At 38.1% G+C, this 71,350-nt stretch overlaps 3 protein-coding genes across 5 annotated transcripts; 2 read left to right on the top strand and 1 right to left on the bottom strand.

Annotated features, from left to right (window-relative positions):
- The first annotated feature begins 11,497 nt into the window (after nt 1-11,497).
- Nucleotides 11,498-37,463, top strand: LOC136848109 (U2 small nuclear ribonucleoprotein auxiliary factor 35 kDa subunit-related protein 2-like). The gene is made up of 10 exons (XM_067120328.1): nt 11,498-11,682; nt 18,634-18,725; nt 19,702-19,907; nt 31,635-31,709; nt 32,242-32,280; nt 32,559-32,689; nt 33,693-33,836; nt 34,174-34,400; nt 34,631-34,781; nt 36,760-37,463. Exons 1-10 carry the CDS (start codon nt 11,654-11,656, stop codon nt 37,349-37,351), a joined length of 1,686 nt encoding a protein of 561 aa, XP_066976429.1. The 5' UTR covers nt 11,498-11,653; the 3' UTR covers nt 37,352-37,463.
- Nucleotides 24,894-27,840, top strand: LOC136848110 (uncharacterized). The gene is made up of 2 exons (XM_067120329.1): nt 24,894-24,940; nt 25,046-27,840. Exon 2 carries the CDS (start codon nt 25,319-25,321, stop codon nt 26,486-26,488), a length of 1,170 nt encoding a protein of 389 aa, XP_066976430.1. The 5' UTR covers nt 24,894-24,940; nt 25,046-25,318; the 3' UTR covers nt 26,489-27,840.
- Nucleotides 37,464-44,635: 7,172 nt separating the features above from the next.
- LOC136848108 (failed axon connections homolog) lies at nt 44,636-56,098 on the bottom strand. 3 transcript variants are annotated; one of them, XM_067120326.1, is made up of 8 exons: nt 55,958-56,097; nt 55,206-55,359; nt 51,621-51,771; nt 49,732-49,864; nt 48,845-49,038; nt 46,432-46,640; nt 45,557-45,673; nt 44,636-44,882 (listed from the first exon to the last, which is right to left on the bottom strand). In XM_067120326.1, exons 3-8 carry the CDS (start codon nt 51,746-51,748, stop codon nt 44,791-44,793), a joined length of 873 nt encoding a protein of 290 aa, XP_066976427.1. In that variant the 5' UTR covers nt 51,749-51,771; nt 55,206-55,359; nt 55,958-56,097; the 3' UTR covers nt 44,636-44,790. The 3 variants fall into 3 exon arrangements, with proteins under 3 accessions (XP_066976427.1, XP_066976428.1, XP_066976426.1); XM_067120327.1 differs by having other exon boundaries at nt 55,242-55,359; XM_067120325.1 differs by lacking the exon at nt 55,206-55,359 and having other exon boundaries at nt 55,958-56,098.
- Between the last annotated feature and the right edge of the window lie 15,252 nt (nt 56,099-71,350).

Genomic DNA, 71,350 nt, shown 5'->3' with positions numbered 1-71,350 from the left:
GAAAGAGATGTTGAGGTATAGTTTGCTTGTTCATATGTTGGTGTGGAGACCTTGGAAAAGCAATCAGATCAATATAATGGTAAGATAAGGAGCGGCTGGAGGTATAACAGGTCATTATTCTGTTAAAACCTAAAGTTATGACACAAAAGTGTATGTTCAAGTTGGAAATAAGAGGTGAAAATATGGCTCAAAAAATAACTGAGGTAAGTGAATTTGATAATAAGGAAATGAGCAGACCATATCTGAAGAGAATATATGGAATATGGATTATGGTTAACGACAGAGGCGGAAGGAGTAGATGAAGAATTTGTAAAATTCCAATGTGTTGTGATAGGGACAGTGGGGAGGGTTTGTGGATATAAGAAGTTAGGAGGACCAATAAGCAGTGATAAGTTTCAAAGTCATAGGAAGAAGTTAAATGTGACATACACGTATGTCGAAAAACTTTGACTCATATTGGTGATGTAGCCAGTTGTAGAAGTTCTCCTAAACACAGATATTCGTACCTAATTCAGCGGTTTCAGTATGACTATGGCAATGACCACAGTCTTCTTGTTTTCTCTGGAGGGAATCACAATTTGGGAAAACAGCTTATCGTTGATATATATATATATATATATATATATATATATATATATATATATATATATATATATATATATATATAAACAAGTGTAATAAGAGCCCAGCGCCATAATGGCTAGAAGTCTTGTATATATACGTATAAAAAAAGGCCGACAACTTGCAAATGACAGCCTTAAATATTTTCCTAGAAACTCCCGATAAATCAGACCTAGAAGGAGAGTGGATTATACTTCTAACATAAAAAAATAACTAAACAGGAATACTATGGAATGTTTGGTAAAACTCAAAAAAAGAAGCTAAGCAAAATCCTTTGAACAAAATAGTAAAAAGTTTAAGGATAAAACTCTCAGTATTTCCCTTAAAGCACAACCCATCAGTCATCCTTTAATTAGGATATAAATCAGACGACTTCCACCACGCCTGATGACATTCAACATTTCGAGGCACAAGTCACCCCAGGCCCTGCGTCCGGAACGCTGATCGATCCATCCCACCCGAAGTCATATCCCAAAAATGGTCCTCCCCTCCTCCATCTGCTGCTGCCAATCGAGACTAATTGCCACCCTCGAAATAACGACATTTTTCTCGATACTTCCACGTCCCGTGAACTTGCAATCTTCCATTACGGACACGCGTCTCACACAGGTATTTTGCCCCTGGTCTCTGCCACTGCAGTTTTGACGCAAACCTCGACGCTAACTCCCAGCTAGTGAGACTAATATTCTTTTGTTTAAGACGTGAATTATTAAAATCACTGAATTCTTATTGCTTAATCAGTAAATCTACTGATTTGTACAACGAGATAATGACAAAATGAAAGAATAATCTTAAACTATTAGTAATCACTAACAGAAATTACATGGTAGCACTAAGCCTCTACTAAACATCGATTCAATGACTTATAAAACACTTGGAAAATGTAAACAACACAATCCTGACAGCGCAAACGTACTCTCTCTCTCTCTCTCTCTCTCTCTCTCTCTCTCTCTCTCTCTCTATATATATATATATATATATATATATATATATATATATATATATATATATATATATATATATATATATATATATATATATATATATATATATATATATATATATATATATATATATATATATATATATATATATATATATATATATATATATAGAGAGAGAGAGAGAGAGAGAGAGAGAGAGAGAGAGAGAGAGCTACCACGATTAAAGATTAAGGAAATAATATTACATTTGAATCTTCTTTTGGTCCAAAATAGTGACCAACTAAATAAATCACAGACCAACCAACTACAAGCGATACCAAAAGCCAAATGAAATCCATAAGAAAACGACTGTCTCTTTCAGGCAACAGAAACAATGCATTTACTTCCAGTGTGTTTCTAAAGCTAAAGGAAACTCAAAAGTGCCACTCAGTTACAGAAAGATCGATGAGTTTTCCAAGTAAATAAAGAAAACCGATCTGTCTTCTTTTAATAGTTTTCAGAAATAAACTTCAGTGAGCATTCGTAAACACTGTAACACAGCTGTGACGCTAATAATAATACCTTGGTAAATACTCATACAAACACATTAAACCATTTCCACAATAGTTGTAAGCTGCTCGAACAAATAACTAGAAATTACCTCTTTTTGAACAAAATTTGTCTATCAGCATGTATAATGTGAATTCAGGAAGGTTGAATTCGCAATTTAAGTGAAGATGAGTTTTTTCATTGGCACTAACTCTTCAAAACTGCTATACAGATTACTGAGTTGGTAAGAATGCCCAAAGCAACTTGTAAAAAGAAAAAAAAAAAAAAAAAAAAAAACTATTCACAACTGTGCAAAAAAAACTGCGAAAATATACGTGATACATGGAGAGTAACACTTAAGTTCTCTTATATATCATGTATGAAAAAGGTAATTCAACTAAATTGTTATGTTTAAATTAAGTAAAAGCTTCACAAAACTCATAACATAGGCTCTATGCGGATCAAAAATATTTTAAATGAAGAAGGATTCACAAGCACTATTCCAGACAAGTGGAGAAAGTATCTAATGAGGAACGTAAACGTATCCTAAGCGTAAGTAAGGCAAAAAACCGAAATTCGTTGCTAGTTTTACCTGTTCAGGCTCACGTTTTGCAGCCAGAAGGCTGAGTTTCATTTACACACTTATATTTCCATTCACACACGCATGCACACACACACAATATATATATATATATATATATATATATATATATATATATATATATATATATATATATATATATATATATATATATATATATATGTAAATATATATAATATATATTTATATATATGTACATATATAATATATAATATATAAATCAAACAAACGGGTGAAGGTTGAGAGATACTAAATCCCTTGTGACCTTTGCTTGAAAAAAGCAACCTTCACCTTGAACAGAAGACCTCGAATACTGGGCACGGCGAGCCTTGAGGAGTTAAACAATTACTAACGCTTGGGGTATCGCTTTGCAACTTTTTGCCGGAAAGAAATAATGTGAAAGCAAACAAAGATCTAAGTTTTCGCTGACCTCTGAGACATCACGACTCATTTTCCGTCGTGTGTTTCCTATAAATATCAGACCCCTGGAATTTGCCTCCTTTGAAAAAAAAAATTAGTATTGACCTATTTCAAAATTGCCAGATCGTGAAAACATTCATTTTTCTCTTGACCCTTATGCAAGGGGATCTCTCTCTCTCTCTCTCTCTCTCTCTCTCTCTCTCTCTCTCTCTCTCTCTCTCTCTCTCTCTCTCTCTCTCTCTCTCTCTCTCTTTCTCTCTCTCTTTGCTGCAGCTGCTACTACCCATTCGCTGATCTTTTGCAATTTAATTTGATAATTAATTAATAAATACTCATAGTAACATGAGTCTTGAAATGGAGAAACAAACCCACAATTATGTATGGGTACAAATATATTCAAAAATGAAACTAAACAGAGAGCTCTCAGGAATCTGTTCAATTCAGCTTTTCAATATCTTGATAATAATGTTTAATTTCTTCTTTCCCGGCATTTGACAGATCAGAAGTTCAACATCTGCCTCTTTCTAAAATCTATTATGCCCAAGAGTCCTACAATTTACCCAAATCTAATGGGAGTCCAGTATAAAAGCATATATACAAAGACCCTCTCTTTCTCCATTGGATAGAACAGAAAGATCTTGACCCTCTTTACATTAAAATAAAGTAACTGAAAAATACGTACATATAAATAAGAACAAACAAATAGACAAACATTTTCATTTATTTCTTTTAAGTATTCGTTCCTCACTTCACCTTACTTCAGACTCCTAACATCCCACAACTCCCTCCCTTTCTGATTCCTCATCTGAGAGAGAACAAACCCTCCCCCGCCCTCCTGCAACTGCCCTTCCAGATCCCTCCCCTTGCTGATTTCGATCTATCCAATGGCACAGAGAGAGAGAGAGAGAGAGAGAGAGAGAGAGAGAGAGAGAATCACGTGAAGATTCCCTTAGGAGGACGTCATCCCGCCTGAAGGCACCTCAGAGCCTGAGCTGGAAGGACCTTTATCTCGGATGACCAGGAAGCCGTCCAAGAGGGGTGGCGCGAGTCTCGTGGGGGAGGGGAGGTGAACTGGAAAGAACACCAGATACGAGTGATTATCACAGAAATGAAAGTGGTTATTGCGAGATCTGGGGAATGGAAGAATGTTGGGTAAAACTGACATGAAATGTGGTGGAGGAAAAAATAGATACAAGAAACAAAAGTTTCAATTACTGATCAAAGAGTTCAGTAACAAGTAGCCATAAAAAGAATCGAGACGACAGAAAAGCAATATATGAGTATTTTCATGAAATGTCAAAATAGTGAAAATAAAAAGCAAAAATAATTGGATACGGAAGAGCACATTTTATAGAAATAGAAAGCCTAAGTTTCAAACTAAAACATTCAACATGTAAATAATCAGTCATACATGTATAAGCTCACTGGTTTTGAGAAGGGACAAAGAATTTACGGTAAGCTTTCTCTTGCTACCGCGTGTACGTTTGAGTCCCATAACCAGAGAATAAAGAGCTTCTTCGTTGATTTCCCATTCCCCTTCAAAGTTTGCAGAGAATAAAGAGCTTCTTCGTTGATTTCCCATTCCCCTTCAAAGTTTGCAGAGAATAAAGAGCTTCTTCGTTGATTTCCCATTCCCCTTCAAAGTTTGCAGAGAATAAAGAGCTTCTTCGTTGATTTCCCATTCCCCTTCAAAGTTTGCAGAGAATAAAGAGCTTCTTCGTTGATTTCCCATTCCCCTTCAAAGTTTGCAGAGAATAAAGAGCTTCTTCGTTGATCTCCCATTCCCCTTCAAAGTTTGCAGTAGTCAAATAAATCCAGAAAGTGTGAGAAAATCAACGACTTTGTAGTACTGAAAACAATTCCCTAAAAAAAAAAAAAAGCCACTGCTCAACTACTATGCGTCACCTGTCTCAAGGCGGAAGGCTATGCATCTCATACATCTATAATTCACTGCATTTTCATAAAAGGACAAAAGCTACAACCTTGGACAGGCCTCGAAATGCTTCGTGGATAAGGTAAAGAAAAAAAAAAGTCAAGGATTATACCTTTACAGCCGTGAAAAGCTTCAGTCAACATAAGAAGTTGTCACAATACTTATAGATGAACTTTCTGTCGGTTTTTCAATATATTTCGTCTCATTAAATAACTTAAACCTACTTGAATTTTACAAGAAACTACAAGTGAGGATTTAGTAATCTATAAAATTTTACTTGTCGCATTTTAAATTAATTTGCCGCGGAAATTTAATTTAATAACTTGCAAACCTAAATTGGTTGCCAGCATCCGGGGAAGACCCTGCGCTCTATAGCAACGGCTTATTGAAAATGAATAAATAATCAAATGATTGCATTTCATCCTATAAAATTATGAGCTGCTTAAATACACTCTTCAGACACTGAAATACTGTTTTAGTAGGTATCATAGAAAGTGCTGTAAGCTAAGAACGAATAACAAACACATAAATGTCTAATTTTATATATATATATATATATATATATATATATATATATATGTGTGTGTGTGTGTGTGTGTGTGTGTGTGTGTGTGTGTGTGTGTGTGTGTGTGTGTGTGTGTGTGTGTGTGTGTGTGTGTGTGTGTGTGTGTGTGTGTGTGTGTGTGTGTGTGTGTGTGTGTGTGTGTGTGTGTAACTTGAGATGTTTGGGCTTTAATTTTTTTTTACATACGCTTCTACTTTCATTATTTCCGTAAGTTCTTTTCATCTCAACTCTAAGGAAAAACCCAAGTCATGTCCTCTTTACAAATGTGTGAAAACAACTACTTAATAATGTATGTTTATGTACAATATACATATCTATCTTTTATATATAGATATGTATATAATGCACACACACACACCAGTAAACAATTAATTAATAACTTACACTTGTGCATATCTACAACCTGAGAGAGAGAGAGAGAGAGAGAGAGAGAGAGAGAGAGAGAGAGAGAGAGAGAGAGAGGTCACGATGACAATTCCCCAATCTAGTCTAATAATAAGGAAGGCAAACGCAAGAACAGTCATCAAACCACAAATAAATTATGGAGCGAGAAACCCCGAAGAACCACACGATGATTAAAAACAGCTATGATTTCACTCATCACATCGAAGAGGAAAACCGCCTCATGACCAAACAATGGAGCACACAGAAGGCCACATCACTGTCAATAATTTCAATCCGGAAGAAGGAAAGGCAACATTAATGCTTTTAACATAAAAGCAATTTGTTTTTCGAAGGCTGGCCTTAAGTAGGTTAAAATGTAAAAGCTGCAACTTTCAGTTAATCAAAATATGGATAAAAGAGAAGACCGCGACTTTCATTTACGAAGATGTCCTTAAACAAGCAGAAAACAAAAACAGAGTGAAACATTTTTGATTCTGCATTTGTTCAAAACAAGGAACATGACAACAGTCATAAACGACGATTTCCATTCTAGTGAAACCCATACGAAGGAAATTTTTTAAAAGATTTAAAAATTGTAATTACAATACTATCTTTGATCTCACATAGACTCGACTCGCATCCACGTGATGGGTTGAGTTGTTGAAATACAAACAGAATTGACAACCAAACTACGGGATAAAAGTCGATTCATATTTACAAAGCCATCTACTCTCGCGTGCGGGAGAGCTCCCTTTGAAACCATGCTGAACTTCGACAGCAGATAGGCACAAGCTCTTCCCCACACCGCCGAGGGTATCTGAGAGTAAGGTAAACAGAACTTATATCACAATGAAACTGAAAATCCGTGAAAGAGCGAATACACTATATTAGAAACGTTTCCTCTTGCACTGCATTCAGTAAGGCTGTGTACGTAATTCAGTACCTACTTAAATGTTCAATTACCTACTAGTTATGTAGAATATAAATAACACTTCCCGTTGACGACGATGTTTTCGTACTGAAAATGTGTCGTGTGGTTACTTCGGAACCTTCGAAGGGTACAGTACTCTCTTCGCTAAATTCTAGGTCACTCTGGGTGACCACAGAATAAACAAAATTATACCTTATTCTGTTTTGAATACTAGCACGTGATTAGTAATTCAAACTGCTTTTGTTCAGAAAATTTGAAGAGAGGCCTTCCACTGAGACACCAAATGTATGAGTCAATCAAAACTTTTACTTAATCGGAAGTATAACCTTATTAAAAACACATCATAGTGAAATATGTTTTGCAACATTTCATCTTTTATCTAGTTTTTCCTTTCACTTTTTCGTTTTTTAAGTTATCACAATAGACTATCTTCTATCTACGCTCTGATTTGTGCATCTTAACAAAGTATGCTAATAATTTACAAATCAACATGTTAAATTACTTTAGGAAAAGAAAATTCTTTTAACAATAAATTACGGTCATTACGGTTTATCACTTGAAGAGGATATGACACAGAACTATACCACCAGTTACTTGTTATTCATAATATATGACCTTTGCAAAACACTCACCTCTGCCCAAAGCCAGAGCTCTGTAAAAGCCCGGGAAAAGTCAGTCGACTTGAGTATATGCTTTCTGGGAAAAGTCAGTCGATTTGAGTACTGTATATGCTTAAAGTGTTGTCCTCTGCGGCATTTTTATGGATTTAACATTTTTTAATAACCTGTTTACAGTTGACGATACTAACTTATAATATTATCTGCCTGTTTTATACAGACTAGGATTAATTTTCCTACATGGTAGAATGTTCTTTTCAATGTACTTGTTCTGGCTCTTCTGGGACATATCATTAGATACGTTCGCCGCCGGATTACAGGGAAAAGCATTGTTTTCAACGCCATTTCACCAATCGTACCTGACAATTAGCCTGAACGTTCACTTTACGTACGTGAGTCCCTTGGTGGAGTGTAAAAGGGGAGAGTCTCATTTTCCTTATCAACGTTTCATGCTAAAACCAAGTTACGGTTCATGACAAATGTTCAAGCATAACATTTATGTCACGATAGATGAGTACTTTAACCTGGTGATGTCATCTAATGGTGCTTCTCTCAGCCGACTCTTCGGTACTGAAAACCTCTCTGTACAATTATGAACCCTCTTCGATGTGTGTTTATAATTTAACATTTCAAAAGCGATTTTCATGAATATATGATTTTCCCAAATCTTCAGTTTGATACTTGTTTGCGCTGACTGTATCTCTAAGTAATCTTTTCATTACCGGTAATTTTTTTCTCGTATATTAGCGTAATTACAATTAGATATTTAACATTCGTGTGGTGGTTCTTTTGTAAATAATTCTATTTAGTCTATACTTAACAATAATTCTGCTTCTACTTGGAACAAGTTTTATTCCAGCCAGAGAATGAAGGTTCTATAACATGACAAATATCTCCAAAGATTCGTGGGCTAATAAAAACAAGTAAAAAATGTGCCGAGGTTTCTTCAGCGCAATCGAGTTTTCTGTACAGCGTATAATGCTGTACATAACTCTCAGCCACGGCCCACGAAACTCTCAGCCGCGGCCCATGAAACTTTCAGCCACGGACGGTGGCGGCATGTGTTGTTGGCATCTATAGCGGTGCGTAACGCATGAGCACGGCTAACTTTAACCTTGAATAAAATAAAAACTACAGAGGCTAGAAGGCTGTAATTTGGTACGTTTGATGACTGGAGGTGGATGATCAACATATCAATTTGCAGCCCTCTAGCCGTAGTAGTTTTTAAGATCTGAGGGCGGACGGACACACAAATAGCAATCTCAACAGATTTCTTTTACAGAAAACTAAGAGGGGGGATGAAGGAGGTGTTACAACCATCTACAAAGATGAGGATACAATGGCAGCACCTTGTAAAGCAGCAGATAAAATAGCGTGCAGATCACAATGCTCAAACAGTAATGGACAGGATCATAATAAAGAAGCTAGGTGGACAGGGGAGAATACTGGGCTCGAAAAAGTTTCACAGTGGAGACTGAAGAAGCATGACTTGTGAAAATAGTACAAAAGTGTGTGGGCATGAGAGATGATGATACAAATTTTCAAGTAAAGATCAGTAGGACAGAGAAGAGTAACAGGTAGGTCTCAAAACAGGACCAACAAAATATAAAGAATAAAATAGCTGATGAAAGTGAAAAGGTCAAATAAAGAAGACCAGATTGAAGGAAACCAATACATAAGAAATGAGACTACATAAGATTTAGGGTAGGCTAACAGATAGATATATGTTCATGGATAATGCCGGAGACCAAAACAATAAGGTAGAAAGAACAGCAGATGAAAGTTTCGAGGGGGGGGGGGTTGAGAGTGAAAGGAGCAACCTTCAGGGCTTGAAAAAAAAAAATTATGGCTAGCCATAGCGTCTACAATGACTGCTATCTGGAAATAAGATGAGGCAGTATTTGAAAATTTTGAAGATACCAAAAACGTATTCAAGCAGTAATATGCAAAATTCTTAAACGGGAAAGAAGAAACGTCGAAGAAGAAGAGAAGGGAGATTTTAATGAACTGATACTTCGCTGGATGTCACGAAATGGAAAGCCAAAAGGCGATAAAGTTAAGAATGTTCTCCATGGAAGAGATGAATGAAATACCCTGTGTTCTAGGTAAGAACCAGAGACTAGGAAAAAATAAGAACTAAATGATGAAAACATGAGGCAAGACAATATCTGGACCAAAATTATATTCACTTGTAACAGACAAATTTAATGCTATAAGCAAGAAACTATAACATCGATAAGGGATTTAGAACTGAAGCCTTGACAGACATGAATGAAACAATGTATACCACAGTACCAAGAAAGAAAAATTACAGGTAAGGTAGACATTAGCAGTGCCATACCATGGAAGTTTTAAAAAATTACTCTGGCGTCAATCCAAAGTTGTCGGCAATACTGGCAATAAGCAATAAACAAGAATAGGAAGGTTAGCTGAATGGTTGAAAATGGCATCATTCAAACAGTCACGGAACCTTGGTACTCAAAGGAATGGTGCTCAGACAAAGGAAGCCAAGCATATACATAAGCATGAGGCAAGAAAAAGTGTAATATAGTATATGTTCCATGAAATTAGAAAGTATGGAAGTGTCTGCCGAGTAGGAGCCCTTGTTCTACAGGTAAGATTAAAAATGTATGACACAGAAGTTGTACCCAGAATATTCGTACACGTCAAGACCCGAAGGTAATAAAAGGAAAAGAAATGAAAAAAGTCAGTAGGACTACAAGATAAACTTATCTTCCAACTAGTTACAGCAACACCTTATTAGGTATTGACAATAGCAGAGACGGATACACTTCCACTGGAAAACAAAGTTTAAAAATCATCATTTTCACATAATATAGTAACTTCAGATAATAAATGAATAGTTAATGCGACATTGAAGGTAAAAATAAGGGAACCAAATGGAAGAATGCTGAGGAAAAAAAACTAATAGAAATATGTAAAAATCTGCAGCGAGGTAGAGGAGTGAAGAGTTATAGTAAACAAGAACCCAAAAAGCAAATGAATGAAATAATAAGAGAAATAAAAAGGAAAAGGGTCTAGAAGGTAATGGCAGAAAAGGGTACCCCGAACAACCAAATATTAAAGAAACAGGAATGCAGATAACCAGATAGGTTGTGTCAATTATGTGGAGAGACCGTTGAGACCACGGAACATTTGTTTAGTTGTTGAGTTGAAAAAATTTAGCAGTAATTGCATAAAACTGAGGTTACCGAAAATACTAACAAAAGAGAAAGCACAATATTTAAGACAGGCATTGGAGATACGAGATTAATATAAACAGGTACGCTATCTGAGTAAACGATGATGATCAACCTCCTGCAGACTGCAGGCTTTGCACCTATACTAAGAGTGTACCCCTCAATTAAATGAGGTGTGGAGAGAGCAACGAGGAATAAAAAACGCTACGTGGGAAGAGCCGTTAAAAACCTAACCTTTCTTCAAGTTTTTTAATCGGTTTTCGAGACTAAAAATACTCGGAAACGATTAATACATAAAAATCAACCCTGAAAATCTATAGGATCTTTGAGTAAAATACTCTATAACACAAGAAACTTGGTAAGGTACTTCCGAAAACACTACACTGATAAGCAGAGCTAGACTGAACATGCTAGAGCTAAATGACAAGAAAAGATTAAAGGGGAAATAGAAAAATTAGCACTTGGAGCATTTGTTACTTTATTGTCCAACAAGTAGCAATGTAAAGAACAGATTTAGAGTCGTGCAACATCCATATAAGGGAGATGGGGAAGAGCTAATAGCTAACAGCTTACTATTCATGTATCTGAGGAAGAGCCAATAGCTAACAGCCTACTATTCATGTATCTGTCTTGAGAGTAAATTGATATTAAGCAAGAACTTATCAAAACATACGGTTCCATTTAACATACTCTTGAACTTTTACAAGCGCAACCAAAGGAAAAACAGATCGGGAGCCGTTTCAAATCCATTTCGCTCTTCTTACTACTACTACGCTAGGTTCATAATCCCGAGAGCCCAGGCAAGACTCCTGATAACCCATTACATAGTCAAAGTTACAAAGTCCAGTTGTTTCAGCCGAACTTTCTCGGTGTTTCTAATCGGAGATACAGTAACTGCCAAGGCTCGAAATGTTAATCGAATTGCAGCAAAGACTAAGGTAATCAAAACAGCCTAAGGCTTGCCTAGACCATGCATGTCAACTCTTCCTTTACCTTAGCCTAAACTCAAAGTTACCTCACAGGGACAGTCACAGAATATATGAAACATCTGAAAGTTTCACGAAATTTTTAACATTAAGGATAAGTTTGCCTAATGAGCAGTGATCCGTGCCATTGAACAGATAAGGCTAGGCCAAGTTACAGAAACCTGGGCAAGGCGGAAACTGTTTAGGCTACACAACATTCATATACTGTATACTTGGCTAAATTCGTGAAACATGGTTTCTCGGATATTTATTGAGGGACGAGTTTTGAACGACGCAAATAATTTCCGCAGACGAAAACAAACAACTTTTCCTAGAATGCCATGTCCTGACCTAACCAGATCTTACCTTCCTAACCTCACTTAGGGTTCTATGCCCTGACCTGGCCAGGGGGCTTTGCCTCCTCTGGACCCCCACCCCCCCAAGTAACACTAAACAGTAGAAAGTCCTGAACCTGGTAAAACTTTACTTTAGTTGCGCAGCCTGATTTTCTCCAGTTGTCGACCGCGACATGTTACTCATGCATAGACATAACCTTTCCTATAATGGATCTAACCAAATCTTACCTACCTAACCTAACTTAGGGCAACGTTCCCTGACCTGGCCGGGGGCGAACCCCCAAAAAGGACGTAACCTTCCTGGTCGGCGACTGGTGGGAATCAGGCCGCGCAACTAAAGTAAAGTATTACCCTGATCCCAATGTTATGCAAACTACCCGTAGAATGTTGCACCATGTGTGCTAGAATTTGTTTTTTTTAGCTTACAACATGATGTGGATTCTTTTGTACATTATGTAACATTTCACATGTGCATTATAATTATTAAGTAGTTTAACCATATCATTCACATATGCATTATAATTATTAAGTAGTTTAACCATATCACTAAGTTGAAATATCAGCCTTACTACATGGCACTTCTAGAGTTCTCTTTTTAGTTTTGCTGCATCTGCCACTGTTTTTCACTTTTGTTGGATAAGTTGTACCTAAACCTTTGTACTACTGGCTAGGAAACAACATGAGTTATTTCATGGTTTTAGACAATGCTGCTCATTCCTAAACTGTGAAATATGTTTTTCTGATCAGTTGTGATATGTTCTGGCAAATGTAATGCTCATTTCCATCATAAATACTTGGTTAACCCCTATGTCTACTGAAGTGAGGGGAACCCCAGTGATCAGCCATACCTTTATGAAAACGTTTAGTAAAGTAGGACCATCATCCTAGGTAAGGTTAGGTTAGGAGGATTCAGTTAATGCGTATCCTTGGTTTACTCTCACCTTCAGTCATTCCCCCAACCAATATCCTGTTTTCCACCAAGAGCCTCATCACCTCTAGGTATAGAGGATGGTAGATTTGTTGTTACTGCTAACCAAACTTTCCCAGTTTTTGAGAATCACACCCATTCTACTTCTGCATTATAATTATTAAGTAGTTTAACCATACCACTTAGTTGAAATACTAAATTGTCAACCATGGTGGCTTTTAGAGAAAGACAGTTGTGTAGTTCATGACTCCTAATACGTAACTGCTTACTGTATGTCATCCTCAGATTTTGCTATACTGTACTTGGCATAGTCTGGCTAGGTTAACATGGAACTTCTGTCATTATTATATATCCGTACCATCTATGGAAAATTATCCTTCTTTTTTGTTTTTTGGTAAAGTGTGCTTTTATGACAGCCTTAGAGCTGATGGACCCTTTTACAAAAAAAAAAACAAAATCTTATGACTAGTTACACTTAAATGGTTCTTTGAAAATTAGACTAGCCTATGTTTTGTTTACATCTTACCACAGCAATTAATTTTTTTCAAAAAGATTACCAAAATAACTGAATACAGTATAATACAGACCTAAAAGAAAGGTTTATTTTATTTATCTGGGCAAACTTAAGATCTCAGCTCTAAGGTATATTATTATTATTACAATAGTTTCACCAGACCACTGAAATTCTAAACTATAACTAGCTTAACCTGGTACATCAAGCTATATGGCTTTACAGAGTGGATTCAAGCTTCACCACTATGCTACCAAATCTCTAGCTTTTATGACTTTTTAATCATATCTCAACTGGCCTAATAGGGTGCATAAACATTTAACTTGTAGTGAACACTTTTTGTCTAGATGAGTTTCATTAACCTACATTCCTTGTCATTGAGGACTTGGTTTGTAATGCCTTCTACCTATACTAATTTTTCCCATGAGAAACATGAGTAAAACTAGTTCAACAAACATACCTTGTCAGTTGGAGCATTGGAGGATAAAACAGTAGTACCAGATGAATGATCATCATGCAAATAATACAGTCAAATATCTGATTACAATCTTTGCCCAAAATTCACTCTACAGCCTGAAATTTAAAAAAATCCTTACTAAGATTCAACATTGTAAATATTTTGACACTGCAAGCAGAATGAGGAAATGCTAACAGAAAAGTGATAGTGTTTTATACCGTAATTTTCATCTGCTACCAATTTTACAAAAACAAGTTACAGATCTGGAATGAAAAAAGACAAGGAAAATGGAGAAAAACAACTATGCAGTGCTTGGATGCCAACACTATAAATGGGTTACACTTGTTTGACTGTAAACATGTGTTTTGCAGACTACAAATCTACAAAAAATGTAGTTAACTACAAATGCAACATTTTTATAATAAAATAAGGTTTTATATATATGTTTACCAAGTAATTACATAGCTACAGTTTCTACTTTAAATGGCAGCTTAAGAGTTGAAAATTCGCAGTAGCGCTCTTTTGTTTTGGTACAGGTAAGTGCCCCGCCCACTTTCGGGGAAAAATAGGTACAACGTAGCTCAGTTCATTTATGCTCCATGTCCATGTGCTGGGAGGAGGGACGGGCTCTGTTCATGTAATTACTTAATAAGTATATATAAAACCTTATTTTATTATAAAAATGTCATTTTTATAAATGAAACTTACCAAGTAATTACATAGCTGAATCCCACATTGATAGGAGGTGGGAAGAATGGACATGTACTACTCAAAAAACATTATAAAGGAAGAAAGAACTGCAAAGACCTTGCATGCAGTCTCCCCAAAGGAATGAACATTTCTGTGGAGGATAGAGTCCCTAGCAGGCTCATCCAGTTGTTGGCCAAGCAGGTTTGAAGACTCAGAAAATGACGGACTTTTTGGGTGCATGACAGTATTCTCTTCTCTGATGGAAAAGCCCGAGAGTCTATCTTCATCCCCAAATAGACTATCGTCTGAGAAGGGACTAGTTAGGACTTTTTCTAGTTGATTAAAATGCCCAACTCTTGGGCTAACTGTAGGGTTTTGAGAAGGTCCTTTGTGCACTTCTTCTGGGATGATGATCTTAGGTGCCATTCGTCCAGATATAGATACACTTTCATGCCTATTACATAAAGCCATTGAGATAAAGGAGTGAGAACCCTGGTGAAGATTTGAGGGGCTGCTGACAACCTGAAGCATAGAGCCCGAAATTGGAAAACTTTGTCCTGAAAGACGAATCTCAGGAATTTCCTGGAATCCTGGTGAACTGGGATATGAAAGTAAGCATCTCTCATGCCTATCAAGACCATCCAATCCTCTTGGGAAACTGCAGCAAGAACTGAGCTGTTCGTCTGCATCCTGAACTTTGTGGTTTGGACAAAGATGTTCAGAGCACTTACATCCAGGACAGGCCTCCAACCCATGGGGGTTTTGGGGACTACAAAGAGGTGGTTGTAAAACCCCTCCGATCTTGTGGAGAAGAGCTGTGACTTCCTTTGAGAGGGCCGAAAACCTCTCGGAGCCTACCAAGTACGCCTTTAAGGCGATGGGCACAGGCGACAAAGCTGGACTCTCCTTGAAGGGGGATCACATATCCCTCCTTGAGAACTCGTAGTACCCATGGTTCTACCGATCTGGCCTCCCACTGTCTCCAGAAGAGTAAGAGTCTGGCACCCACAGGTAAACGGAGGACCGAAGTCTCACTTGCTAGAGACTGGTCTAGATGAGGACTTTTTGCTGATAGGGTGAACTGATCTGGGATTCATGCGTGGGCGCAAGGAAGCTCCTCTTCTGTTGCCTCGAAGGGGCCATGGCTGGGGAGGAGAGAAAGGTCGAGGATTAAATGAAACCGCAGGTGTTTGGTTAGACTCCGTTCACTTGGACGAATGCGCCAACAAGCCTTGAGTGGTCTTTTTTTGCAATTCTGTAGCTACCTGATCTAATGACGTTCGAGGAAAAAGGCTGATACTGTCCAAAGGAGCGAAAAGAAGAGCAGATCTCTGGGATGGTGTCACTCCTTTAGGGTGAAAGAACACCACGTCTCTTTTCTTCAGCATACATGACGAAAAGAGAGCAGCTACCTCCTGTGCCCCATCTCGAATCGCCTTGTCCGCACATGACAGGACTCCGAGCCAGTCTGCTGCAAAGTTCTCTTGGAGGGAAGAACAGTCCTCAATTTTCTTGGTTAACGCACCCACCGTCCAGTCAAGGAAACTGAAGATCTCGAATACTTTAAAAATATCCTTAACTAAGTGGTCAAGCTCAGAAGACAAAAACATAATTTTCGCTGCATCGAAGGCCAAACGACGAGCAGGGTCAATCAGAATGGAGAAGTTTCCTTGAGAGGAAGAGGAAACTCCCAAGGAAGGAGCTTCCACGGTTGCATAGAATGCATACCTCCTTTTGGAAAGCTGAGGAGGAGGAGAACAAAATACAGCTTTGTCCAACTCCGTCTTCTCAGACAGCCAAGAGTCGATCTCCAACAATGCTTTCTTGGAAGAAATAGAGAGGGCCATCTTGAGGACTGACGCAACAAGAACAATGATCCCAGGGAAGAAGGGGCTGCGGTGGAGAAATATGTCGGGAAGCAGAACAGAAATAGTTCAATAATGTGGTATAGGCTGATGAAGGCTGTTCTGCTTCAGGTTCCTCCTCTGATGAAGATACAGCAGAAAGTGCCAAATCCTGCTGCGGTTCTTCTGGTTTCAAAGATTGATTGATTATTTGTGGGTTATCTGGTGTCACAACTACCAGGGTCACCAATGTCGAATACTAAATGTGATCTTTTCACTTTTATAGTGTTATAAAAATTAAAAATTAAATTCTGCTAAACAGAACTACATATAAATTTGCTTAAAAAGAAAACTAACTAAAATAAATAAATAAATATATAAAATTCTGCTAAAAAGAACTATTAATAAATTTGATCAACGAGGGTTTCTTCAGCAGTTGCAGGATGTTGTCCAAACGTTGGTGAATGGGAAGCAAAGAAGAGTCTTTGGGTGTTGATGTATTTGCAGACTTCCCACGATCAGCGCCAGATGAAGAGGATACAGCCTTGGGGATCTGTGACATAGAAGGCGCTAAAACAGGTTGACCTGCAGCAATAGGGACATCAGAATCTGAAGCCTCAGACTCATATTCCAATGCTGGAAAGCTGGGAGTCAACAGGATGTCTAGAGCTACAGCGTGAACTGAACCTGCAGCAGGCTTATGAGCCATTGGGAGCCTGGATCCAACAGGAGAGGGAGATCCCAAAGCATGCTTATGAGCCAACTGACACTTGGGAGCCAAAAGGCGCTTATGAGTCAATGGGAGCTCGGTGTCCAGAGGGACCTCTCTGTCGTCCCAATAGCTGCAAGAGGGCTTCAAAGGCCTAGAAGACTCCTGAAAACGTCGACCATGTCCTTTGGGTTCCGAATCCGAATCACTGGAAGATAAGGTGTGATCCAATTGGACACCTTTCCAGCGTTTGGTTGCCGAAACCTGGGAAATAGCAACAGGTTCGGCTGAGGAAGCAGCTACTCGTGGGCAATCCCCACCGACCTCCCTTGGACTTATGGTTTGCCTCCTCCCAGGTGCAGGGGAATTTGGCAGGGACCTCCGCCTAGGAGCATCGGCTGGACAAGTAGCCACCCTCTCCACAAGGAGTGACTCCGGCTTGATTTTGAAAGCCACGTATCAGCTATTACTCGCATCAAATATTCCCTTGCAGTCAGCAATAAAGATAGGCCTTCATTGTTGTCATTTGAGTGGACATGTTGGCTAGCCTCATATTCATACCATATTCTGAACCCGATAAACAGGCCTCTCCATCTCCTCCATGACTGAGTAGCACATCTTGGTGATCCTTTTGATGACCAAACCTGATGCTGTGCTGTGTGGCCTGTTACTAGAACAGTAATCTCCTTCTAAAGGACTGTAGATGCATTCAGTAGGGCATGTCTAATTTTCTTGGCAATGCAGTACAGTACTGACATATTGTCTTTCATTACTTTTCTGTACTTCTTCAAGGCCCAAGATCTAGTGCATCTTCTTTGGTTAGCAGCTACACTAAGCTTGAAACACATTTTCTTAACATCTGTCACACTTTACATTACATTTAGTCACTTAAAAAAATTTCAGCACAACTGTTACGAAATCACTTGAAGATTTATGGAGCATTCAATCCTCGTAAGTTCTCAGGAAATGGTACTGGCCTCTAACTTTTTATCAATACAGTCTCAACTCTCATTTGTTATCATAGAAATGCAAACTATAATATACCTGCTTCTAGTTGCAAGCAGGAAAGTACATACAGTACACCATTCAGTTTACTTATACAGGTCTGTTTAACAGTATGGTTGGGTATAGTATTATACTTCTATTAATCATATGATAAGGAGGTATTTAATTCTAGCATGACAAAGAAAAAAAAAGGATTACCACAATCCTGAACTGCTCATTTATTGCTGATCATAGGCTAAGTAAGATTATACTGCACAATTCTGAGCTTTTTGCAACAACTGAAATTCATGCTAACCACTTCATTGATTGACAAGCAGTTACAGATATGACTTTTCAAAATTGTTAAAATATGAAAGCATCACATATACTGTACACCTAATTTAGGAAATGACTGGATATGATACTTAAATTCGAATATTTTCAGTCATTACCAATGGAGGGTCATGGTAAAAAGAGAAAGACGACGTCGGAAACGGCAAACAAAAGCTAGGGAGCGAGACAAAAAGTTTAAAGAAGGTATGTAAATTATGGTTTTTGTAACTTCTATAACCTTATGTGTCTTACAGAATTACCATCACATAGCCTAATGTTTCAGACTGTATAGAAAATTGTACACCATATTGCAAGATGATCTGGTTATTTTTCAGCACTCCATAACTGAAGTAGAGTAGAAAATGCAAATCTCTTCAACATGGCACTCATCACCCTTCTCCCTTATGTAACTGAAAGAATTTGTTGTAAATTATCAGTGATTTTTATCTATAAATATTATTTCAAGATTCTCTAGTACTTGTACTCAGTGGGAATTGTGAGAATTACCCAGAACTGTATATTCTCATCATAATACAGTACGTACTAGTAATTCACATAAAGCTCTTGTAAAACCACCTCTATTAGTAATGTAAATGAACTTGAAAAAAGTTGAATCTATTCATTTTCTATAGGTAAACCTTATAACATGCAGAAATTATTATTAATATGGGAATAATCACACTTTAACATTGACATGAGCTCATACTTTTGGAGATCTTAATTACTGCCTCTTTGACTTCCTGCTCAACTGTGTATATCATGTTACCCCCTGCTAAAAATATTGGCCCTTTTTTTCTAATTACTGAAATTAAAAGGACAATAAAGGAGCTTTCTTTGGCACTAAGCATATGTCTTGATACAAAGAATAAATGTACTGTACTGTAATTGGAAGGGCATATTTATGAATGATTCAGAAAAGAAGAATTTTTACTGATGTCAAGTTGTATTACAGTATATGCATTTACATCATAATGGTAATATAAAGCACGTAACCCATTTATGCTTTTAAAGAGCAAGCATAAAACTGTTGTACTGTATTAAGATTGTCAAAATTTTGTTTTTACTTTAATCAGTTAATTTTATATTAAAATAACATTATTACTTACATTATGTTGCCAGAAATCTTTTACAAAGGTGAATTATGACAAAACCAAGTGACATTTAATCGTTGTATTTTTAGAACAGGAAGCCCTTCTGTCAGACCCTTCATACTTGGAAGAGTTAGAAGAATATCAACGACATGAAGACTTTGCTCAGAGACTCGAAGAGGAAGAAGCAGCAAGAAGAAGAGAGGAATGGCAATTACGTGATGCTGCCCTCCATTCAAAGTTCTTGAGGGAAAAGGAAAGACAACGTTTGCAGGAAGAAGCACGTCAGAGACAAGAGGTTTGCAGTTCACCACTCAATTTTTTCACTGATTGCTGATATATTTTCTTAATTTTTTCTCACATGGAAATTTTGCTTTTTTGAGTGCATTGTTTGCAGAAAGAAGCTTGTCAGAGATTTGCATTTCACTGATCAAGTTTGTCACTAGTTTAAATATATTTGTTTCATCACAATCCTATTAATCACAGTCATGCCAAATATTCATGTCTGAATATCCCCAGATCACCAGTCTTTTGTCTATTATATAGACAGTAAACTACTGTTTGTGCCACATCTTTAGCGACATTTGCCAGATGCAGATTTTTCAGTGTTTTTCCAGTACAGTATTTTCATGTAAAATTTTGTTCTAGTCACATGTTTATTCCTGTGACTTAACAAGAAATAAAAAGTGATTATCATCCAGCAGGTACAGATAGCTGCTGACTGTTAAAAAATTACTAGCTTCCCTGATAGCATCTATGTACGTTCACCTTTTTAGTTTCAGTACTTCACTGCATTGAAGAGTAAGTACTGGGATTTGCTTTTGGCCTTTTACTAGTACTGGAACTATTTTCTAGCAATTTTGTATATTTATAATAATTTTTTTCATAATACTAACTTATTTATACTTTCTTGGTCTTACTATGAAATCTAAAGGTTCTTTGATTTCTTTGATGTCAGAGGATACAGGAATATGCATCACTTACTGGAGTTGAAAGCTGTCTTCTGAGGCCTCCAAATATTTGCATAATTATTGCCAGGAAAGACAGTAGGTGTGATGTTGGACAATATAACAGTTGCAGGAACTAGGGAGGCACCTATTCCAAAACATTGTGCAGACTGGTTCTGCAAATCTTTTGAGCTGAATAAACAACATATGGATCATTCCAGTGTTCATGCCAAGAAAATACAACATACAGACAGTTCCAGCAGGAGAGAGCAGGTTTTTCTGTTGATGTTGGAGAATAAGTGCAATGTTACATCCTTAGGATGACTTTGAAAAGTATACTGTCCCTCCATTTGGTCTCATAGAGCAAGTTTTAGAGAAACTCTGCAGTGCTATTAGCACCACAATAAGAATGGTCCCAGAGGAAGTTCCTCAAGCAGCCACACTTCCAGAGATCCCACAACCTCTAAACAACCTTATTTTCATTCCTGGAGGTTACCCAGCAACGCTTTACACACACAGGTTTTTCTGAGGAAGCAGCTGGACCCATCTCAAGGCCTTGCAGAATTTCAACCGTCAACCTCTATAAGGCTAAGAAGAGCAAATTCTGTAGCTCATTTTAAGAGAGGATTGTTGAACTGATGAATCCAACAATACTTGTGACTGTCGACTTCTTAATCTCTTTGCAGTGATAAAGCACTCCCTCAGTCTCTTCTATCAAGAAGTCAGTACTCATGCTTCATGGAGGTGACATTAGTTATTGAATGTTTAACCTCTTAATTGAGTCCTTACACTCTGTTACTTAAAACATCTTAAGACCCTTTATGAGCCTCTCGAAGAAATGTCTACCCCGGATCTCATGCCAAAGACAGCCTTTTCTAGTATTTACATCTTTGAAGCAGGTCAGTGAGCTTCAAGTCTTATCAAGGTCAAACCAGAAGATGGTCATTAGTGGGACTATTTCACTATAGATTTCAAAGCGAAAACCTCATTGTCGAGTAAATACTGCACCACAGCTTCATCATCCCTTCCCTGTGTTAAGTCACCGTCATATAGAACACTTTTACTTTGCCCAGTGACTGCCACCAGACTGTTTTAAAGGAGAACCAGACTACTACTCCCCATGGGCAGCCAAGTAAGATTCATGTCTCCAAGAACTTAGTTTACTATCAAAAGCAAGTAACAGAAAGCTTACAGTGATATGAGGAACAGTGAAGTCAAACATGTAATGAAAGTGCAAGCTCATGAAATTAGTTACTTCCACATTTATAGCCTTCAAGTACAACCTTGATTGTCTTCCATCATACGCATGAGTACCTGGCAATATCAGTCTACTCTCACCTTATATCTATATAATATTACTCATAAATGGTTGGGCCTTTATTCATTGACCCAAGTTTTTGTATACACAACTTTCAGAAGGTTATCAGGTTAATGATTCATCTTCCTCCTGACCATCATTTTTGTTCATCTTCATTCATGGTGCTGCCAAGAGATGTAAGTTTCAGGGATATCAGTAGCTACATCTCATAAATGGCGAGTGTTTCAGTCTTGCAGTATACTGTATAGAAAATACTTGCCTAGTACAAGCACCTAGCCTTACATACTGCTATGGTTTTGACCCTGTCACATGCAAACTCATTGTGTTTAAGCCTTATTGCCCATATCTATAGACTCCACGCACTTCTAGAGATAATGCACACGTGCTTGCTGACACTCTGGGACACCCAGAACCTCATCCTCCCACCTAGATAGTGATTAAGGCATGTAGGTGATGTATAGGACTGTGATAAAACAAACCATGTTTTTATTATGTAAAGCAATTTTTTTTTTTTTTTTTTTTTTTTTAATTAAACCCACTACTGTACTAATATAAAGAGTGCCCACTTCCTGACCCCTTGCTCTCATTGCCTCACTCATAGGCTACATGAAAAAGTGTGGTGGTGGGGTATCTGCTGGACAAGGTGGCGAGCCTGGGATTCAGACAGTGTCAGGCATATACAGTTACGATAAATGAGTTTTTATTGGAAAACTTTTTATAAAAAAAAATTTTCCAATTTTGATGGAACTTTACATTTTTATTACATAGAGTTTAAATTTCCTAATACACAGAGCATTGCAGCCTCACTGGACATGGGATCTCCTGTAAAATGTTTATATTCTGAGCAGTTTTAAAACTACATTATATGACAAGGCATTGACAGGGGAGAAACAGCAGGCACTAGCAGATAACTTCATTTCTGAGTCCAGTCCCGTGTCAGCCGGTGAAATTCCATTACAGCACGAATTTCTAGGTATAACAATGCTAGATATACCAGAGAAAAAGAGCTTTCAGGAAAGCTGGGGTTACTACCCCCAGTCGACCGTCTTTTAGAAGACGTCGGTATAATGAAGGGTGAGTGAAATACCACTACCACGGAAATATACTCGAAAGACCTCTCCTTATCAAAACCCCCGTAAAAGAGCGGTGAGCCGTTACAGCTCCCACACTCTACACCCGCCAGGACGGCGACACCAGCGCCACCTGCTTCATTCCATTTTCTAGCACGTGATTCGTTCGCTTCTTTTGTGTGCTCGTCCCTATTTTGGATTTATTTTTCTTCATCTACGATGGCTTCGAGCACCTTTTCCATCTCTAAGTTAAGTACCATCTTCTTGTGGGGCTTTTGATCTATTGTTGGCTGTTTTGGTCTCGTATTTTCATAAATATTGAGATCTTCGTATGACGCCACGGCGTCCCCTTTCAGCCATGGCGAATGAGGCGACTCCTTCTGTTCTTTCGGTCGGAGTTTTCTCCCAGTCGCTATATATTTATTTAGATTTTGGCCCTTGACTCCTTCCTGGTGGTTCCGTGTAAGGCTCTCCCTCCACTTTGTTTTTTTGTTTTGCATAGGAGTTGCCCCATCCTGTACCCCCCCCACCAGGTCGGGTTCCTTTTCATTTAGTCTCATAGGCTATTATGTTATTATTGAAGATGGTGCTCTTAAATTGAGTTAATGTTTTTAGTTTCATTTGTTTTTGGTTGTGTAGTTTGCCTCTGATGAGACCTATAAATGTTTTGAATTACTCTCGTGGTAGGCTACACTTCCTGTGAACATAATTTTATTTTATGTGATGGTCATAGTGTAGGCTCCATCCCTTGCCCTGGGTGTGGAGATCAGGTTGAGGGAGTTTTGTTGCTGTTCCTCAGGGTCCGTTTGTGGGTCAGAGTGAGCCCCTTAGTCCTCTTCCCCCAATTTCGGAGGAATCGAGTTCTTTGGACGTGTTCCTCTAGGCTATTCGCCTTCTTATCCCCTGATCGTTCCCTGCTGGCTCTCGGCACAAATTTTTCTCCCTGTTGGTTACTCCTCTCCCTTTTCACCCCTCTCTCCCTCCTAACCTATACTAGGTTTGGATTTTTTAGGCTACGCCTAGGAGATGTTGGGCTTTGGGCTGTGTAGCTCCCTGGAGTAGGCTTCCCTTCCAAGTTCCTTGGGAAGGAAGGTTGCAGTTGAGCGGGTATCATGTTCTCCTTGTCTCCTCTCCCCTTCTAGTAGCCTACTCCTCTCCACTACCCCCCCCCCCTCAGCCTTGCGACTCGTGCGGGTGACGCTAGATGGCGTTTTCTCCGAGTCAGGGACTTCTCCTGTTGGTTGAGAGATTCGCTCCCTCCCATGTCGTCCCCAGCTTCGCTGTGTTGGGGTGGGTGGTTGCTTTCGAGCTCAGCGTGTTCGGATCCTGTCTCGCCTCTCGTCTCTCCCCATCGGGCTGCGAAGTTTGGGTTTAGGTGTGGCCCGCCGTATATTATGGACATTGTTCCTTTACCCATTCGCTTCTCCGGCGGGGAGATAGGTGTGAAATGGTTCCATGTAATGCTAGTATTCGGACCCCGGAGGGTTACCATCATTATTAATTTTGTTTATTGTTATTATTATTATAGTTTATTGTTATTATTATTATTATTTTGTTTTACCATTTACGTGATTCGGTCCCACACCTGGGGCTCCGCCGTTATTTTTCTGGCAGCCCTTAAGGTTGGTTCCTGGTTTTCGTTCCTTCATTCCCGGAGCCCTCCGGTATGAATCTTAAACTTCCGCTCGTTGCATTTAAAGCTTATTGGCCCAGTTTTTATTTGGTAGTTCTTCTACACCGGAGTATTCCGGTTGTAGTTGAGTTTCCCGGCCTTGCCGGGCTTTATTTTGCTTAGAGTGTGAGGTTCATGTACTGTTACTTTTACAGACTGTGCGTTGTGAGGAGCAGGGTGTACCGCCTCCCTTCAACAACCCTACGGGCACGTAGTGTGTCGGACCCACGCTGGTTGTGCGGTCCGGCTAGACGACCTGGTTGTTTGGCACCCGATGGCTGTGAGGTTTGCTTCGCTCTTTCCTCAACCATCCAAGACGAGTCGGTAAGTGAAAGTCTTCTTTCCTCCGGTCCATGCTCCTCATACGTTACGTTGATTATATCTTCCGTCGGTCTTTGTATTCCGGACTAACCACAGGTTTCCTTGCAGGCGGATGAAAATTCCAAGAAGTCTGCCTTGGAATCCCTCCGGGCCTGGGTGGCTGGGTTCGGCAGAAATGTTCCGTCGGGGAAGCCCTACGTCCTCGACGCCAGGTTGAGGGATCTGCTTTACCCCGGCGCACGGGTGGCCGCAGCAGTTCCGGAAGAACTTGCCACCCCTATTATCCAGCAGATCCTCGATGCGACCCAGCCACCTCAAGTGGACATTTTGTACGCCGAGGTCTCGGAGGATGTTGCCGCACTAAATCTCGACTTGGAACCTATGAATACGGAGCAGGACCAGGTGGTAAGTGGAGAGGTAAGTGAGGAGGTTGGGGCGGGCCCCTCTTTGTTTAACTCCCCTGATTCATCTATGTCATCTTTTTCAGGTTTTGTGAAGTCTTCTTCTTTGGGTGATAGAGCTCCGTCTGCTATCCCCAAGTTGAAGACTTCATGGAAGGCGAAGGGCTATAAGTCCTCGTCTTCTAAGAAGGCATTGCCCTTCCCCCCGTCGAAGGCTAAGGTCCCAGGACCGGTAGCCTCCGGGAGTAAGTCTAGCTCCTCCAGCAAGGGCGCGAGTAAGAGGGCTGCAAAACCAAGCCCTCCTCCCCAGCCTCTTTTTGACGCACAGGCCCTGGCCACTGAACTGTACAAACAGTTCACGCAGGATCTAGACTCGAGGTTTGAGAAGATCTCCGAAAAGTTTGCCACTTATGACAGTGTACTGGAAGGTTTGGCTCGCCAACCTAAAGCCGAACCGCAGTACTCTATCCCCGACACTGCGGACCTCCCGCCGTTTGATGTCGGAAACCCTTGGCGGTTCGCACTCCGGGCCATCCAACATGATGGCAAACTCACCTTAGACGGTCTGGGCACGAGACGGTTGGAGGAGTTGGAGTTCTTCCCCCCCGATCTCTTGCCCCCTTATCCTGGCTTCGTGAGGCTTACCGAAGAAGCCTGGATTCGATCAGACAAGGTTCCTAGGGAAACTGTCATCATCCCTAGAGACCAAGCCCAGTCGGCTCTCCTACGCACTCTGACGGAGTGGCAGGCAGTGAACACAAAATTGACCCCTTTCAAGGGCAATTTCACGATGTTCACCCTAGGTGAAGATCTTCCCACTCCTTGTTTGGATAAAATTGCTCTGGCCACGACCCGAGCATGCCTCGATGGGAACCCCTTTCCTCAATTGAGGGAAACAGACCCTACTTCCCTGGTATTCCCAGGAAGTAACGAGTTCTGGGTGGACGCCCCGTCCACTTTCACTGTAGGCAAGCTGGACCCTCTTTGCGCTTCCACGCAGTTTAGTGAGCAACTCCCTAAGCTGCCGGAATCTTTGTTAAAGGCGGAGTTTGAGACCCGGACTAAGTTAGCCCGGTCCTTGAGCCCGGCTGTCTTACCGAGGCTACTGCCGCCTCCGCTCGGACGAGCCCTTTTTCCAGGTCCTGGCTAAGTCTTTCCTGGCGACCTTCCAGTTAGACTTGCATGAGTTTGTTATGGCTAGGCTGGAATGTAGAAAGTTTATTTTTGCTGACGCTACAATCCGCCACGAGCCTAACAAGCTCATTAAAAGTTCAATCTGGGGACCTAACCTCTTCCCTGAAGGAGAGGTTACATCCGTCATGTCCGAAGCTACACGGGCCAATCAGAGTCTTCGCGCTCGGTGGGGAATTCCCACTTATAAGCGCAAGACCCCAGAATCAGCCGGCCCCCAGACGAGAGGAGGAAAAAGGTTCAGGAGGCATAAGAGGCCTCATCAGGCGATGGTTCAAGCCGTCCCGGTCTCGGCAGTGGCCCAGCCATCTACCTCTAAGTCCCAACCCCAGCAGTATGTTTTGGTTCAACCAGCGGCGCCCTCCTATGTATCCTCACCAGCATACAACCCTACATATGAAGGTCGTGGATTTTTTCACGGCCTCAACAGGGTGGCAAGGGGAGGAAGGGGCAAGGCCCCCTACAGAGGAAAATCCAACACCACCCCAAGGGGGAGAGGTCGTGGTAGAGGGAACAAACCCGCTCCCTCCCACTGAGAAAACGCAGGTAGGCGGTCGCCTGTATTGGTTCAGGGACCAGTGGACCTTCAGCCCGTGGGCACACAGCATTGTGTCCAAGGGACTGGGATGGAGCTGGATCAAGAATCCTCCCCCTCCAAACAGATTTTACCAGCCACCCACATCAATCCTACAGGATTATGTAAAAGGATTGCTCAACAAACGAGCAATAAAGAAAGCAAGGCACCTAAAATTTCAAGGCAGGCTATTCACTGTTCCCAAAAAAGGCTCCGATCAGCTAAGAGTGATCCTGGATCTGTCGCGTCTAAATCTCTACATAAAATGCGACAAGTTTCGCATGCTTACGGTAGCTCAGGTCCGGACTCTACTTCCGCGTGGAGCCGTCACCACCTCTATCGATCTTTCAGACGCTTATTATCACGTCCCAGTTGCGCGGAACTTCTCTCAGTTCCTCGGTTTCAGGCTCGGGAACCAAGCCTACTCCTTCAGGGTCATGCCCTTCGGTCTGAACATTGCACCCAGGATATTCACCAAGCTGGCGGATACGGTAGTACAGCAGCTCCGGTCCCAAGGAATCTCCCTAGCAGCGTACCTGGACGACTGGATAATCTGGGCTCCAACTGTGCCGGAGTGTCAGAAAGCCACGTCCATAGTCACCAATTTCCTAGAGTCATTGGGTTTTCAGCTGAACAGGAGAAGTCCCGCCTGACTCGGAGTCTCGGTTTCAGTGGCTGGGTCTTCAGTGGGACCTGTCCTCCCACACGTTGTCTCTCCTCCTTCCAAGAGGAAAGAGATAGCGTCTCTCACCAAGAGGTTTCTCAAAAATCAGTCAGCATCCCGCAGGTCCCAGGAAAGGGTCCTCGGGTCTCTCCAGTTTGCTTCAGTAACAGACCTGCTCTTGAAAGCCAAGTTAAAGGACATAAACAGGGTGTGGCGGAGCGAGCAAACACCAAGCTCAGGGACAGGGTCTCCTCTATCCTCGGATCTTAAAGACAAGGCTTGGCCTTGGACCACAGTCAAGGGCCTGTCCAAAGCAGTCCCACTTCAGTTTCCCCCTCCGGCACTAGTTATCCACACAGACGCTTCTCTAAGCGGCTGGGGGATATTCACCAAAACAAAAAGTACAGGGAACGTGGTCCACAATGTTTCAGCAGTTCCATATAAACACCCTGGAAGCCATGGCGGTCTTTCTGACGCTGAAGAAAATCCGCCCTCCCAGTCGGATTCATATCAGGTTGGTGCTAGACAGCGCAGTGGTGGTTCATTGCATCAACAGGGGCGGCTCCAAATCAGGTCGGGTAAACCAAGTAATGGTAGCTATCTTCTCCCTGGCGAACAAGCACGGTTGGCACCTGTCAGCCACCCACCTGGCAGGCGTCCGGAACGTGGTGGCGGATTCTCTGTCCAGGACTACTCCGTTGGAGACGGAGTGGTCCCTGGACGCGGAATCTTTTCAGTGGGTTTGCCGCCAGGTTCCGGGACTCCAAGTGGATCTGTTCGCAACAGAGAGCAACTTCAAGCTCCCCTGTTACGTAGCCCCCAACCTGGACCCTCAGGCGTTCGCCACAGACGCAATGACAGTAGATTGGAACAGTTGGGAGAGAATTTATCTGTTCCCTCCAATAAATTTGCTGCTGAAAGTTTTACACAAACTGAGGACATTGAAGGTCAACCAGCTCTGGTAGCCCCTATTGGCCGAAGAGCAATTGGTTCCCTCTCCTTCAGGAACTGGGCTTATGGAGTCTTCGGATTCCCAAGCCCATTCTGACCCAGACAGTACAAACCAAGACTGTGTCAGCTTCCTCAAGGATTCAAGATGCCCTAGCTTTATGGATTTTATAAAGTTCGCAGCTCAAAAGGAGCAAACATTGACCCTGTCAACACTCTCTTTTTAGAATCCGATAAAAGAGATTCTACTATTAGGCAATATGACTCAGCAGTCAAGAAGTTAGCCTCCTTCCTGAAAGCTTCTGAAGCCAAAATTATGACGACTAATTTAGGAGTTTCCTTCTTTAGGTCACTGTTTGAGAAAGGCCTGGCTCCGGCCACTATTACCACAGTCAAGTCGGCATTGAAGAAAGTATTTCTTTACGGCTTTAAAATTGACCTTACAGATTCTTATTTTTCATCCATCCCCAGAGCATGTGCTCGTCTGAGGCCAGTTTCACGTCCACATTCGGTTACTTGGTTTCTCAACGACGTCCTTAAATTAGCGTCAGAGTTGGATAACTTAAATTGCTCTTATCAAGATCTGTTAAGAAAAACTTTATTTTTACTTAGTTTGGCTTCAGGTGCTAGAATTTCAGAGCTGTCAGCTCTCACTAGAGGTGGTAATTTTGTTAACTTCCTCCCATCCGGAGAAGTCCTCCTCTCCCCTGCCCCTGGTTTTTTAGCTAAAAACGAAGACCCACAGGACAGGTGGTCTCCTGGAAGGTGGTGCCCTTCCTCAAGATCAATCTTTATGTCCAGTCCATACACTTAAATCTTATCTCTCAAGAACTCCACAGAATAAGTCGGGTCCTCTTTTTATCAGGGAGAAAGGTGGTACTCTTTCCCTTAATGGTATAAGACAACAGATTCTGTATTTCATTAAACAAGCCAACCCAGACTCAGTTCCTAAAGTTCATGATATTCGAGCAGTGGCTACTTCTACTAATTATTTTCATAATATGGACTTTTCAGAGTTGTCAAAATATACGGGTTGGAAATCACCTCTAGTGTTTAAACGCCACTATTTAAAATCACTCGAAGCCCTGAAATATTCTACTGTAGCAGTGGGAAGTGTCATCTCCCCACATTAAATAATTATATACTTTCCTTTTCCCCCCCGCCCGCCTACCTCATTTGCTTTTCTACTTGTTTTCCTGGTAGTTTATGCCTCACTGCCTAGCTCTTCATGTTGATATGTTTGTGTTTTATGATGGAAAACTGTAACCTGATTAGCCATAATTGTTTCGTTATGGGTACTGGACAGTTTTTGTTGGCTCCACGTACCCCGGATATTTGCGTGTGTTATTTTCATTAGTCTTGCCTCTTACATGTTTAAGCCTAAGTTTACATATATAGTTTTTAAGTTGTATTTCTTGTTCTGTGCACATTTCATGTTTCACTACTTTTGAGTAATTTTAAGATTTTTGAGGTTTTCTACCCAGTCAGGAGACCTCCAGTGTTTGGTAGTGTTAAGTTTATTGGTGTGCCTTAAAGTTAAGTTGCTTTACTTTTAAGTATTCTTGCTTCATGGAAGAGATTCTTTAATTAAATTATTTTCGTTACAATTTTGCCTTTTCTTCAGGTTTCCCCCCCCTTGTTTTCCAGTAGTAGCAGTCTTGGCATGATTCTCTATCACTATTTCACCGGCTGACACGGGACTGGACTCAGAAAAGGGATTTTGACAGAGGAAAAATCTATTTCTGAGGAAGGTCCCGTGTCACCCGGTGACCCTCCCTGTCTAGTCTAGTACTCCCTCCCCTTCTTGCACATGCCAAGTCTGGAGTTAGTGCTAGCATGGAATGAAGCAGGTGGCGCTGGTGTCGCCGTCCTGGCGGGTGTAGAGTGTGGGAGCTGTAACGGCTCACCGCTCTTTTACGGGGGTTTTGATAAGGAGAGGTCTTTCGAGTATATTTCCGTGGTAGTGGTATTTCACTCACCCTTCATTATACCGACGTCTTCTAAAAGACGGTCGACTGGGGGTAGTAACCCCAGCTTTCCTGAAAGCTCTTTTTCTCTGGTATATCTAGCATTGTTATACCTAGAAATTCGTGCTGTAATGGAATTTCACCGGGTGACACGGGACCTTCCTCAGAAATAGATTTTTCCTCTGTCAAAATCCCTTTTTTTTCATCCTTCATACTTGCCATTCCTCTTCATCCACTTCCCCCTATGCTGCACATCCCAACTTTCCTCAACCATGAAATTATGGTGAAGTTTCCCTCCTCATCTGTTATCATCAAGACTATCCTTCTGCATGTTTGTCATCACCTAGAGAAGCTGCCTTTCTCCCACTTTTGTCCACTCTGAGTCACCCACTAACCCCAGCAGTCCTCCCACCCTCTTTTCATCTGAGCCAAAAGGTCTCAACAGTAATGACAAATAGCCTAATCATACTCTAATGGGAAGGATAAACTGTAATCAGCAGCAGTTTCATTTGTAGTGCACATATATTATGTTTATACTAAATATTTCTATTTAATGTATGTAATCCCAACCTACCTTTTTTTGCAGGTTTGTTTGTTTGATACTCTATATAAAACAGAAGGTGCTTAATAATAGTTAAGGTCAAAAATATTATGGGTTGGTAAAGTAGGAGGGTGGTTGGGTTATGAATAGTTAAAATATAAGCCTGATATTCCCATGAGAAATCCAGATTAGTATACGGTACAATGTTTGCCTTTACGATCGGTCATGATGGAACTCAACCCAATCGTGTAAGCCATGCCAGCTTACATCACCTTCACAGTATTGTGTCGGGTCTTTTATGGACAGGTCAGTTTTTTTTTTTTTTTTTTTTTACTCTACTGTGCACTCTATGAACCACCATAGTAATAGATGTTCAATGTGCCTCATGTCTGAAATATCTTCTTGTTTCAGGAACTCATCAAAAAAGAATGGGAAGAAAAGCAGGCAAAGGAAAAGGAAGAAGAGGAGAAGAAGAAAAAGGAGCAGGTGTGGAGGGAGACAAAAATAAAAATATCCTTTACATCTCTAGACTTGTTTTTAAATAGTACAATGGCACTTGTTTCTGTTTCATATGTGTGAATATTTAATTGTAGCCAAATTAATTTTCTTTCCCTCAGTCTTATTCCCCCTGGTGCACATTCTTATCCCCCTTGTACAAATAATGTACTTTATATTTTTTTAATGTGCATGCTAGTTGGAAGACAACCTTCAATAAAATTATTTTTAATATCAGCTTATGGGGACAGTGCAACATTAAAATCTGAATTTAAGTAGCAAATCCCAAAACTATTAAAGTAGCCATAAATCTTTCAGATTTATATATCTATGATATTGCATATTTAGATAGACCAACAATAATTGTTGAGCTAATGAAAAGTTTTTCTGTAAAACCATGGAATTGTTTTTCTTTGCACTTCTGTTTACTAGTAATTTACCTAAAACAATGCGAGTTAATTGTTTACCTTAACTAGGTTTTACAGCTTTATAACCAGATACTTGGCTGTCTCTATCCATACAGGAAGCACTACTCGAAGCTGCAACAAAAGGCCTTGGCAAGGTTGGTCACAAGGCAATCATGTTTTTATACATTTAATGTATTTCCATTTATCATTATTATTATTATTATTACAATAGTTCTACCATACCACTCGGCTGATTATCAGCTCTCACAGGGCTGGCCCAAAGGATTTGTTTTTATTTGTGTTTTATTTTAATGTGAAGAGTTCAGTATCCCTACAATATTTTAAAGTGTTGTTAACTGAGGCACAGCATGAGAGTCCTGTTAATACATTCCGTGTTCTAAGATATTAATTCGTAGGGTGATGGCTTTTACAGGATGATGAACCTACACACAACCCAGAACCTCCAGCAAATTATCATGGAAAGGACATTGTTCCCATCGAGAGGGAAGCTTGCCCATTTTTCTCAAAAACTGGGGCCTGCCGTTTTGGCATTCATTGCTCAAGGTGATTAGTCTCTTATAGTTTTACCCTGGGGTACACTGTAGGCATTACTTAAGGTTCTTTGCAGTGTCCCTTTAGCCCCTAGCTGCAACCGTCTTTTGTTCCTTTTACTGTACCTCCATTCATATTCTATTTCTTCCATCTTACTTTCCACCCTTTCCTAACACTTGAATCATAGTGCAACTGCAAGACTTTCCTCCTATTATACCTTTAAAACCTTTTTACTCTCAATTTCCCTTTCAGCAGTGAGTGACTTCATAGATCTCAGCATTTGATCCTTGGCCTAAATTTTATATTCAGTTCCATTACAACTTGTATATTCCAACAGTTTTAAGTATTTCTAGAAAATCTTAATAACTACAAACACAGTTTACAGAGTTGATGCCCAGCAATCTTAGTAGTTTTTCATTTTTAAAGATCATTTATTGTAACTGCAAATGATATCTGGTACCCCTGACTTGTGATTAGCATCTCCTCCTGCAGTGTTGTATCATGAAATGTCAAAAGTTGCATTAAGTGATATCATCTCACAAATTATAGCTCCATTACTGATAAAATTATTTTATTTTGTTCATCTGGTCCTGGATTATGTATCTGGTTAGGTCATGCCACCTTGTAATATTTGTCATCAGAGTAATAGTTTAATTTTTGTCTATTTTTCATCAAAAAAAACTGTATAAGATGTAAACGGAAAACGAAAACTCAACAGGTTTTATAGATCCTAAATTGGAACTGGATAATATGGTTTTAAATGGTATATATATATCCTGAGATATTTTTGCCTAATGTAGTTTTTTATCATGGTTTCTACTAAGAGTTTTCATTCTAGAGTTGTGTCTGCTGCACTGTTATTGTATGAACATGAAGGGGCTTCTTCAGTGCCCACCACAGCAACAAGTAAATGTGAAATGGAACATGCTATGAATGTTTTTCTTTTATGTAAAAAAATATTTTGTCATATTAAGCTTTGCTGTTATTTATTTGTGTATATGATTAATTTTTACAGGGAACATAAGTATCCTGAAGTAAGTACAACGATCCTGATTCAAAATATGTATTCACACTTTGGCATGGAGAAAGTAGCTTTTGATGAGTATGATGATGATGCATCCCTAGAGTACTCTGAACGAGAAACTTACGAGCATTTCAGGTTAGTTACAGACAAATAATAGGTAGAAATCAGATCACTTCATCAACTCTTAATGAAAAGTGATGAAAACACATGGGGCCATAATACTTTTCTGTACAAGCAGTCAGTTCTCGCTGTTTACTCTCAAAAACTTTCAGAATATTAAATTAAAATGTGTTTTTCAGCAATATTTTGGTATAAATACTGTTTAAGTCTGGTTAGATTTATTGTACTAAATGAGCCCTGAAAGTGTCATGAAATAATTGTTTTATAAGCATAATAATTATGTATTGTTTCCATTTGTTTTTTTCCAGTGTTAAATGTTCATTTACCCTACAATATATCTAATTGTTTACAGAGACTTCTATGAAGATGCTTTACCAGAGTTTAAAAGATGTGGAAGTGTGATGCAGTTCAAAGTATGTTGCAACACCAGTGCTCACCTTCGTGGTAACTTGTATGTACAATATTCAAATGAAACTGAAGCTCTGAAGGCTTGCAGTATTTTTAATGGCCGCTGGTATGCTGGTCGCCAGCTTAATTGTATATTGGTTGATATTTCAAAATGGAAAGCAGCATTGTGCAGTAAGTACTTTTTGTTATTATGGTTATAGATCTGTATTGTATAAGCAGAATCTTCTTTTGAATGTTATAAAAAATATCATTCTGTCATTGACTTCTTAGAGATACACACTTTTTAAGCCTTGTTCCTAGTAACCTTCAAGATGAAAAGGCTAGAAACACTTCACGATTAATGTTAATAAATGTAAACGAATATTAAGCTCAATTTATAGTTACCTCAATTTATTTTACAGAATTGTTTCAACGAAATAAGAAAGGCTGCCCTAAAGGGGGACAGTGTAACTTTCTCCATGCATTTCATAATCCAGGAAATGCTTTCTGGAGAGCTGACATGGACCTCCCATTGCACGGTCCTCTTCATCATACCCATACATCACCACAAAGGTTAGTCTTGACATCTTATCACTTTACTTTTAGAGATAGATCTATACAGTTGGTATCCTATCATGAACAGTTTACTTTTCACGTGCTTAGCAGTATCCTTTCATAAACGATATATTTGTTACAATCTTGTGTAATGTCTGATGATTGCCCTTCTCCAAAACTAGTTTTTTATTTAAACATCAGGTTTGATTACAGGAAGCATTGTCCCATTAGTTTCTAAGTTGCAGTGACAGGAATCATTGTCCAATAGGTTCATTTAGTTAATAGGAGTGACAGCTTCCCTGCTCACTAATTACTCATTCCGTATGCTGCCCTAGACTGCTTACATATGAGTGCTCTGTACAGTATTGTAATCTTTTTGTTGTTTTATATTTTGGATTAATGTTATTTTTATTACTATTTTTAGTGTTAGATCAGATTGAGCAAGAATATTCATTTATTAAATGCCCAAGTTTGATCTTGTATTTTTTGTAATGTTGATTTCTTTTTGATTTACATAATTAATCTGTATATAGTAAATTTTGGACAGTGGATTAATATTATCATGAATCAGCAGTTGTTCATGTATTGTGGTACAGTACTGCTTTTTCACAAATATTTTCACCTTACTCTAATTTAATATTTTATCCATATGAACTCCATGAGTTTAGAAATGTCTCGGTTGGTTGATTAAACTACTTTTAAATCAAGCATTTTGAAAGCATTACCAAAACAATTCTTGTTTCCCAAGGACCCCAAAAAACAAACTTCCTCCGGGCAGCATGTTTTTAGTAAGAAATCAAAGCAGTTTCACTTTGCTTCACATCTGATCAAACAAAAAACAAGGGAATACTCACTGACAAACAGTGGTACAAATTGACTTTCTTCTGTTGTGCACATTTAAGCATGTTGGGTATACTAATACTATATGCAGACAGAGGAAAAAAATCTTGTCCCCAACTTTGTCAGTAGGAGAAAAATAATATACTAATATAGAAAACAAAAATTTTGAGGATCTTAAGATTGCACTACTTATAGGAGAAAATTGGAACCAGAGTTCTATGAAATTTATATCAACTACAGCTGAAAGGCAGGCATTCAATGTTCTTTGACAAAGTACGAGATATAGCTGCTAGAGTCAGAGTTAATAGTGACTAGGTTCATTATAAGATGTTTGCAGGCCCTATCCCTGACGACTAAACTGGGTTCATAGTAACGTTTGCAAAAACTAGCCCCAATGACTAAAGTTGTGTCAGGAGTATAGGAGGAACTAACCCTAACTCAGTTTCTCTGAAATAGTCCCTTGGACCTGAGTTTATTGATTTGGATTTCTGCTCATCTGCTTTGCCAATTTTCAGTCATAGTAGGCTTCCTACAAGTAGAGAGCCTTCAAACATATTCTTCTTTGCCTGTTTTCATAAAAGAAAGGGGAAAAATATCTGGCAGTAAAATAAGTAGCAGCAACAGAATGAATAACAAAGAATATTTACATCCTTTGGAGAGTAGAAAATGACTCTTATTCATTGCTTTTTAATTATGATGTTACAATAGTATGAGAAATGTGATCATAAATACATTTTTGAAGAAACTTAATTACTGATATTCTTGATAAACTGAGATTTGCAGGTGCTGAAAATATAGCTAAGTGTAGGTACCAGTGGCATAAAAGATTAAGTATCGGAAATTTCTCTTTTTTTACTTGCAAATAACTATTGCAAACTTTGCAAGTTTTACTGCAAGTGATTCGTGTTAACCATAATAATTTAGTTAATCTTACAGTGTGTTACTATTATTTGTATTGAGAAATCTGAGAAGAAAGCCACTTTAAAAGTCTTTTATATTTCTACAAGAAATGCTGCCTTGTATACAATTTGTGGATGTTTGATGTCAGTACATACTGCCATGGAAAAATTTAGTGCAAGTATTTTAGCCAAGTTATTGATAAGTTCTTATTATCTGTATACTGTATGTTCAAATATTATCTACCTTTGGTTCACAGATCCGGTGAAAGAGGAAAAGAAAAAAGCAACTGGAGCAGGAAACGATCACATCGATCAAGGTCTAGATCCAGAACGAGAAGCACACGAAGTAATTCCCAAAGTTCTAGATCAAGAAGCACTGATAGGTCTGAAAAATCAGAATTACGTAAGCTCAAGAAAAAGAATCCAAGTACCATGACTGATTATTGTAAGTCCAGATCTCCTTACAGAAAATCAGATTTTAGACCTAGGAAACATAGTAGAAGAGGGAGGTCTCGAAGCAAATCCAAGTCCCCGTCTAGCACTAAGGATAGGTCAAGGTCCCCTGATAATTATGAAAAGCTGAGAGTTAAATATAAGTCAAAATATAAGTCAAGAAATAATTCAAGATCTAAAAGTTTATCAAAGTCTCCAAAGCGATACAGAAACAAGTCTAGATCCCCTGAAATATTCAAAAGATCCAGAAGGCGAAGCAAGACAAGATCACCTCCCAGAAAGAGAAGTAAATCAAAGTCATGGTCACCTGAGAGACAAGGAAATAGATCGAAGTCACCTCAAAGAAGTAAATCAAAGTCTCCATACAGAAGTAATAAAGTTAATGGTTCCACATAAGGTAAAGACATTAATACTGTGCTGATTATTAACAAAATAAATGCTCAAATAAGTTTGTTGAAACTTCTGTAAAAGTATATTTTTCTACAATAAAAATTACAGAACAGTAACACAGCTGACTTTTCCATACCTATAGAATATTTTCCACCAGGAATATTTCAAACTAGTAATTCCTTAATCCTTGAGTGACTTCCTGTTTACAGTGCTCATTGATTATGTGTAAATAAACTTCATTTGGAGTTAATGGAGTGGTTTTTTAAATTTTTCTTTCTGTACTTGGTAAACTGTTATTATCACATGACCTTCATAAACTAAAGTATGCCATACTATAGGGGGAAAAGAAATCTGTCACTGCTTGCACTTCAAACTGTGCGACCTTTCCAAATCTTAACAGTAATGTCAATGGCTAACAATACTACATCTCAAGCAGTTAAAACTCAGCCACCCACCTGACATGAAAATCCAAGGTGCAGTGCCAAACAACTAGGTCCTGTCCCAAATAAAAAAGAGCTACACAGAAAATAATTTTTCTCATATAAGGTTCATCAGCATGTCAACAATGTGTAACAGGCTATCATGCTGAACAGTTAATGCTATCTTGTTGAACTAATAGATAACCCACATAATTTATTTCATCAGTGAACAAAAAGTGATCCTTACCCCAAAAATTGGGTTTATCCATAGCCCTCTTTAACAAAGACTTTCCTCAATCAAGGTAACTCCCATTCACGCTTTTTTCCAATGATTCAACACTCCATCTCTTCTTCCACATCACACCCATCTTCTGTTAATCACAATCTCAAACTTTTTCATTCATCAATTAACACTGATTTTGGGAGCATAACTGAAAATGGAACCTGCAATCTAGTCAACACTCTAAAAGCCGGTAAGACAGTTTTACCTGTTTCTTTCTCTACTCTTATCTAATTTTTCTATTTTGTTTCATGGAAATTAAATTTCATTTTTCTTCTATCAATATTTTGGGAATTTAAGTTATGGAACCTTGTCTCAGAGATCCTACTTCAAAATACTAAATCCGATCCTAATGACTTTGGGATTAAGTTTTATTACTATATGCTTATTTAATCTTTAGTTCGCAAAACTGACATTTTTATGATAAAATAAAGTTTTGCAAAAATGACATTTTTGTGATAAAATAAAGTTTTATATATAATTACCAAGCAATTACATAGCTACTAGCTTTCTACACAGCAGTCTAACGAAATTCAAATTTTCGCGATGGCACTACCATCGTTAGTGTAGGCGACTGACAGGTACAAATCAGCAAAGAGGATCAATTCGTTTGAAGCCTAATGTCCACTGAGGGGAGGAGGGTGGGCTCCGATTATGTAGTTGCTTGGTAAGTATATATAAAACTATTTTATCATAAAAATGTCATTTTTATATAAGTGACTTATCAAGCAATAACACAGCTGATTCCAGATTGAGAGGACGTGGGAATCATGGACAAGCTCTAATTCAAAACATTAGTAAAGATAATGACTTTGAACTAGGAAGGTTGCTAGAATTGGAACAATGCTTTTCTACCTTAACTGGTAAGAGAACTGCTTCGGTCGGGTGCTGCCTCTGGTCAGCGTTCATCTTAACCTGTAGAGGGTGCGGCAGTAAGGCCAAGAGTCGCCCCTACTTTAGAGGGTACTTTGCATCCATGGAAGTTCACCAAAGGCTGGCAAAGACAATAACAGTGCCCTTGCCCTAGGCATGGACCAAAATAAAAACACAAACACCGTCACCTACAACCAAAATTAAAAATCGCCACCCCAACCATTAAAAACCGGAGGGTACTCCTGGTACACTGTACCCCCAGGCTTCCCTAAAACTCAACGACCTTGCAACAAGGTGAGGAGACAGTAGAGAGCCAGAGAGCCCCCTATGCTTCCTTTCCCAACACCATGCCAGCCACAGATAAAGGACCCAATGTAGAACCATTATCAAACACAGTTTCCACATCTTTAAGATAATGAGAAGCAAACACCGATCTACACTTTGTAAACGTTGATTGTAGAATGTTCTCAAGCGAGATGTTGAAAAGCCAGAGACACTGCGACAGCCCGAACTTCATGAGGTTTAACCTTAAGGGAATGCGCCTCCGTAATCAAACTTCTAAGGAAGAAAGAAAGGGCATTCTTCAGCATAGGTCGTGAAGGGTTCTTCATTAAGCACCAGAGCCCGTCTAAGGGTCCTCTGGTCTTTTCTGTCCTCTGAAGATAGTACTTCAAAGCTCTCACAGGACAAAGAAGTCTCTCATCTTCCTCTAAAGTAAGTATATCTTAGTTTAACCAGACCACTGAGCTGATTAACAGCTCTCCTAGGGCTGGCCCGAAGGATTAGATTTATTTTTACGTCGCTAAGAACCAATTGGTTACCTAGCAATGGGACCTACAGCTTATTGTGGAATCTGAACCACATTATAGCAAGAAATTAATTTCTATCACCAGAAACAAATTCCTCTTGTTCTTCACTGGCCGGTCGGAGATTCGAACTCGCAACCAACAGAGTGGTAGCAGAGAACGTAACTCGCTCATCCAGCGAGGAACTCTTCTTCCTCTAAACCAAGTATGTCTGTTAACGAATGAGGCCATGGCTTAGAGATGTCTTCATTTTTGGCAAAGAAACCAAGCGAAAGAAAACATACTGCATTTTCATTTGAAAACCCTACTCTCCTGTTGAAGTTTGGAGTTTGCTAAAGCGTTTGGCAGTCACCAACGCCACGAGAAAGAGTCTTCCCAGTAAGATTCTTGAAAGAGGTAGAGCTGAGGGGTTCAAAAGTTGCGCTTGTAAGCCACTTCAGAACAACGTCCAAATTCCAAGAGACAAAACCATGCTTTTCTAATTTGGAGGTTTTGAAGGATCTGATGAGGTCACTGAAGCTATAGGAACCAATGCTTGTTCGGCAATTTGCAGCTAATAAGTAAGCGGTTCCGTTGAAAGTTAGAATGTTGTTCGAAACCCTTGAAATCTGGGACAATGGAGGAAAAAGTTATGCTGTATCATCCTCCAATTCTTCAAGCCTTGTAAGAATGCATCTTTTGCTACTGCTTGACTGCCCAGGTTCAGAGGCTCATACACCGGAAGTTGGTGGTTCTCGCATGTGACAAATAGGTCCACTTCTGGATGTGGAAGCATACTGGCAATTAATTGAAAGGATTGATCGTCTAACATCCACTCAGTCAAGGCTGCTGTATCCCTTGATAGAGAGTCTGCTACTAAATTGAGAGACCTGTGAGTTGAACTGCAGACAAGTGCCAATTCTTTGCTTGCACCATCCAAAGGATGGATAGTATTACTGCACTGAGAGGGGATGAACATAAGCCTGACCTCTTGGTGCAGGACATTGCAGTTCTGCTGTCTAGGACCAAAAAAATGTGTCTCTCTTCTGAAGGTTTCAGTTTTCTGAGAGACAGGAAGACAGCCATCAGCTCCAGAAAGTTGATATGACACTTCTTCAGAGCAGGTGACCACCTCCCTGTTACCTGACGATCTTCCCAATGGCCTCCCCAACCTGTCAAAGAGGCATCCGTGTGTATTATCACTTGTACAGAGGAGTCAGGGTGACCTGTTTTGCTAGAGACCCTTTCCAGGTCCACAGCCAGAGTATCCACCCTGCTTTGCATACCTGAGATACTGGAAGAGCTTAAGTTATCTATAGAGATATGGGTGCTGGATATCACTTGAGACAAGCACCAAGATCAATAAACATAACCACGAACTGAGAGTGGAGGTCCTTCTAGACTTAAGGACTAATTCCTTCGCTGCTCTTGAAAAGCCTCTAGCTCGTAAGAGATGGTTGACAGCCTCCATGCTGTCAGATGAAGCATGTGTAGGTTTAGATGAAGTCTTCTCAAATGAGACTGTTGAAGATCTTTCAAGAATATCAGAAGGTGAGGAACATTTACTGCAAGGAGAGGTAGCTTGGGAAACCATTCCCTTTAGGGCCACCAAAGAGCTACCAACTTTCTCCAAAACTGCAAATGGAGGAAAAGTTTTAAGGTCTACATTCAACCACTCTTGAAGAAAAGCATCAGATGCCCATGCCTGAGGATCCTGGCATGGAGAGCAGTAAACTGGGAGTTTTGTATTTTGAGTAGTCGCAAACAGATCAATATTTCAGGCTCCTGAAGGTTCCACTTCTGACTGATTATAGTTTAAGACGTTCACAATTCATCAGTCTTTACCTTCAAACAACTCTACCTCACAAATATTACTTTCACTAGATGCAGCCAACCATCGCTGTTCAATTCTTCAGTTTTGATTACTGTAAAGATATATCACTGCTAGGATTACAGTGAACCCCCGTATTTGCAGGGGATGCTCCCACACCCCCCCGTGAATAGGTCAAATCCGCGAATGCTTAAAACCCCTCTAAAAACACTTAGAGCTGCCCATTTTGATAGCTTAAACCAAGAAAAACCCTGTAAAAATGCTTATACCTGAGTATTTTAATAGTTTCATCACAAAAAGTGCATTTATTCATGAAAATGATATGAAAATACAGTAATTAGTGAATATTTCTCAGTGAAAATACCGCGAATGGGCGAATTTTCCGCGAATAATGGCTAGATATGTTCCACAGAGAAATCCGCGAATGCGTGAGTCCGCGAACCGTGAGAACGTAAATACAGGGGGTTTACTGTAAAGCTCATTTTCAAGCCAGTACAGTAATGGGAACTCCAGCTGTCTTGTCAGCCAACTGACAATATATGGATCCAAGAGATTTCAATATGCTAATTGTATTGAGAGCCCATTGGTAGGACCATCTCTTAGAACAGGCCAATGGTTTCCATGGGTGGGCTTGTTCTAGGGTTAGAACTCTTGGCATTTTGTTCGGCTTGCCCAACAAGATGATCAGCGGGACTGATTAAATTCATGTAATACTCTCAACATCATCACGGTTAGCTGGTTAGTCAAGTAGTAACCTAACAAACAGCCATTTGCAGCACCCTACGTTAGGTAAGGTAGTAGGTCTTAGGCTTGGTGAAGACCTAATATCCTGGGTTAGATTAGGTGGGGAGAGGTGCTCCATGGGGAAAAGTTCCCTCCCTGGGGGCCCAGCCAGCTACATAAGGAAATGGCCCCCTAGGTTAGGTTGGGTTTGTTAGGGGGCAGAGGTCCAGGTAAGAACCTAGCATCCTACATTAGGTCAGGCAAGGGGGGGTCCAGGGTGGACATAGGACAGAGCACCCTAGATTAGGTCATTACCTTGGAAACTGACTTTTTCTATAGTATTCTGGTTGCTTATCAAGAATTTACCATTATTTTTTGTCAGACGACTATAATTAACCTCAGAACTGATTATATTTTTGCTATCGCGCATGCGCAGTGTTATAGGGGAACTTCTGGTAAAAAGTGGAGTTTCCTTCACCAGGGGGTCCAGGGGGCAGAGCCCCCGACTAAGCAGAACGGCTTACTAGGTTAGGTTATGTAGGGTACGTTTGGTTGGTATGGTTCCTTCATAACAGATTTCCTTAGCCAATCCCTTCTTGAACATATGGCTCCCCAATGTCTCTCGTATTCACAGAACTGAAATACTGTATTTACTTGCTTGGTGTTTTTCCCAACTCAAAATCACTGCTTTTCCACCATGATTTCAAATTGTAGGATATAAGGGTGGGATCAACCATCTCTATAACTACTTCGCCAATTTGCTAACAAAATGAGTGTTCAGAAACATTCAAAGCGCAATTTAAAACACAAAAATTATATTTTCCAGGCCAAAATGCAATAATGACAAAGTGAAAGTTTACCCTTTATACACTGGGCTCTTTTTGCATCTCCTTCCTTATAATCAGGGTTGTCTCTGGAACCCCACTAACTAAATGGGACCTTTACTTTTGGACTGCTGGGCCGGCCCCTTACAGCACTAGGCCTAGGCGCAGCAATGATCGTACCCTCAGTATAGCTACTGTCATAAAACATCATACAAAAAATAACAATAAACAATCATACCTTTAACTTTTTTCATCTGGGTTAGGACTATGAGAAGCGGCGTCTGCTCTCCCATTCCCAAACTAACTTACACTTGAGTATTGCAAATTAGTGTCACTAATAGCCACTTGGGAACCGAATTCCAATAATTTTCCGCATCGGCAATGTTAAGAAACATATTTCCTTAGGCCAGTTATTTAACAACATTCATTTAAAGAAAGCCTTATAAGGAATACCATATAATGAAATCAGCCATTCAAATTATTATACTTTGAATAATGAGAAAATTAAAACTTTTTACAACACTATTAACTTTACAACTGAACTTTTATATAACAATTTCAAAACCAGAGTTCGGGCAATAGCGCAAAAGACTGTGATGATCTCCCAATTTTACATATATTCCAATTTAAAGTTCTTTAAAAACAAATGAAACGAAAAGTTTTTTGTAAAAATATGTATACAACATTTCATTACCCTCCCCAGCTTTCAGTTCATTGTAAGTGGCGACCTTCAGGACATTTACTACGATTTTTACAGCTCGTAAGTAAAGGGGTGGATCTTTAATCTAAATAGCCAAAATTATCTCAAAAGCCTATCTTTGCGGCAGCAAGACTAAAGGTTAAAGTAATTCAGTTACTAGAAAATCCAGATTAAAATCTGAAATGCAATGGGGACAAGAAAATCCACTGATCCTCGTGTATATATATATATATATATATATATATATATATATATATATATATATATATATATATATATATATATTTATATATAATGATATAAATATTACTAACGAAATGCTTTTCCCCATTTAGAATACAGCCATCCGATTTTAGGCAAATCTCTAGAATGGAATATAGAATTTAGGCGAAAGGCCAAGCGCTGTGACCCATGAGGTCATTCAGCGCTGAAAGTGAAATTGAAGTGTAGAAAGGTATAACAGGAGGAAAACCTCGCAGTTGCACTAAGGTCTAAGAAACTACTGTTAAGAGAGGTTGGAAAGTAAGATGAAAGAGAGATAATATGAACGGAGGTACAGTAAAAGGAATGAAAGGGGTTGCAGCTTGGGACCGCAGGGACGCTGCAAGAAACCTTAAGTAACCCCTGCAGTCAACAGTGCACCGCCTAAGGTGCACTGACGCCACTAACCCTCTACGGGGGTAAATCTCTAGAGATAAGGTTCCTATCCCGATATCTTTTTCTCGATACCATCTGACACTGATGCTCATTCATAGATGGGGTGATAAGCCGGCGGCAGACTGCAATCGAACCGTAGACCGTGGCAATGAAAGCCTAATAATTTTTCATAAACTGCGGAGGATGAATAAAAAAAAATATACTGACGTATTTACTATATTTCAGAAAATAACAACTGTATCATATCGACATCTCGTATTTGTTTGTGTTATGCTCAGGACCCACTAATTTTATGCTAAACTAGTTGTGAACAATACGTACAGGCTCTTTACTCATCGAGTCGGAGTGGTTCTCTATTTGGGAGGTTTGTCCAAAATCTCCTCCCAGTCAGGCCAGAACTTCTCTTTCATGCGAAGGCAATACTGCTGAAGGTTTGGGAAATCCTCTGGAAGTACGGAAAAAAAGTTGTGATAAAGGAGCACGAACATTCTCATAACTGATTGAGCCTGCTATGATATAGTTATCATACATATTAGCCTATGTGGAGATGATTACTTCCTAAACATTGAATATTCACTTACAAAATCTCACAAACACACGCACACATACATACATACATACAGACATATATATATATATATATATATATATATATATATATATATATATATATATATATATATATATATATATAATATGAAAGAAACACGAATGTAGATCATTTAACTTCAACATTTTGGGCAATAAAATAAAAACAATTAGTGGGTAACAGTTATTAATTTACGTACGGCTAAACTACCATACTAGGTTGCTCATTTATTACTGGGCATCCAAAAGAAGATAAGAGAGAAGCGAGGAAGCGGAAAATAAGACTTCGAGGTTTTCAAGGCCCCCTTTTTTTTTTTTTTTTGCTAAGCACCTAGTTGCCAAAATTTGCGCCAAGGAACCAACCGACCTTCAGGCTGGAGGCATAATGGAAAGTGAGCAGTTTGTGTGTCATTTAACAAACGGAACAACTTCAGTGTTGTCACCAAAATGAGCTACTTTGTGCGAAGTTTTGGTGGAAAGATGGAAAACTAAGGAAAACATATCTCTGAAACGCTGGACATCACACTGTACCTGTCACCATCGTGTAATAGGGCGAGTCCGGAGCATTCCATAAAAATTGGCCGAGTTGTCCAAAGATGGCGCAATCGACCTCGCAAGGCTCGTCTCCCATCAAGAAGGGCTTCTCGCCTTAGAAAAGAAAATAGAGTTGATGTACACTCCTCGATACTCCAGTTTACGCCACAACCATAATGGTCTGCTGTGCAGTCTTAACAACAAAATGTTAACTTCAAAGACATATTTTCATGTTTAGATTTAAACAGGATGAATTTTTTGTAACTTACTTAATTTTGCATAGGAAGGATATTGTATAGGTGTGGATTAATAACAAAGGAAGCGAAATAAAGAGAAATAAAATGTTCTAACTGACAGAAATAGAGAGATAACTAAATTCTTCACACAAAATTTTTTTATTTAATATATATATATAATATATATATATATATATATATATATATATATATATATATATATATATATATATATATATATAGAGAGAGAGAGAGAGAGAGAGAGAGAGAGAGAGAGAGAGAGAGAGAGAGAGAGAGAGAGAGAGAGAGAGCACTATTCATCATAAAAATTGCAGAGACGAAGAGAAAGGGATAGTTTGCGAACATTTTTATCTTAAAAATGGTTGAGAGAGAGAGAGAGAGTCTTCGTATTAAAAATCGCAGAGATCCCTTCATTTTAAAAAGTAAGAGACAGACCACTCCTATCTTAGGTAATGAAACAGATCACTTTGCATCTTAAAAGTGGTAGAGAGAGAGAGAGAGAGAGAGAGAGAGAGAGAGAGAGAGAGAGAGAGAGAGAGAGAGAGAGAGAGAGAGAGACTATTCCTCATCTTAAAAATAGAGCGTAGAAGTAAAGAAAACCGTCTCTCAAATTACCCAAATAGATCGAGATGCTCTCGAGGTCCTTTCTCATAATCCCCAGCACTTCAGCATCGCTGTGCCTACCCATGCCCTGGGCATGAAGTGCCTTCCTTAACATGTGCCTCAGCAGTGGAAGCATGTACTTCATCCACATAGGGTATACGGAGGTTACTTGAAACACCCTGGCGTCGCGATCTGTCAGGTATCTATATCTTGCCAAGCCCCTGGGAAAAACACATTTATTCCACAATGATTATTAAAAGGACATGAATAATTAATATGAAGAGGATTATTCCAACGGTGAGCGTTATGAATATAATAAAAGACACAGTAAACGCCTTTCCTTCAATAATCTTTGTAGAAATACAGTTGTCGTGAAAAAAACTATGAACGAAAATCCAGTTCATAATTTTGTTAATGATAATATTAGTTGGAAAAACTTCATTTTTCAGAACATGTAGACGACATCCAGACAAATAATAAACATATATTCATACCAAGAAACTTCTCTCAAAGGTTTAAATGTAAAAGCCTAGACAAATTTAAAAGAAACATAAGCATATTTTTAATCTTAGTAACAGATAACATATCTCCTAAAAGAATAGAATATAATATACAACTTAGGCCAAAGGCCCAGCGCAGGGACTTCTGAGGTCATTCAGTGCTGAAAGGAAAATTGAGAGAAAATGGTTACAAAGGTGTAACAGAAGGAAAATCTCGCAGTTGCACTATGAAACAATTGTTAGAAGAGGGTGGAAAGTAAGATGGAAGAGAGAATATAAACGGAGGTACAGTAAAACGAATGAAAGGGGTTGCAGCTAGGGGCCGAAGGGACGCTGCAAAGAACCTTAAGTAATGCCTACAGTCCACCGCGTGTGAGATGCACGGACGGCACTACCCCCTACGGAGCATATCTCCTAAAACGAATTACATACACCCTTACGAGAGTAGGTAAGAATGCCACACGTTTTGAAAATAAATGCATACGTTCACTTGTATGTATGTATGTATGTATGTATGTATGTATGTATGTATGTATGTGTGTGTGTGTGTATGTACGTGGGTATATATGAAGAGCCAAATTAAAATGCCACAGTTAAAAAAAAAATAGAAGTTTTGCCCTATTCAAAATCATCTGATAATCACACTGGAAAACTCATCATTTACCCATTACCATTCAAAATACAGACAAAAGTCCATTCATTCCTGTTGCAGGCAACACCATTTACTTCTGAGAATCTCAGTCTTTTCCTGATAAGTAAAAATATAAAGATCCGCCATACCTCTCCCACATATAAATAATGACACTCTTACTTCATCCAACTAAATCTCAATGAATATCTCGCTGGCTTGCTCATTTACTCACTCTCTCGGTCTCTCTCTTCGTCATTTCCAATCTTTGCAAATTTCCAGAGCTACGGCGTCACATTTTCCTACAAAATCCCTTCAATCAATTTGAATTTTAGTAAACTTTTCAACTAATCGATAAGCTACGCTCATATTTCATTTATATAACTTATATGTCTGTAACAGTACCTAGAAATCATCCTCTGTGTTGATTCATAAATATAGCAGGCTATATACCCACTGTTGATTTATATATCCCGACCTTTCTGCACTTTCCGAACTACTTTCATTTTTAGATGTATACAAGATGGATTCTTAAAAGAATTTTTTAATTCAAATTAAAAGGGTGGTTGTTACATTAATATACATTTAACTAATTACTTTCACATATTTTTTATGGTGTAAACCCCGCCCCCACAAAAAACTTCACGCTTCTTATCGAGGGGACATCCGATCAAGAATTCTGTACATATTGGAAAAACGTTAAAAAACGCAAACTGAGGTGACGCTGAAACGTCGCGGCCTCTATCAAACAACTTACTTTTCATACTGCAAACGTGACGGTGAAATTCAGCGGCATAGTACCGATTCGTGATTCCTGCACCTATCAAACTACTGCTGAATTCGGTGTAATAGGCACTCTTTCGGTGAATTGTCATCCTTCATGTATAAACTCTTTCGGTGAATTATCATTATTCATGTATAAACATTAGTAGCTTCGAATGATATGCAGTATGCAAGAAAAGAAAATTAAGATGCCTCGCCATCAGTCATCGCCTTTCTTTCCTTGTGCATTAGACGTATTTAAAGCCTGGAGCATTGTCATGTGCAGCCGTATACGTAAGCGCTGTTTGCTTTCCCCCTATAGCTGCACTGATTTATACTGGAAATGCGGAAGCTCCTTTTAACAGCCAACTTTAAGTGCGTACACAGAGACACACACACACACACACACATCAGAGCATGTACAAGCAGCGACAGGAAGGAAAAGAGGTTTATAGGGAATATGATATTAAAGGCACACTAAAGTCAGAGCATAATACACATTAAATAAAAAGAAAACTTTCTTTGAAAAACGAACCAGCAGAGATGTTCGTCAACCATGATCTGGAAGGCGTTGGCAATCGCTCTCTCTTTGTCCGACAAGTGACTGCTGAAGCTCTTGTTGTTGGCTGACAGATGATCGATGATTAACTGGGAATCCGTCATGTCGACTCCGTTCAGTGTTATCCAGGGGGACTTGCCCTTGGAGCTCATGGGAGCCTTTTCCTCTATCTGCCAAAAAACATTCGGTACAAAATTATACAGAATTTTGATTAAGAGACCAAGATAATCAAACAGTCTTACAAGTAGAACATTATTTTCGTTCGGTAAAAGATGATTAAGATCAGCAATACTCGTGGTTGGATATGATGATCATTGTTAAAAATTACATTTAGTTGATAATAAAAGTTATTACTTAAATACTATTCTCTCTCTCTCTCTCTCTCTCTCTCTCTCTCTCTCTCTATATATATATATATATATATATATATATATATATATATACATATATATATATATGTATATATACATATATACATGTGTCTGTATGTATGTATATATTGTATGTATATATATGTATGTATATATATGTATGTATATATATATATATATATATATATATATATATATATATATATATATATATATAAGACTCGCATTTCTTGAAAAATAAATATACGTATCCGAAATTCTTGAAAAACAGAGGAGTATCGGTAATTCTTGAAAAACAAGAAATATCAGTAATTCTTGAAAAGCGAAGAGAAGTATCGGCAATTCTTGAAAAACAGATATATGTATCGGTGACTTTTGAAAAATAAATACATGTATCCACAATTCTTGAAAAATAAATATACGTATCCGTAATACTTGAGAATTAAATGTAAGAAGCAAGTTTATGAACTTTTTGAAAGGCTACTCTCGTACCTGAATCTTGTACCCTGCCATCCGAAGGTAGGTCTCGAGTTTCAGGGCGAAGGGCGATATATTAGGGCTGGTGTATCCTCGTCCGAAGGTGTGGAGGACCACGACGTCCTTTCCAGCAGCATTCCATTCCTTCCTGGAAGAGAAACAAATAAATAACAACCTTTCATCGCGTTCAAAATAAATATAAAAGTGGCTTAATTATTTTCTTGCACCATTTCGTCCCTTAAGTGAACCCTATTTGAAGCGATATGACAGTTTGCATAAAAGGAAAAAATCTGTGAGTACAAGGAAATAAAAGATACAAAGAAAAGGATAATCATATAAACTCACAATGTGTAGTATTTATGTCCAAAAATGAAAAAAACTGCCGCAATAAATGTCATATAACCACAAAAGCGACTCTCGGCACATGCATCACATAGGTTTTGATGTTTCAAGGAAATACACGAATGAAATGCAAGGAAATGATATTGGATTGTCTAAGATTTTATAGTTAGGAGACCCTGACAACAAAGTGTATTTAAGAACTAGGAACCAGTGCACACAAGCATACACAATTACAAGACGAAAAACTCAAAATCTCTCGAATAGAATGGAATATAGAATTTAGACCAGAGGTCAAGCGCTGGGGCCTATGAGGTCTCTCAGGGCTGAAAGGGAAACTGACACTAAAATGGTTTAAAAGGTGTAACAGGAGGAAAACCTCACAATCGCACAATGACTCGATTGTCAGGGGAGGGTCGAAAGTAAGAAGGAAGAGATTATGAACGGAAGTACAGTAATAGGAATGACAGGGATTGCAGCTAGGGGCCGAAGGGACGCTGCAAAGATCCTTAAATAATGCCAACGGAGATACTCTGAAAATACATTCACACATACTGGATGTCGGTTCTATTCACTAGACGGCTAAGATTAATTGCAAGTTTCGTTAACGCTCGATGAATCATAAAAAACGGTTGTTAGGCCTAAATCTCTAATTTTGTTAAATACATATTTCAAAACATTTAAAATTTTAAATCTACCCCAACCCCTTGGCATTTTTTAACTACCTATCTACTCGCAGACCTCTGCTCAGGCCTCCATCTGCAGAAGGCAACCTTGTTAATCTGCACATTTATTCGTCTTCCATACGTAAGTGCAGAAATGTGCTGAATCATGATTCACATTTTTAAAAAACCCAGAGAGTACCGAATGTCTTTAGTTTCTTCTTGACAGTCCTAATATCTTCAGTCATCAAGTTATCAACTGGCAGCTTATTGTAAAATCTCGGGACTTCACGTCTGAAGGCTCTAGATCCAATATTCTCAGTAGGCCTATATTAGATAATTTCCACCACCTCAGGGGTCACCAAACTTTTTAGACCATTGACCCCTTCATGGAGTCCTTCATCCCTCATCCACCCCTAGGCATGTACAAACAATAAATCAATAATAATAATTAAGTAGATGTGCAGTTTCCATGTGCATTACTGCGGGGAGCTGCATACCAAACCTTGCTTTCAATATATATGCATACCAAGCCCTGCGAAACTGTTGCTCTGTATCACCTCACCCTGTGAATATCTCTCATGAAATATAGGGAAACAAAAAGGAACTATATTATTATCATTATGTTTCACTAAAGTTCAGACATAATATAAAATAAATCAACAAAAAAACTATTTATATACAAATTAAAAATATGTGTAAGCAAGTTTTATTTTATGCATTTTCATTTCTAACAAGAATGTTAGCATTCGACCCCGAAAGTTCAATCGACCCCCTTTTGACCCCCCCGCCATTCATCGACCCCTTGAGTAGTTCCATCGACTCCCAGGGGTCGATATCGACGGCTTTGGAGACCCCTGCACCACACTGGTGCTAAAATCACCTGAGCTTCGACTGACTCACCTGAGCTGTTCCTTCTTCCAGGCTTTCAGAGCAGAGATGGTGCACACCATGACGAAGAGGAACGTGAGCAATGTCCCATATTCCCACAGGATGTTTCCGATCCCCGTCAGGAAATCAGACAGACACATTTCTCCTTATGACACGTAATGGCCTGTCAAAATATTGCGTAGGAATACATTTGCGTGCATGGTATGAAACGTATATATATATATATATATATATATATATATATATATATATATATATATATATATATATATATATATGCAAGCGAACATGTTCAAATTCAAATTTGCTGCTAAAATGTATCTTGATAGCATAGTACTCGAGACGGCAAAATTATTTTTTTATTTTCTTTCTCTATCCGTTTATATAGTCAAATGACAAATTCTCCCACTTTCCTCCACCTCGCAATGTCCATTCTGACTTCAGTACGAACTGCTCCTCTTTCACCTTTATTGCACAATGCTAAACTATTTACTTAAAGGATACAATATCCTTTGGTAGTCACATTTCATCATGAACTAAAGAGATATCAACTGTATTCTAGCTGTCAAAACAATTTATCATGATCAATATCAAGAGAATTTCAACATTACTAAAACTTAGTGTGCTATGTGTCCATTCCAGGGGTAGTTACTATGCTGGTAAGTAACAGACTTGAGTAGGCCTATATATATATATATATATATATATATATATATATATATATATATATATATATATATATATATATATAAGAGAACGATATTGGACACCAGACCAAATATAGTACCTGGTCCTAAGACTGCAGCCATCTGAAAGTAAAAGTATGACCCATGCAAGTTCCTCCTAAAGAGAATATAGCACATATTTTTTCACGTCTAATCTTCAATGGTACAGTACGTTTTCGAACATTATGTGAAAAAAACGCCTATTTATGTAAACTCTACATATAACACAAGAAAGAAATGCAACTTGAACTGAACCTTGTACAGACTCTGATGCTCATAAGATCAGATGATGATTCTTACTTTAAATAATACAAGAAAACAGAACAGCATCAAGAACCTGGCAAACAGAACTCGGGGATTTTCGCTCGTCCCATAGATTGAAATCTCACTCATAAAAAATAATAATAAAAAAAGTAGGAGGAATATATAGGATGTATGGAGGAGGGTAGCCATGAACTGGTTATAAAGGGTAGATCTCCTCGAGTCTCTACAAGCAGTGGAGGCTGTACATAACACCCTCAGGGAAGGGGTGACTGCCGTCTCGACATTCTCTTTATATTACTGTAATTTTTTATTGTGGCAGTGGTACGCCATACGGAATCAAACAAATAGCATGAACCTGTAACTACGCATTGGAAGAGGAACGAGTGGATATACTACTTTCACAGAGTTATCTTAACACCGAAATATACCAAATTACACGGTAATGTTGCATTTACCGTAGTTAAGTCTAGCGGGAGTGGAGCGGCTGTTTAAAAGCTACAAGCCATGCTCGTGCCCGCATGTCATGATAAAACATCTTCACTTGTGTTGTTTTTGTTGTTGTTCATTGCTTAGCTGCATAATTTTTTAAACCAATTGTATATTATATACGTAAAAAATTCATGCTTGGTGGAGCGAGGCATAAAAATAACAACTATAACATTTAATTGACCTTGTCGATACCAGAATCATTTCTGTCTAAGCGCGATTGATTGCTATCTCACACACACACACACACACACACACACACAGTCTTGTAACCCCACTCGCGTTTAGACGAAAACCGCTCTGGTACCGAAAAGGTTGATTAAACGCTGACATTTATTATACATTATACTTAGCCACCAAGAATAGGTTTATTTTTAGCTATTATGCAATTCATTTTTTCTATGAAACAGGAAACAATAGCACATATATTTTATAACAGTAAAGGAGGCGATCGTACAATACTAGGTCGAAAAGTGCCTAGATGGATGATCACAGATAAATGCCTATCGCCGCTGGAACAGAAGCTCTCACCAAGACTTTTGGGAGCCAGGGTAGCACCCTTATCCCCAATATCAGAGCTTAGTGACTTGTAACGTACTAGAAAATTGGAATGACTGGGAACAGGTCACAATAAGGCCTAAGCCAAGAGAGTGAGTAAATGTGCAAATACCTATAAAAACTACATCAAGTGCAAGAAGAAAACCAACTGTCAATTTCAGATCGGTTATATAAGGCACTAACAACTAAAGAACAGGAATCAAAACAGCATTATTAAAGACAATGCTGGTAATACTTCTTTCTGCTCCTACAGCGTAAGCATACTAAATGACACCAGAGACACCCAGCAGAAAATAAAGATAAACAGTCACTTCACCGGAAATGCTTGAAATCCAGCTGTTGGAATCTGATACTCAAACGTAGTGTTGATGGCCCTTCCTTCTCTCTCTCTCTCTCTCTCTCTCTCTTACTTACTTACTTAGATGGTAGTGCTAAAACTATTTAAGAACGTCATACGGTGTGGGCGAAACACAAATATTAACTCCTTATCAAGTCCGATAGTAGTTACATTACAGGAGAACATTAATATGATTATAAAAGCATGAAAGTGCACATAAAACCATGTCTATTTTTCCTATTTCATTTATGCTCAGGGTACTTAACTTTTCATCTTGATAATATTATCTACTCGTTCAGCAAATAAAACGCTGATTGATAGTAAGTTTGTCTACCTGGTTCCCCCGCTAGTGTTTAAGAAAGGAGCGAAATTTTGACCCAAATTAAAAGATATAAAACTTTAATTATGAAGTTTTGGCTGCAACAGGAGGAAAACGTCTAATGAGAGTAATGCAATCAGACTCTCCCACTATCACCACCAAATCCCCACCCCCAACTAAAGGATGAGTTGCTAATCAGCTAACAATAATACAAACCTCCTTGTCAATAATAATAATAATAATAATAATAATAATAATAATAATAATAATAATAATAATGGGATACTATGAACGTATGCAGAACAAATACGGCATTTTAATGATTTCAAAACAGCAGTTTCTTCACACTTTGCTGAGGCTGTGGGAGTCTTTATCTTTGCATATGTTTAAAAACTTGTAATTTTTAGTTATTCAAAAAAGAATGGATTCTGAAAGCACCGGATAATCGTTCCTCATTAACAACTTCACCTATAGGTTAATAAATATCGTGGACAACCTCCCGTGAAAAAAAATAGTCATCTTCTTATAGGCTTATGCCAGTTTTAGCACGACTTGTAAGTCTTCCCTACCGACAACGGTTCAAATTACCAAACATCAAGGAACAAACAGGACCAACAAGTGATTTTCCGTTGACCAAGGCTTTCAGGAATAATAATAATAATAATAATAATAATAATAATAATAATAATAATAATAATAATAATAATAATAATAATAATCATGATCATCATCATCATCATTTTCTTTCCCTTCCAGTTTTTGTAAGATCATTCACTCGTCTGTACAGTTGCGTTTAAACTGGCAGGTATATATATATATATATATATATATATATATATATATATATATATATATATATATATATATATATATATATATATATGACATAATTAGCCACTACTGTTAACCTAAGCAGAACGTTATTTCCTGAGACGATAATGCACCTGGCCGCCAGGTCACGGAGTACTATCGGGGAGAGTGATGTTGGGGGCTGATCCAACAGGGGTTCCTAAAGGACGAGTTCGACTAAACGGAGAGACGTGGTTTGCAGCCACGGGGAGCCTGCAAAGGAAGTCATAACTAGACAGAAAATGTTAGACAGGTGCTCTCTCTCTCTCTCTCTCTCTCTCTCTCTCTCTCTCTCTCTCTCTCTCTCTCTCTCTCTCTCTCTTTTCCTCATCCCATTCCGGATTGAAGAGGAAATTAGTTTCAACTTCAACATTTCATGGGTTCTGGTAATAAAAACCATTGGAAACCACCAAGTGTAGATCACTTTGACTTTTAGTTTTCATGAGATTAATTCTGAATTGATGGTAAACTACTTCTTCCGAAGTTAAGTTACAATTTCTGAACTATTTCAAGTACCATTACCCAAGTATAAGTAAGCTTGTTTACATTTTGGCAGTGAACAGAACTTGAAAGATTCATCAACATACAAACACGAGCAGTTTCTAAATTATTTCTTAGAATACCTAGCAACGGGTCGACAGGTAAGACTAACAGGTTCTCTTCATAAACGTCAATAATACATCTACGTATTCATTTCAGCAGTTCTTTGATGTGGCAGTTTTCGGCAACAATCCACACCATGCCATTCTTCATTCACACTGATAACGACCCACCATTCAACACAAATTTAGAAAACAAAGAATTTAAGTACCGCAACAACGAAGATCTTTCGTCTTTCAAGTTCACAAAAAATATCAGACGACCAACGGCGCTTTACACTGACACTGAAGCAAGAATTCGTCTCCCTCCAACACCCTTAACCAACGTGGGTCTGATACCGCTAGACACAACTAAATGTTGTTGCACCCCCGGGCCACTCAGCGAGCATTGCAGACTCGATGTTTGTTTGTTAATAAGATATATATATATATATATATATATGTTGAGAGCAGTTTACTTAATATACCTCGAAGATAATCAGACATTTCAAGTGTAGTCATATTATATACAAAATGAATTATTCAGTCAATATGAATGGTACTGATAAAACTACTGATAGCAATGAGGTGATGAGTGCATACTCGTTATCACAGCAACTTGTGCTCAACTGTAGTCTGTAGGAAGCATTTCATTTCATCGCGGTTGTCTCTGCTCTCGAGTGCGTGAATCATGGTTACTATACCAATAACATTCAGATTTTTTTTGCGCTAGTAACTAAATTCACAAACTCCTAAATTAACACAGTTTTACATTGCAGGCTGCTGGCTCCCTGGCAAATTTATTCAAGGTTATCTGTGGGTCCCAACAAAGGTTCAAGCACATCAAGCTCGACACACGGTTTTTTTTTTTTACTTCTACCGTTCTTTCTTTGCCACGAGTCTCCTACACCAATCACGACAGACAAATGCTTCTTATTAATACGGAATATAGCTAAATAAATCCTTCTGGCAGATCACAACTGACATTTAGGAAACTGAACTGAAACAATTGTAGACAAAATGGAATGTTCAGCTCGCTGAGGGGCCACTTGATTCACTCATCATGAATCAGCACTGTTTTATCAGCGTGGATTCTCGGTCTCTCTAACCCCTTGGGTCTAACTTTATCTCTTCAGTCGGATAACCTTGATGTTGTTTACAGTGGGCTACTTCTTTCTTCCATTTATTGTCCACAAAAGTTTTTCATTGAATAATTAACTTATAAAGAGCGAATCTGGCAAAGTTCCCCTGCATATCACGATAACAGATTACTTCTAATGTCAGGTAATAAAATAACAGTCATTCTTCAATGACATATTCTGTGATTGCCATCATCTTGTTATTAAGCAACATGTACTTGAAAATACATTTTTGATCGAAAACTCATGCGGTCCAAAGTCCGCCCCTTCAAATTAAGCATATTTTTATTCATTTAAGGCGAAAGCTCCGAAAAACCCATTTATCTTCATTATTTTGCAAGTTGTAGTCGTTACTATTATCTAGTTCTCGGTCTCAGCATAGCATTTTAATATATCTTGTGATGGACTACCAACACCGGCTTCCGCACCCCCCCCCCTCCCAATAACAAATCGTGAAACCTTTTTTATTTTAGTAAGAAAACATAGACAATCAATATTTTGGATTAAAATATATTTCTTACACGAGAATTACAACCTGAAGTTTGTCATTTTATCATTTCAACAAGAATAATTCAATAAAATGAATGGCTAGTTTATTTATTCAGGATAAAATTGTGCTTACTGCATTTCAGTAAATTTAGAAATATATGTACCAATCTCCAGTTCGTTACCAAATATAGTAAACATACTCTGAACCACCCAAAACGTCATCATGGACTACAAATGGTCCTTGAACTACAAGCTGAGAACCACTGCTGTAGAAGGATCACAGTCCAAAGGTAGGAAATTATGAATGCAGAATAAAATTGAGGTTCTCTAACCCCGTGGAAACATGTATGGGAGATAAAATCTTCTCTCCAATGTGCCTTATTAGATACTTATTCTAATCAGGTACATGCTTTTCAGAAGTTAGTTGTATTCACTGGATATTTATCTGGATACTTGCTTAGCGCAGTTAAGTTCCGTCACTCTAATACCAAGGTCCTAATCTTGCCTCTTCTCATCATCTATAATTATCCCAAGTGGCGGAGGACGAGATAAGGTTATCTTATATGAGAAGCATGCAAAAGAGAAATGCTCTATTAAATCATGTTGCCTGCAGCCCATTCTGCATTATGGTTTACAGCTTACCATTCTACTTTGAAAATAAATATGGACTGAAAGAAATGGGGCGACTGCATTGCAATGAAAAGATAACATTTTAAGTGAGGTGCAGATAATTAACGTAAGACGTAGGTGAAAGTGTGTTCAACAATTCAGATTCATTTCTACTCATGGAATGGAAAATAAGCGTTAGGTTTTAAGCACTTTTTTCAATATAGCTTTTATAGACCATCACTTTCACAATTGCATAAAAAAAACAGATGCTAATTCTCTATGACGTCCATGCAACTGGATCTTCTTAATCGAGATGGGTAGATAGGAAAACCACTGGTTGTCTAGGTCAGTTCCTGTATGCGTCTCCCGGAAATGCTTGAGCCCACAGGAAGTAGGGTAACAGAACCTGTCAAGTCTCTTTCACTGAGGCAAATATTCTGGTCTGTTCCTGTCCTCTTGTCTCCTGTTGCACCCCAGTTTCTTTACTGGTGGTAACCCCCAAACATTCTTCATAATATATGTTCGAATCCCATCCTTTCAATGAAAATGCAAGAACAAATTTATAATTATATAATAATAGTATTATTAGCAATGATAACAGTAATAATATACACTAGCGGATCCAGATAAATTTCATGGGGACCACCAATTTTCATATTATACACATATATATACAGTATATATTTATTTATTCATTTCTATAGTAGATTTTTTATTTTTTTCCCATTTTTATATTTCTCATTTATTTTATTATCTAAATCTTCAATATTATTATTTTTTCATTATTTTTCATGGGGCGGGGGGACACGTACCCAGGTTCATCGCCCCCGCCTTGGATCCGCTAGTGATTCTAAGGACGAATAAATATTGCATTCATTAAATTTGACTTTTTTTTTTTGGTTTCCCAAACTAAGCAAGAGACTTATGGCAACAAATTTTTCCCTGTCTACCATTTGCTGACATTAATTTGACTATAAATAAGGGATGTTCCGCTTCCATTGTGACATAATACGGTCAAATTACAAAGTAAATGTATATACATGGTGACAAAATAGAGGTTTAAGCGCTGAATGACTAAAAGTGCCCCAATACAGAAATGTTTTACTCGAATAAAAGTCTTCCAATAACTTCATTATCAGACCCTTGTATTATCAGAACGTTCTGACTCACGACTAAAGGGCCCTATAGACGTTACGATCGCCGGATCCGGTCGTCTGAACCGGAAGTAAACCTCACTGTCTATGGTGCTCTCCGACCAAAAGTGGGCGTAGTCCGTCGGCCTCTCCGACCAGCTCGCAACCTGCCGTTGCCGGGTTCGTGGCTTCCGTTTGAGTTCAGGTGGCCCGAAGCCTCCACGTCTATGGCGTGATCTCAAAGTTTACTTCAGTTTCAACTAGACGCTGAAAGGGTAACATGGCAGCTACGTCGGCACATGAGTTCTGGGAGGAGTTTATTGAACATCGTAGGAAAATGAAATGAGGCTTATGATAAATTTGTTTGAAAATTGCAGGAGAAGGATGCAATATATATATATATATATATATATATATATATATATATATATATATATATATATATATATATATAACTGTAAATTTTGCATGAGAACTAATACAATTGTAAACAGCATTCTATTTTAAGAATTCAACGAATAGCCGTGTAATACGGATATATATGTTTCCCCTGCTAATATTAAAGAGAAAACGTTCATGAAGGGTGGAAGAAGGCATTCACATAATTTTAGGTTAACTAAAGAAAATTCATCAAGATATATTTTATGAAAATATTTGAGTATTGTCGAGTAAAATATTTAGTACTAGACTCCTCGAACATGTATGCACGTGTAAAGTTACAAGCTAAGGCTCACTACTGGCATTTATATGATTTTGGTTCAAACAATACCTGAGTTAATAGAAAATTTGCATGCCTAAAATACCTTCCCACCCAATATTAAAAAAAAAATTAAGTAAAAAATACTCAAGTTAGAATTTTATCTTCGATTTTCTTACTCGAAGTTTACTGGGAATGGTAACCTGTTCCTTCCTCTTTTCCAGAGGAGACAAACGAGATCAAAATGGGGAAAGCTGATCAAACACCGGACCTCAACGACAAAATATTTGTTTATTTCTCACTTGGATTTCTGACATCTCCTTCTCTTTGGTTGTTGCTGCAGTGACCATCAGCCCCAGATGTGATTCCTCCCGTAATCACCAAACTTGCTGACATCTGCTTCTCTTTGAGTGTTGCTGCAATAAGCGTCAGTCTCTCAAATGTGATGCCTCTCGTAGCCACAATCTTGCTGACATCTGCTTCTCTTTGTGATGCCTCTCTAGTCACCAAACTTGCTGACATCTGCTTCTCTTTGGTTGTTGTTGTAATAGCTGTCAGTCTCTCAAATGTGATGCCTCTCGTAGTCACAAACTTGCTGACATCTGCTGCTCTTTGGTTGCTGATGTAATAACTGCCAGTCTCTCAAACATCGTTCCTCTCGTAATCACCTCACTTGCACAGCAGCGTGTCTGGTCAATACGTGAATTGGTGACGTTAATGAAAGCTAGGCAGTATCATGTTCACTACGTTGCTGGTCTGGCAAGAATAATGGATCTGTTTTCACACGGATGCATGACCACAAATGAATAGCAGACGCTGTTAGCTCGTGTGTTCTGTTTACTACAGAAATTTGGGAAAGACCTTGAGTGTCTCGATGTGAACGGCATGAGTATGAGATACACTTTTGTGTACTGCGTTGCTACGGTGGTTTACTGAGAGATACGTGCTGATGCGTTGCAACTTGGCTGTTAGAGAAGACTCACTGAGTCAGTGGCGGTCTGTCCCGGGCAGCACTGTTTTTTTGGGGGGACTCTGGAATCTTTTGATGTTGTTATTAGCGTTTATTAGAGTTTATGATTTTGTTTGTTATAAAAGTGGAAAAAATCCTCAGAATAAACTCTCAATTTTCACGGCAAATCTTCATATCTATTTTAATGATTCTTTTAAAAATAACCTGATGTGTTTACTGAAGAAATGTTGATATACGTTTCAAAATGTTAACAATCTTTTTATCTACAAAGCTTCATTAGTGTTTGTGAGTAAAGTACAAGAAATTTTTTTTATACCTAGTGTCAATCTAAAAGAAATACTTAACAGAACTTAACAAATACTGAGCACAATCCCTCTCTTGAGAATACCGAAGAATTTCCCATCGATTTCAATACTAGCGTTTATGATGAGCCTTTATAATATCAGTCTTTCTGAAAAGTAAATCATTTTAGCTGCGACCATCAATTTTGAAGGTTTCATTATCAACAGTGCGTCAGATTTCAAAGGGAATGGTTTGAGGGGCACAATAATGAAACCATCAGACCAGCTAACCGCGGCTATAGCGGATGATACATGAATATTATTATTATTATTATTAAATACAAAAGATAAACTATTAGACCATGGAAACTCACACTACACAATATTATTATTATTATTATTATTATTATTATTATTATTATTATTATTATTATTATTATTATTATTATTATTAAATACAAAAGATAAACTATTAGACAATGGAAACTCACTCTACACAATATTATTATTATTATTATTATTATTATTATTATTATTATTAATATTATTATTATTGTGTAACACAAAGCACCTATGAAATAAAGACTTAATTTCGTGAAGAAATCCCCGCAAAAAAAAAAAAAATACCATATATGAGAAATGAGGAAACCAGAGTATGGTAAAAAGCAGATGAATGAAAAAATGATACAAATTTGAGAAATATCGAGCTACGAAAAAGGGATTGTTTGTTTGCAGTGCTGTGCCCTTTTGCAGGCCAAAGAGACGCTCTTGTGCTTTAGTCGTTTCAAATTTGATGATAAATATTCTGTGTCCATAAATATATGAAATAAAACATTGGGAGAAAAGGAGAAACTGGAATACTTTCCGGAGTACTCCGCAACCATTGAGTGATATAGCTATCAAAACCTCTCGGCGCCTGAACATTCAGTTTAATATACAATCACAGGTATTTACAGGCAATCTTAATAAAAATTTCCCTTAATTATGAATAGATGGTACGGTATTTCCAATACTGATAACCGTTACGGTGTTGTCAGTTTGTAGCACTAGTTTAGTCATTCGACCAAAGAAACTGTGTTTCTGTATAGCCGCAACATAAACCATTGAAATTTAATTGATTTGCTTACTTCAAAGACAAGAGGAAAGTGTTCTTGTTTACCGCGTTGGCCTTCTTACGTTGGTTTAATCTATTATCGTTATCGCTCATATCCATATAAAGATTAAATACAAAAGATAAACTATTAGACCATGACAACTCACACTACACAATAAATACTGAAGCCAGAGATAATGAAATCTTTGTATCATTACCAATAACGCTGTCGTGGAGAAGACGAGCAACTGTGTAACCAATAAACACAAACAAAATATACAAAATGTCTGTATATCTTGTATGAAAGCCTGCGTGTAAAGGTAGCTGAATACCCCAAGAATAATACGATGAATCCTGGAAACTTCAGGGACGTTAAGGTCAAATCTATACGATTTATAAAATCATTTTGCTTTGTCTAGCAATGACGCCACTTTTGCGAGGTTACATGGTGCAGCAATGCGATGGTAGTGGATTGTTAAAACTGGGATTTCTGTCAAAAGATTTTTATGAAAAAAATATAATATTCGTTTATCAGATTTTTACTTTTTATTCCAAGATTTGTTTCTGTAACTCTGAACAGTATTTCCAGCGTGCGTGTCTGAGGAAGCAAGCGAGTTCTGCCTTGTATACTAATAATCACATCAAGTGTCTTGGCAGCTACCGATATTTGAATAAGGTAGAGAATTGTATCGAGGATAACTCTTGAATTATCTGATGAATGTCGATGCACGTCACTCTCACTGACACTAGTATTATGAGTTGGAATTGGCAGAAAATTGATAGGCAAAAAATGCAGATAATTTTTTCCTAGTTTTACATAGCAAACTGATGGGTCGGATAACGTGAATAATAAAATTCCATGGATTAATAAAGAGATAGCGAACTGATTGGCTCACGATTGTGAATAGAAAGGCTTCGAACTTTGACATTTTATGTTTTTGTTATTTTTGCCATAACAAGAGCGGATGCTATTAGTAATAGTACTGCTATCATAATTACTATAGCTGCTTTTGCCATTTATTAGTAATAAAATGTATACTTGTGTGGTTATTAATTTCATTCATATACCATCACCACTGCCATATCTCTGCTGCTGAAGTTGCCGCTTTCACTATTAATATATCTGTGTTTATGCTGAAGCACTGTCACATTCGAGGGTTTGGCATCTTTTAGAAGAAAAAAAAAAAAAAAGTAAAAATTGCGCAATCAAAGTTTTCTGTATGAAACTTTCAGCCGCGCCCATGAAACTCAGCCACGGTCCGGTGGTGGCCTGTGTTGTTGGTTACCTATAGCAGTGTCAGAAGTACAATTATGGCTAGCTTTCACCTTAAGTAAAATAAAAACTACTGAGGCTAGAGGGCTGCAATTTGGCACGTTTGATGATTGTAGGGTGGATGATCAACATACCAATTTGCAGCCCTCTAGCCTCAGTAGTTTTTAAGATCTGAGGGCGAACAGGAAAAATGCGGACGGACAGACAAAACCGTCACAAAAGTTTTCCTTTACAGAAAATTAAAAACGGTGAGAACGAGGAAAGTTAAGCGAATATAAAGGAAGCAGGTTTTTTTCAAAATGAAGATGTAAAAACTTTGTACAATTGTCCGTTTAAGGCTTATACTGCTGATGTGAATACTCTTCGATTATTATGAAGCGCAGAAACGACAAGGTGAAAATGAGAGGCAAAGGAAAATTTGAATTTACACACCCCAAAAAAACTGTGACAATCGATTAAATTTTTGGACTTCTGTAAGTCCGACTAACATAGACAGATAAAGAACAAGAGCTTTCGGAGACCACAAATCTTTGCAAGACCGATCAATTCGCCCTAAAAGGTCCACTAATCATGACCTTGGCCTTGACCTAAATCTGAAAAACTGTGTCATTAATTGAGTATGCCTATCGGAGATGAGGTTATAAGGAAAATGCAGACAATTTGTCTTGATGAAATGTCTCTCCTATTAGAAAAGTTTCTTCTGTTTTTCTAATATAGCTCAAAAGTTATAGGCAAGATAAAAAGTTAAATTCTCGTTGGAACTTTGACCTTTAAGTAAGACCTTGACTTCGCTTCGCATGTTGACTTCAGCTGCGTTTATGCATGCAAATTATGAAGCATTTATCTTGTATACTTCAGACGTCATGGTCAAGGTTAAATTCTCGTGAAGTTTCTGTTGCAAAATTTAAAAGTTATGGGCAAAGTAAATTTCTTAATTGGCCTTTTACCTCAGCGTCACTCTATACATTGGCTTTATGTGTGGTGAATGCATCCCGTATGTGAAGTCTTTACCTCGTAGAGCTCAAAAGTTATGAACTAGGTTAAATTCCTATTTGACCTTTGATCCCACTGGAAGTCTATCATGTAATCGGTTCTTGCTAGTCACGAATTCTACCTTAGCTAAAATTTCCATAAAAATCCACAGAACGTGTGTGCGTTGTCCTGTTAGCAAACAAGCCAATGATTCAGGAGATTTAGACTTTAAAGACGGTATCCAGAGAATAAATTAGATGAATTGCAAGGATCTAAAGATGAAAACAGACGAGGGTCCCTCATAGTTACACTAGCAAGTAATAGTTATGGAGGAAGGACAGCAGGATGTAAGGAAGGAGGTTGGAATGGAAGGTGTGAAAGACAAACGGAAATAACGCAAATTACTGCCCAAACAAAGACATTGGATCGACTGCGTTATCTATGGATATTTAAAGCAATGAAACTAACATAAACAAATTATTTTTTGATGACAGAGAGAGAGAGAGAGAGAGAGAATACAAATGCTTAGCTATGTTACGATTAAAAGCGTTGAAAGAAATCTTATAGTCATGATGGAAAATTGTGTGCAGCAATTCAGCTGCACAAGTCCGAAATGCCTCGTAATGCTGACTTTATATTTGACCTGATAAAACAAACTTAACGAAAACTAATTGACGCACAAGATAACAAAGCGATTAAGAGTCGTCAAGTGCTATTAACGTAAGTATTCGCATGGGATGACCGCATGAAATGCCCCAGGGTAATTAACCAGAACAATAACAATAATCAGAAAGCTGATTGTCGTTATATAAATATGCAACTTCGCTAAACCATTAATACCTCGGAATGACGATCAGTTGCGGAGAAAGACAAAGGTGATGATATTATATAACAGACTCCGCACATTTACACTTGCTTATGTTCGTCGTCATATATACCAACAAGCATTTACAGTATGTTTGTTTATACAGAGTACATACATACATAATACATACATGCATACATACGTACATATATATAGATATATATACACAAATGTGTATATATATATACATATATATCAGAATCTTGGGAAAATTCTTAACCATATCTTAAGAAAATTATACTTTATATAGTTTTTCAGCGACTAACAATTCTTCCTACAAAGTATGAGACCTGCCTATGAAGCTTATCGAACATAATAAAACTGAAAATTCAGACCAATCTTACACAACAGACTTCACGTGTTATGGAAATGACTACGTAAATAAATCACGAGTTAACGAAACTCGAAAAGAAATCACCGGTTATGGGACTACAGATTCGGAGCTCGAGGAGGAAGAAAACGAAGAAAAAAACAACAAAAAATGCCATGCTGTAAATTTCATGCCGACTTCGCCATTGCACCGACGAGAACCGAATTCCTGAAACGAAGGCGACGAGAAGATAAATATTTACATCAGAATCAATAGGGCATGTTACTCAAACCGAATAGGAAAATAGGCGCACAATAATTATGAGAAGTGCACCTTTGCTGTGCAAATGTTGGAGTTGCGAGAACTTAAGCCCGTGTTTGTTCGTCGATCATACAGAAATAATTTTTATGGAGAGAAAAGTAGATTTAATATTTAATACACAGTACTGATATATCTACACACACACACACATATATATATATATATATATATATATATATATATATATATATATATATATATATATATATATATATATATATATATATATATATATACACATATACATATGTGTGTGTGTCAGTGTATTTGCGTGCATGTATATATACGGATATTATACATACACACATATATATACAGTATATTATATATATATATATATATATATATATATATATATATATATATATATATATATATATATATTATATATATATATTATATATTATACACAAACATAAATATACATATATTTTATCCTTAAGTAAGCTATCAAATCTATTTTTCTTTCCATAAAAATTACTTTTGTTTGAAATGCGAACAAACACGGGATAGAAGCAAAACGTTACTATGTCGACGGCTTATGTATTTCTGCTCTCAGTCTGGATGGGTAATATATATATATATATATATATATATATATATATATATATATATGTATATACATGTAATATATATATATATATATATATATATATATATATATATATATATATATATATATATATATATATATGTATATATATATATATATATATATATATATATATATATATATACTGTATATATATATAAAGTAAATACATACATACATATATAAAGTAAATACATACATACATACATATATACCCACATACATATGTGGGTATACCTATGCATAAATATAAGCGAAAATCACAGCAAAGCAACAGAGACAGGAGTTCAGTACCAAGCGCTTTCAGGCTTATTCATGCACCGCTGGCGCGCTGAACATCTGACTTTAATTTACCTGTGGTATACTAAAATAAAATACATTTTATCACTTTTTAGAGAGCGTGCGCGCACTCATACACACACACATATATAATGGCTATATATATGTGTGTGTATATGTTACTGAAAGTGCGAAATTGTTTGCAAAAGAAGAAATGTGTGAGTAAACCTGGGCCAGATAAATCAGGAAGGTGGAATAGTGAATGTTAATACGGAAAATGGAAGACCGGGTAGCGGGTGATTCATAAAGGTATTTAGGAGTAATTAAATAGAACATATCATAGTAGAACGAAAGAAGAGTTTACACGACAGATGAAATAAAGGGGTTAACCGAGGGCGTGCAAAAGGTTGGGAAGAGACTTTGAGTATCTATGAAGGCAGACGTGGTATTTACCGGGAGTGGTGAGCCAGCTCTCCTCCATGGAAGTGAAGTGTGGCTGTTGAATGATAATGAAGAAAATAAGTTGCGTAATGTAGTACATGCGTTGTAAGGGACACTGAAAGAGTAAGAAATGTGGATACACGGGAATGATAAAAAAGGTTGTAAATGGATGGAGCAGAGTGCTTAGAGATGGCGTAGGCAAGGGGAAAGAATGGATAAAAACAGGCTAGTGAAAACTTTATGATTCGGATGCATCAAGAGGGAAGAGGAGAGGGAGACTTAAGAAAAAAAAAAAAGGTACACCTTAGTTTAACCAGACCACTGAGCTGATTAACAGCTCTCCTAGGGCTGGCCCGAAGGATTAGACTTATTTCACGTGGCTAAGAACCTATTGGTTACCTAGCAACGGGACCTAAGAAGGACGGGATAGAAGGCGTATGGAAGATTAGAGGTGAGTAACGCAACGTGTGCATTGGGATTTGACATCTGCTAAAGCGTTATTGCTGTGGAAATTTTCTGCACAGGGTGTCCATCCCAATTAAGCTCTCTTGAGTTACCCCATGGAGAGCAGGCGCCTGGAACTGGACGTGCGACTGTTCTTGACATGTGAAATCATTCATAGGTCTATTAACTTATATTGAGCGCAAGTTCTACATCAATAGACTATGCAGTTTGCTTCTGCAGTTTAATATACGTGAAAAAATGAGCCACGAATCGGAGTATTTAATGCCAAGGAAAGATATCTTTGTCTTTCATTTTTACTCGATTCTCGATTGCAATTGCATAATTTCGTTCAATATATTTGACCCAAGGCGAACAGAAAAAAGTAAATACTCTAATGCTACACTTCTTAGAATCGGGAAAGTTGCAATATGACGCGAACATTTAAGGAAATTAAACCTAAATTACTTTGGATAAAATCAGTTGCTCGGAGAAGTAAGAGCTCAGAAGCTGAAAAGATATAAAGAGAGAAGTAAATACAATGGAGAAGGAACGAATTTGGCAAAAATACATGAAATATTTATACTCTCTTACAGCGTCTTTTGTTTTTAGAATTAAAACTTAGTGATAAGCAGCAAATTTTGTTTGATCTATCTCTCAAGAGCAATGAAGGCGGAGAAAGCTTTTGCTCTCTCGATAAGTTCTTGAGAGATCGTTTTTATAAAATATATCGTAATTTACACTGAAGCAGATCTTTACAAACTGCAAATTGTTGAAATTCTATTCTAAACCTTTAAATTCCTTGGCAATGACTGTTGTGCTACTTTTTTTTTTCTCTCGAGCTACCCGACGGAGAGTTGGCGCCTGAAACTGAACGTGCGCCTGGTCATGTCGTATAAGATCTTCATACGTCTGCTAACGTTTATTAAAAGCAAATAAGTTATAAATCAATATACTATACAGCTTGCCTCTGCTGTTTGGTATACGTGGAAAAAATAAGCCAAGAATGGGAGTATTTCATGCCAAAGAAAGATATCTTTGTCTTCCATTTGTATTAAATGAGTGTAAGCGTAGGCTTCACTGCTCACTATACTGAAAGAAGAAGAATAAAAAGAAGATCTGATTTACCTGCCTGGTATCAATTTTTTTTTCTAATGGCCTCCAGACACAGTCACAAGGCGCGTCTTGCACGACACAGCTCACTCTTGTCCATCACACGTCCTCCAGTCGTCCTGGAAGGAGGTACAACAGAAAGCGAGCGACTCTTTCCCTCAGTTTTTACATCGGTCTAAGGTACTAAATAGCACGTTTTAGAGATTAATTGTAAAATACCAGGTTTAAATATATTTTAATTTTTTCGACATAGTTCAATGGACATCACAATTCATTCAGGAATGCTCCTCGATTGCATTCACATAGTTTTATTCAACATATTTAAAAGAATGCTAACGGAAAAGAGTAAATACTCTTCTAATGCACTTCTTAGAATCAAGAAAGTTGAAATATGACGTTAACATTTAATGAAATTAAATCTAAATAACTTTGGATAAAATCAATTGTTTGGCAGAGTAAGAGTTTAGAAACTGAGAAGATATGACGAGAGAAGTAAATACAATGGAGGAAGAACGAGTTTGGCAAATGTATATGAAGTATTTATAACCTTTTACAACGACTTTTTTTTAGAATTAAAACTTATTGACAAGTAGCAAATGTTGTTAGATCTATCTCTCAGGAGCGATGAAGGCGGAGAAAAAGTTTAATTTATCTAACTTGTGCTCGCGTGATAAGTTCTTTATTGATCGTTTTCTTTAATATATCGCCATTTACAATGAAGCAGTTCTTTACAAACAGCAAATAATTGAAATTCTATTCTAAAACTTCATATCTCTTGGTTTTTTGTTTGATTTTTCCGTGAATTTTGCATAGTGGCTAAGAGTGATGGCTCATACAACAAAAATTATAACCATTTAAAAGTCATTTATTTTGGTTATTGCATATCTAAACGTAATCGACTTCATTCAGAACCATAACTTTAGCGTTTAAGTCACAGCCTCCAATTTCTTTTAGTCTGATAGTCGTGGATAATACCTTTAAGGTATGAACTCGTAAAGAGGATTTTACACATTATTCCTCGGGGAGGGGTGGAGTGGGGGTCTGTGTTGAAATTTTTGATGTATAACAAAAAATGATCTGAAAAGGCGTTTTTCTACAGGAAAACGAGTTTTATACTGAAGAAAACGCCGTTAGGAGTCTGACAACTTTTTACGTAACTGAAGGTGAGTTGTAAACAAACCCGCCTTTGTTTCAGTCTATGGACGATCACGCTAAAATTTGTCAAGTAGACACGTTTGGAAGAGGGTGTGCAGGAATATTAAGTGAACCGCGACCTTACATCTGTTTATAACAATCTATTTAGGGTGTAGAATTAATATATATATAAGATTTATCGCTCTTCTCTCTAAAGTATCGTTAAATAATTAGGCGGCAGGCTGCCTAACAGGCTAAAACTCATCGAGGCAATACCAAACACAATAACTGCAAAGCTGGAAACCTGTCTTTATGAGCCCTTTTGGTTTGGTTAACCAGAGAAGTAAATTTCAGCACCATGCACCTGCACAATAAGTCGTTCTTTTACGACTTCACTCCAGACAATCATATTGAGTACTGAACGACCTATTAAGTAACAGAGCAACAAAAACTTTCCTAGCAGACCATGTGCAACTATGTGACTTTTTCAAAATAAAACAATGGAAAATGCCACCTGATTCCAACTCTCAAAAAAATGAACAGAAATTTAGTATCCCTAAACATTTATGGAATATAAATTAAAGTACGCTTTGGTGATTTTCGTAACGACCAATACCAAAATATTGAATGTAGTACTAACATCTGTTTCTCCTTCGCTGACAGGTCTGATCCAGCGGAAACACAGTGCCAAGGAAGAACACCTAAAAAGTTACCAGTGATGGAGTTTTTTTACCATTTTCAGGCTTGCTTCGTCATTCAAGTGCTCCTATTTGGTTTGTGATTAAAAAAAAAAATGTACTGTTTATTATTATTTGTGCTTTCGCTACATCATAACTTGTTCAAAGAAGTTTTCCGCCAAAAAAAAAAAAACTCACTTTTATTGTGGTTTCAGTCAAGGGTAAGTCTATACACCAGTTCCATTATTTGCACATAAAACTCTGTGTTGATTCAGACTCTCGTTGCCAGAAATATTTCAAGTTCGTTGCGTCAGTGGCTACTGCAAGGGACTATTGGCTTCAGACCGCTCGCGTTCCATCAAATCTGCCCGTTTTAAACCAAAACATATCTTCACTATGCATGGATGTACAGCTACACGAGAAAGCGATAAGCGTTTCTTAGGTCATCAAATCGTGACAGAAAAAGATATATTGCCAGCGTTTGCTGGATATGGTCATTCAAACGTAGCGACTGGCAGCGACAGGGTGCCTCAAAAGTGAATCAGACCCTTGGTAAGAAGTTGGTATACGAAGGCTTACATTGCAAAGGATGTTTTCCTTTTGTTTACACAATACTTTTATGCAAGGTAACTTTCTTATTCATCCCCGCCTTCCCTCTACTCAACGCCCTCCACCCCTCCGATCCACCTCCATTCTAAAGACTCAGACTCAGACACTATGCCGTTGTCCACAAAGTCAAGCCTAGACCTTAGTCCAATCAGCCAAGTTTGATTTATAAAAGCTATATGAAGGATCTT

Source organism: Macrobrachium rosenbergii, chromosome 18 (genome assembly GCF_040412425.1).
Source record: "Macrobrachium rosenbergii isolate ZJJX-2024 chromosome 18, ASM4041242v1, whole genome shotgun sequence".
Taxonomy (NCBI): Eukaryota; Metazoa; Arthropoda; class Malacostraca; order Decapoda; family Palaemonidae; genus Macrobrachium; species Macrobrachium rosenbergii.
Note: the sequence above shows the minus strand (reverse complement) of the source record. Positions and strands in the feature narration are given on the sequence as shown.

What these genes read in the sequence shown, in the direction of transcription:
- LOC136848109 (XM_067120328.1), top strand. Translation starts at nt 11,654, where the DNA reads ATGTTAATCGAATTGCAGCAAAGACTAAG. An exon ending in GAATTGCAGCAAAGACTAAG is followed by an intron (nt 11,683 to 18,633) that starts GTAATCAAAACA and finishes GAATATTTTCAG; the next exon opens with TCATTACCAATGGAGGGTCA. An exon ending in GAAACTTACGAGCATTTCAG is followed by an intron (nt 33,837 to 34,173) that starts GTTAGTTACAGA and finishes AATTGTTTACAG; the next exon opens with AGACTTCTATGAAGATGCTT.
- LOC136848110 (XM_067120329.1), top strand. Translation starts at nt 25,319, where the DNA reads ATGAATACGGAGCAGGACCAGGTGGTAAGTGGAGAGGTAAGTGAGGAG.
- LOC136848108 (XM_067120325.1), bottom strand. Translation starts at nt 51,748, where the DNA reads ATGTGTCTGTCTGATTTCCTGACGGGGATCGGAAACATCCTGTGGGAA. An exon ending in GAGCATCTCGATCTATTTGG is followed by an intron (nt 45,674 to 46,431) that starts GTAATTTGAGAG and finishes TTCTTTTCTAAG; the next exon opens with GCGAGAAGCCCTTCTTGATG. An exon ending in CTATTACACGATGGTGACAG is followed by an intron (nt 44,883 to 45,556) that starts GTACAGTGTGAT and finishes CCGTACTTCCAG; the next exon opens with AGGATTTCCCAAACCTTCAG.